Below are 72,089 nucleotides of genomic sequence, written 5' to 3'. Positions count from 1 at the left end.
TCTCCCGAAACAAAAATCTTGCAAAACTAAGTACAGTATCACCATCAGGACACTGACATGAATGCAAAGTTACAGAATAATTTCATTATCCCAAGGATATCTTTTGTTGTCCTTGCATGAAAGCACTTCAAAAAGTGTGTGGAAGATGAAGTCCAAGCGCCTGGCATTGTAGCCTATTGGCTAAAGTCCTTGCCTTGCCAGGATCTCATATGGGCACTAGTTCATATTCTGGCTGCTCCACTTCCCATCTAGATCCCTGCCTGTGGCCTGGAAAAGCAGGAGAGAGTAGCCCAAAACCTTGAGATCCTGTACCCATGTGAGAGACGTGGAAGAAGTTCTTGGCTCCTGGCTTCAGATTGGCTCAGTTCTGGCCACTGCAGCCACTTGGGGAGCGAACCACAAGATGGGAGATCTTTTTCTGTGTTTCTCCTCCTCTCTGTATATCTGAGTTTTCAATAAAAATAAATATATCTTTTTAAAAATATAAATTATATTCTGAAAAAGCTATGCATGGAATTAAAAAATTTCAGCACCATAATAAACTTATCTCTTATTTCCATTTTCCCATGAACTCTTTAGAAATATTTTTTAGTTTTATTAATGTAGACAGATTTCATGTATTTCACAAGCATAGTTCTAAAAAAAACAACTGTACGCCTCTTTTTTTTCTCTCTCCCTCAAATTCCTTCCGTCTTCCTTTTTTTCCCTTTAATTTTTGCAAAGATGTGCTTTTGTTTCACTCTATAATTATAGATTTAGGGCACCACCACTGATAACATTTAAAATGTAAAAAGTAGGAAGGCCACAGCTCCAGAGAAGTATAACTGAGCACTTAAAACAGCAATCACATCACAAGATGTCCATTGCCTTACTTCATACTGTTTGGTATTCTATATTAACTGCCACATATCAGAAAAGACATCATATTTCACCAGCAAATGGCTTCCAGTTGCATTCATCTTTTTTTTAAGCTTTATTATTTATTTTTATTACAAAGTCAGACATACTGAGATTTATTGGGCCGGTGGCGTGGCCTAGAGGCTAAAGTGGGAGACCCAGAAGAAGCTCCTGGCTCCTAGCTCAGCTCAGCTCTGTCCTTTGCAACCACTTGGAAAGGACTTTAGCCACTAGCTACTGTGCCAGGCCCTTTTCCTTGCTTCTTAATTTGGGTTTATTTTGGTCCCCTTTCCCAGGTTCATAAGATAGGAGATGCTATTTATTTGAAAATGTTTCTTTGTTCTAAAGTAAAGTGTATAGTGTTATACATTTCCCTTTCAGCGCTGCTTTAGCTGCATATTACATTTTGTCTTGTTGGGTTTTCATTTTCACCCACTCATTTAGCTGTGTGTATTTCTAAATTTCCTATGAGGCTCCCCAATCGATTATGGGAGCATGTTGTTTAGTTTCCAAGTGGTTGGAAATTTCCTGTCATTTTTCTTTTATTGATTTCTCATTTTATTGCTTTGTGGGCAAGGAACAGAGTCTATCTTTTTAATTGTTTCAAATTTGTGGGAGGTTTTATTTATGGCTTAGGATGTGGTGTGTTTTGGTTTATGTGCCTTGGGTACGTGGAAGGGATGGGGTCCTCTGCTGCTGAGGGATGTGCTAGTTGGTGATGTTGTCAAGTACTTCTGCTCCTTGCTTGGTTTTGCCTAGTAACTATGGAGAGATGGGTAACAATTTTGGATTTGTCTATTTATCCCCTTTCTTCTGTAAGTTTTTTGCTTAACATACTTTTCAGCACTCTGGTGAAAATTCGTTAGGATCACTATGTCTTAGTGTTGAAGTACATTAGCATTATATTAAGTCCTTCATTATTAGATATTAATAATGTTACACCTGCTTTCTTTGATTAAATTACATGGTTTATCCTTTTACTCCCAAGCAACATATATAATTATATATGAATTTATTGTCTTGTAGGCCAAATATAGTCCTGTTTTTAACCACTATGCCAATCTCTGTCTTTTAATTGGTATAGACTTAATGTACTTTTTTAAAAAAAAGACTTATTTATGTATTTTATTGGAAAGGCAGATATGCAGAGAGGAGAGACAGAGAGGAAGGTCTTCCGTCCATTGATTCACTTCCCAAGTGACCACAACAGCCAGAGCTATTGATCGTTAAAAATGAAAAACTATTTTCATTTATCTATTTTTTTTTTTAAAAAAGGAAGGGATAGAATCTTACTTCTGGGGCGGATAGCTAGCACAATGGCAAAGACACTGCTTAGAACACATTCATCCTTTATTGAAGGGCCTGGATTCCCTTCCCAGCTCTGCTGGGGAGCTAACTTCCTGCTTACGCACACTGTGAGGAGGCAGCAAAAGATGGCGTTGTTATGCGTTGTTATGCATTCCCAGTCATCCAAATGGGAAAGCTGGATGGGATTCCTAGCTCCTTGCTTTGTCCTTGCTCAGTCCTGGTTGCTGTAGACATCTAGGGGAGTGTCCATCTCTGTCTGCCTTTCAAAGAAAAATTAAAAGGGAGTGAACCATCGGACAGAAGATCTTCCTCTCTGTCTCTCCTCCTCTCTGTATATCTGACTTTCCAAAAAATAAATAAATCTTTAAAAAAAAAAAGAATTAAAACATGGAGATCTTGATTTCTCCACATGCCATACAACCCTTTTTAGAATATATTTACTTTTATTCTTTCCTTTGCATCATTCCACACTATATCAGACAATGTTGTGATTATTTGCTGCAACAATCAAATGGAATTTTGTGAACTCAAGAGCACAAGCAAAAGTCTGTGTAGCCACTGAAAATTGCTGTTTTTCATATTCCTCCTTATTGATGTCTCAGGATTATAGTGCTTCTTGAATATTTTCTTTTTGTTTAGGAGACTTTGATTATCCTTTCTTTGAGGGGAACTTACTGGCAAAAACAAACTAAAAACTAAAATCCCAAAAATCCCTTTGTTTTCTTTGACTTTGATTTTTCCTTGATTCCTGGTGGTAGTTTATCTGTATTTCCGGTTGTTTCCTTTCATCATTGAAAGAAAATGGTGTCGCTTTTTAATCTGGCTTCAGTTGTTTCTGATGTGATTATTTCCGCCTCTTTCCCCCACCCACCCTTCCCTCTCTGGGCCATCAGAAAGAATAAATATGGGGATAAACATACATAAATATTGACTACCCAAAACAATAGTGTGACATATTGTATAAAATATATAGAATTAAATTCATAGAGAAATGAAGTACAGGTGAGTAAATTGTTACATTTATCTGTCACTTGACAGTTTCAGCATGTTATCACACACTTTATTTCATTTATATATTACCACAACTCATTGAGCTCTATAGGGCAATGCTATGATTTCTGGTTTACTTGTGGAGAAATTAAAACCTGGAGAGGCTCAACAAGTTACTTAACCTTGGCACTAGTCAGTAGTAAAGGAGGAACACAACTCAGTTTGGGTTACACCTGCCTCACATCCCACTTTTAAACAGTGGTCAGCAAAGACAAAAGCTGGCAGTAGTTTTGTCGCTGGTGTATTTTTGTAGTAGCTAGATTTCTAAAACAATACAATATTTAAGCCCTTACTGAATACTGAATTATGCTAATGATTTTGCTTGTTTGGTCTCACTGTTTTTTATTTGGGAGGCAGAAGGAGAAGGAGACAGAGGGATAGAGGTAGAGACAAAGGTAGAAAGAATGTTCATATCCTCTAGTTTATACTCTGAATGATCACAGTTGTCAGAGAGCCAATGCTGGGAGCTGCAACAGCCTGGGTGTCCCATGTGGGTGGCAGGAACCTGACCACTTGAACTATCAGTACTGACAGCAAAGGACCGCATTAGGCCTCATTAGAATCGGGAGATAGGGCTTGGAATCTAACCAAGGCACTTTGGCGAGGGATGCAGGCATCCCAACCGACATCAAAACTGCCAGACCAAATTATCTCATTTCATTTTCACCCTGGAGCTTCTGAGAAAGGATTTGCTCTTATCCCCACTTCACACAAGGAGTAACTGAAGATTAAGTTCAATTATTTGATCATACTTTTAGTGATTTGTGAAGCTGGGGATCCGAATGGAGATGTGCCTGAATATACTTTTAATTACCAGTCTATTAAGTCGATGCATTACAAGTTCTTATTTGAGAATATCAAGGTTAGATAATAAGTTCATCTGCAGCTTGAACAATAGGAAAAGGCAGAAGGGACTTCGTTGGTCATTTACAAGGTGGGCACTGGAACAACACCTCACCTCTTGGCTCACCAACTAAGGAGTGTTGCTGAAACTTTGAGTTTCTTGAGTCACTGTGTGTTCACATAGCCTGGTAATTTTCACATTGGGACAAAGAGCATCTAAGAATATTACAGAGTTTGCTTGACATAAAGTGACTCTTTACATGGTATCATTTGATAGAATTTCTGAACTTTCTGTTGCAAAATTGCTTTTCCCTTGTCAGGTCCTAGCATTGAGAAATTCCATCCTTTTTTGTTTCTTTAAAGTCAGCTACTAAAGAGCTTGTGAATAAGCAGGCACCATCCTGAAAAGGCACATCTGGTCAACTATTGATAATTTAGTGCCAATGCTTCAGTTGAATTGTTCTGGTGTAGAACAGAAACTAAAGGAATGGACCGTACCAAGGGCATGTTCTCTGTGGCATAATTTGAAGGAATATAATATCCCAGCTTAATCAAGCATAAGTGGGTCTTACAAATCTTCCAGTGTAAAGCAAAGTAGATCATTAATATGAATAAGCAATACTTTATAAAAGCAGCAAGTGCAATGGAGACCTGCCAGTCAGACAGCAATTGCGACTTAGGTAATTTTTACATAATCACTGTAAATTCTCTGTAATAGCACGTGACTCCTCAGGACATGCATGGGCTTAGTGCTGTGGAGGGAAGCCAAGGCTGAATGCAGTTCCCTGTGTGGTTTCTGCATTGTTCATCTATGTTGGTGGAAATCCTAAGTTTCACAAACGGGGTGCATTCTGGAGAGTGATGTGTGTTAGGTAGGTCAGTGTGAGACAATTTGAGGGAATCCTGAAAAAAGAAGCGTCTGGTTGATGCAGAGGTTGAATATATCAACAGGAGAAAGTCAGAAAAGTCAGCCTTCCTTGCAGGAAGGAAATGCACATGGCAATGCCACTTAAAGATGAAACAAAATGCAGTAAACTTTCGGATGGTGAGTCTACCAACTGGCCTTACCCCAAAACACATTGGCATTTGTCTGAGTGTTTTCAATATTTTGATCAAAGTGTGTCCTCATGATGTGTATGCCAACATTGAAGTGGATCAGTGACACAGAAGTCCCAAATTTGTGGCATTAGTTTAAGGACACCAGATATGTTTACAGCCACACAGCTTTTTGGCTATATCCAGTTTCTCCTTAAGAATATCACCCAGCTTTGAGATAATCCTTGGAGGATTTTGATTCCATTAAAAAGTTTAAACATGGGATAGAGGTAATCCTGGAGTCCTTGTTTAATAAAACATAAAGGGAAATGAATGCACAGACGCCAGCACACTCAACTGTTAGGTAGTTAGAAGGAACTCGATTGGAATTCAGTCAGAAAAATAGGCATATACCAGAAATCAGTGAAATGTCTATGCTGGTTTTGGGAAAAGTAGCTTCTCCCTCCTCTCCTTTTCCAATTTGATGGAAAAAGGAGAAAAAAGGGTCTTTTCTGGGGCCCAGCATGGTAGCCTAGTGGCTAAGCTCCTTGCTTTGCACATACCAGGATCCCATAAGGGTGCCAGTTCTAATCCTGGCACCCCTGCTTCCCATCCAGCTCCCTGCTTGTGGCCTGGGAAAGCAGTTGAGGATGGCTCAAACGCTTGGGATCTTGCACCTGCGTGGGAGACCTGGAGGAGTCTCCTGACTTCTGGATTTGAATCAGCTGAGCTCTGGCCATTGCAGCCACTGGGGGAATGAATCAGCGGATGGAAGATCTTCTCTCTGTCTTTCTTCCTCTTAGTATATCTGACTTTCCAATTAAAAAAAAATCTTTACCAAAAAGAAGGTCTTTTCTGGATAAAGCATTATAGAGCATTTGCCATTCAGACAGTCACAGGGAGCAGAGCTGTGGTACATTTAAACATATGTACCTTCCAAGTTGGGGAAAAGTTCTAGAGGGATTGACCAGCCGGGAGACTGTATGAAATCCAAGAAATCATTTAGTTTGGCCCTGCAAAGGCAACAACAGGAGGGATGCAAAATTTAATAAATCTAAAGGAGGCTAATTTTTTAGCTGATAATTTTGCATGTCTCCCAATGATGTTGTAAATATCCACATGACCCATCCATGGCAGAAAAAGATTCAGCACTTGTTTTGAAGTTGAATGAAATAGACATGAAGGGTCTTGCTCTTATTAAGGAGACAAAGCAACTCCTCTGGAAAAAAAAACCTATTAAATTTTACATATTAAATATGTTATAATCATTAATTGCTGATGTTTTGTGTTAAGGTTTTCAAAATACTTTTGCAGGTATTGTATTATTTGAGAGTAACCAAATACAGAATGTTTGCTATGTGCTGGATATCATAATATGTTATCTCATTTAGTATTTCTAAGAACTTTGTGAAATAGGCTCTGTTATACTTATAGAGAAGTCTTATGAAAGTCCACTGTGGTGCCCCTTTCTGCTGTGAAAGTGGATCATTTGATCCGAAGCAGTATTTTTTGAAATTCTGTGTTGGTATATTAAAGACTTTGCAAGGCATTGGATATTAGTGTTGTCCAGTGCTATGAGTAAGAAAGGTGAATGCATACCTAGAATAGGTATCAATCCTAGCCAAGATGAATTGCCAGCTTTTTCAAGGTAGAGGAGATCTAATGTAATAGATGTGACACCAAATGGCTATTCAGGATGGTGCCATATTGGTGGCCCAACACTGGTTTCTCGTTGGCAGGTTGGATGGTAGCAAGTAGCAATAGCAAGTTAACTGGGTAAGTGGGAACTCCTGCTGTTGTCTCACACATAGGTTTCATGCCTGCAATTATGGCTATTATATTTAATCATACATTGTGTCAGCTTTGGGCTGCCTAATGACAATTCATTCTGTCAACTTGGATTAGTGTCTTCCACCAGAGCTGCTTTCTGGGGAGAATGAACACATAATACATACAGAGATCTTCAGGATTCATGACCTCCCACATGTTATGCACATGGCTCTTCCCAGGCCTCCTTGTCCCCAGTCTTCCAAATTATACCTTGCCAGGCCTCTGACTAACCATCTGGATTATTTCTCATGTGTTTCATATATATTCTAGCATTGACAACTTACCTTCCCCACCAGAGTGGTTGATGGGGCCTCACCTACATCTGTCCCCAAGGAACTTTTCCTCCACTGCTATCTCCCAGGCCACCCATGCATGGGTTGTAGTACAGCAGTTCAGCTTTCTTCCTCCATCCTTTGGCCTGTAGGACTGCCTCATGGAGCCGTGGGAATGGTGCTGCTTGCACTGTAGTGGAGAGTGTGTGGGGACAGACAACCTGCTCTTGCACCTTGTGCGTGCTTGCTAAGCCTGCAAATGCCGGATATATGTTGTTCTGTCTCCATCTTTCAACCATTTTTATTTTGTTTTCAAAACATACAGTAGTATCATGCCACCTGTGAAGATTCAAAGACCTTGGGAAATAGATTCCATAGCTCATGGGATATAGAGGATTTAGGAAGAGTTTGTAAGAAAAAAAAAGTTGGGGTGGGGTGGGGCCTGGTGCAATGGCTCAACTGACTGATCCTGCTTCTTCAAGTCCTGGGATCCCATATGGGCACCAGTTCGTATCCCGGTTGCTCCACTTCCCATACAGCTCTCTCCCTGTGGCCTGGGTAAAGCAGGAGAGGACAGCCCAAAGCCTTGGGATCCTGTACCCGCGTGGGAGATCCGAAAAAGACTTGGAGCTCCTGACTTCGGATTGGCTGAGCTCTGGCTGTTGCGGTCACTTGGGGTGTGAATTATCTGATGGAAGATCTTCTTTTCTGTCTCTCCTCCTCTCTGTATATCTGACTTTTCAATAAAAATAAAATAAATCTGAAAAAAAAAGGAAATGAAAAAATGTTGGTGCCAGTTGTTCATAGCTCAGTTGCATCTGGGAAATCTTTCCAAAGCCTAAAAATGAAGTATCAGACAAAGCAAAAACATTTCAATGTTTCAATAGGCAGGGATGACCAAAGACTGAATTAAGAAGGTTGCAAAGTTTTCCTTTTTTTCTTTTTGTACCATTTCATGCTTAAATATCTAGCAACACTTAGAGAGTTCTTGGGCTTTGGTGTTTAAAAGACCTGGATAAAAATCTTAACTGTTTGGCAGCTGTCTCATCTCAGGTAATTTACTTGACTCTCATGAGATTCAGTTTGCTAACTAAATGCTGCAGTTCCTAGTACCTACCTCAGGGTTGTTCTGAAGATTAAATGAGATGTTCTTTGTGAAGCTTTTAGCATCATAGCCGACACAGAAGAGATATCCTTTAAATGCTGAATAAATGGTGCTTGTCTTTTTTTTGAACTGGTATGCATGGGGTACCCAGTACAGCACCCACTGTAAAGAAAAAGCAGAACAGAAGAGGAAAAAGGATTGAGTCCTTCCGACATTCGTCTGTGGATAAAGAGGTGGCAGGCACTGCCAGTGCTGGGCAATGCCATGGGCAGGAGAGGACTTGAGAGTTCTTTTCTCACAAAGTCTGTCTTGCATTAAAAATTCCACCATTTAGCTTTCATCTTCCTCCTCACCCACTACTCTCAGGGGCCTTAAGGTCTTGCCACCCTTGCTCCTTCCTGAGCATTTTTTTTTTTAAGATTTATTTATTGGTTTGAAAGCCAGAGTTACACACACACACACAGAGAGAGAGAGAGAGAGAGAGAGAGAGAGAGAGAGAGAGAGAGATCTTCCATTAGTTGGTCTACTTTCCATGTGACTGCAATAGCCAAGATGGGACCAGACAGGAGCCAGGGCCCCTCACCCGGGTCTTTTACATGTGTGCCAGGGGCACAAGCACACGGATCATCCTCCACTGCCTCTCACAGGCTACCTATAGGACGATATGTTGTAAATGGAGCTGCTGGACTTGAACTGACACCTCTATGGCATGCCAGCTTTGCAGGCAGCAGCTTTATGTGCTATGCTATAGTGCTGGCCCCTCCTGTGCCACTTCTAACAAATTCCTGTTAGGATTGCCCTCCTCCCTCTTCTGCTGCTTCAGAATCAGCTCAGCTCAACTCGCTGATATGTTCCACCTGGTGGTCAATCAGCCCCCATCAGGCCTTGTGATACTCTGTGTCTGAGTCAGGCCCACAGTTGGCACTACATGGATCTCTGCTAACTTCAGTTGTGCACTTTCCACTCCTTTGTAGGGAGCTTAGACTGAAACCTGCCTTCACAGTGCCCCTTCATCCATAGTATGTGCACAATTTGTGTTTATTGAATTATTATCTTTTTTTTGTGTTTATGTCTTCTAGTAAATAAAAATAGAGAAATTTCTGTGTAGATGTGGCTTTGTAGATGTCACTGTTTCCTAGGGTCTTGATTCCATTGTACTTGATTTTGGAACATTGGGCTTGATCATCAAGGTTCCTTCCAGTAAGAAAAGCATGTCATTCAGTGAAATACAAGGCAGTAATTCAGATGCTGTTGCTCGGATCTTTGCCTGGCTGCCTTTTTGCCGTATGGATCACCTAGCCATGCTCACGTATAGGACTCTAGCTTTTATTTTCGATAGTTACACGTGTAAAAACAATTGGCATCCTCCCTCCCTCCCTCCCTCCTGCTTTCTTGCTTTTTCTTTTATGTCCATTTATTTCTTCTCTTGCCAGTGCATGAGCTACAGGAGGTCAGAGGCTGTGGTTTTGTTACAGTTGCTTCCCGGTAACTATAACACTGTCTAGCACATAGTAGGTGCTTGGTAAATACTGGTTTGTTGAATGGATGAGGTCTGTTCAACTGAATGAATCCATTTATTCTTGGGCTGTTAATAGTCCAGACTCCTTACCACTGGAAAAGCTTTTATAGTTCATCCCATATTCCATCTGTAACTGCTGCAGCTAGGCCTGGGTAGAGACCAGGAGGTGCCATAGCACCTTGAGACACTGAGATGTTGTGTCTGCCACGTTGTTCCCACTGTCCTTTCATTAGTATGAAGGCTTCATGCAGCCCTGTCTTAGGAGATGTGTATGATGGTGAGTGTAGTGTTGTAGAGATGATCTCCAGATTCCTTTAGCTGTATGTGTTCTTTGGATCAGTCCTCTTACCCTTTCAAATCAACTGTGGTATCATCATTTAGCAACTCGCCTTGATGCCCTTTCATCTCTCCCTGGCTAGTTTATGCCTGACTTACATGATCTCCCAGTAGGATTTTAGCTCATTTGTATAGTAGTTTATGCCATCTGCAGCTTTTCATTAATTAAAAAAAAAAAGCATTCACCATTGAGCATGACTGTGGATCTTGCTCTCATGGGTTTCTGGAGATGAAACGACTTGCTTGAGGCACAGGCCTAGTGGACTTTAGTGCCTTTCTGAGGTTGAGTGTTTTGTGTAGTACCTCAAAGATCAAACAAGAGTCAATCTTAAATAGATTATAAATTGAGGGCTAGAAGAGGGTGGAGAAAATGATGAATATGTGCCAGGAAATGTGCTGTAATGATTATCTCATTTAACCTCCTTGTTAAATAAACGAAAAGACAAGAGCTTAGAAAGGCCGCGAGCAGGATGAGCTAGTTGAACACAGTGCTGGCTGACGTCAAAGCTGATGGCAACCCGTGACACACTAGACAGCGAATTTTCAATGAACGAGGAATCAACAAATGAACACTGGCCAAATGTGTTTTACCTATTTACTATTTTTTAAATTTAAATTTGAATTTCAGTATTTGTTAAGGTTTATTTTTATTTGGAATGCAGAGTTACAGAGAGAGAAGGAGAGACAGAGATATTCCATGCACTGGTTTACTCCTTACATGGTCACAGTGGCTGGAGCTGGGTCAGTCTGATGCAGGGTCCGAGGCGCTTCTTCTGGGTCACATGTGGGTGCAGAGACCACGTACCATCTGCTAAGCACCATCTCCCAGGCATTACCAGGGCTGGATTATAGGTGCAGCAGCTGGGATTTGAATCCGTGCCTTTTTGGGCTGCTGGCATCACAGGTAGAGGCTTAACGTGCAATGTTATGGTGCCAGTACCTGCTGTTTGTTTTGATGCTGTCTGATCCATCATTCACTTTGCATACTTGGCTCCCCCACTCATGGACCCATCTTGACCTTCTGGTATCGGTCCTAGTCTTTTTAGCATCCTGTCATTGTTAGCATGTGCCTCAGTGTTTACAGTCCTCAGTTTGCATTTGCCAGGGTCTTTCTAGAAGAACTGCTTTAATCTGAAGCCATATCTCGGATAGCAGCTGTTTCCAGGACAATTGCAATTAGATAGAAGGGCTAGATTTTGGATGGAAGGGAATTTGAATGTCTTTCAAATCCTCCACAGGCCATCTGCTGCTATTCTACTTAATGCTGAGTAAAGTAGAATTGAGACGAAACTTGGGTGTAGTGAGAGTCTATGTTTGCCAAATAGAAGGAGGACTTTAAGGATATTTCAGCTGTGAGGAAGACGCCATCAGGTGACAGATGAAGACGCTTACATTTCTGATGCTGAAGAATGAATACAGGTGGGGATTTTGTTTCCCAAGCCCTTTCAGGGATGTGACTGTGGATAACAACTGACTGGGTCTTATGAACCCACCCTTCATAAGTAAGAAGGTGCAGTAGCAGGGTTCAGAATCCCTGAAGGCTTCCAAGACATTGTGTCAGTGTTGCTCTCTTATCATCCACCTCCCAGCCTCACAGAGGAGCCTGCTCTCTGAGGTCAGCAGGTGGAAGAAGCCCAGAGCTGGCCACTCCTGTGTCCCCAAGACAGGAATCTCAGCCATTAGTCCAGTGATAACATTTTGAAAATTTCATTGCTATCTAACTACTCCCAGGTCAGGAGGGTTGAGGAACTTTCTTTGCTTTTTTCTTTTCCTTCTGTTAGAAAGATTTATTTTGTTTTTATTGGAATGGCAGATGAGATTCATGGAGAGGAGAGACAGAGAGAAAGATCTGCTGTCCACTGGTTCATTCCCCAATTAACCATAGTAAATAGAACTGAGCTGATCTGAAGTCAGGAGCCAGGTATGTCTTCTGGGTCTCCCACACGGGTGTAGGGTCCCAAGGTTTTGGGCCATCCTCAACTGCTTTTCCAGGTCACAAGCAGAGAGCTGTATGGGAAGTGGAGCAGCCGGGATACGAACTGGTACCCATATGGGATCCCAGCATTCCAGACAAGGACTTTAGCCACTACACTATCTTGCCTGGCCCGAAGAATTTTCTTATCCCTTGTCACTTCTCTGTATGGTCTCTGGCCCTGGGGAGGACTGAGTTCTGCTGTCTTGTGCCTCAGTTCCTCAGCCTGCGGGTATGTATGTGGGCAGATGTGTCTTGTCTGCAGAGGAAGGGGACACAGGCGCTCCTGAATCAAAGTCACAGGAGCAGCTGGCTGGGTGATGGCCCCGTGCTCCTTGTCCCCTAACACAGAACAGAGGGTGAAAAGTACGAACTAAAGTTTTCAATTTTAACTGGTTGTGGGATTGGAAGTCCAGCAGTCTCTGCTGTTTGGTCTCTGTGTCACCAATTGTTCAGTGACTCTAAGCCCCACTGATACAACCGTGTATGTGTGTGTACAAGTATATACACAATGGGAACTAGGGTGAGATAGCCAGCACGTCATGGGAAGGAAGGACAGTGGAGATTGAAGTTTTTCTATAATTGATAAAGAAGGAATTTTGAAGAGTCCATGAGGAAGCTCACTGCACTTACCATAGCCATAGTCACTGCATTTAATTAACCACTGAAGCTGCAATCCGACTTTGAAATGCCCTTCCTCTGGACACTGCACCATTTCCACTCTCCCTCGGTGTTTACTGACGGTCCACCACGTGGGCAGTCCTATTGCTGGTTCTGCATGGAATGCACTGAGATGTCCTGGGAGGGAAAAGCCAGTGACATCAATGAACATGAGTAAGCTTGGTTACCACTGATGGAGACTGTGGTTGATGTCAGTGGACAGATACTGTGTCATTCATGCACTTCTCCACAGCTCTGCCACTGTGCTGTGCTTGCAAGGTGGCTAGGCTCAGAGGTCCTGAGTTCAGCACATGCCAGACCTGGGGCTTTTCTCAGTATATAGCCCTGGTTGTCCCCATGAAGCTGCTCTGCCTGCACAAGGAACCAGCCCAGCCCATGTGCCCTGACTGTTGGGTGAGTTTAGCCTAGGCAGACTTTTTGCAGAAGGTATAATTTGGCTCATTCAAGGAGTGGAGAATTCAAATTCAAATTAGCAGGACAAGATTGGCTTGGCTTTGCCTCGGACCTGGTTTGCTTAGGACCAAACAAAACCAACAAATCGAAAAGCTACCCTCTTTTCTTTGTCCTCTGTCCTTCAATACAGACAAATTCTAACTGAAAAGAAGCAGGAGGGGCCCTCCGCACCTGGGTGTTGTTTTTTTTTTTGCCCGAGTAGAGGTAGGAAAGCCAGTCTCTCTTGTCATCATCTTCCTCGTTCTCCCCTCAGACTGGGTTCCCATCCTGCACTTTGTGGTTTCCATTTAATGAATGTTAATGAGATGGCATTGTAATCACCGGATTTTATAAATATCTCATCCACAAATTGCACCACAAAACCCAAATGAGCCAGCTGAGCATCCATATTCCACGAGCCGATGTTTTCCCCACAGTCTTAGCCGAAGGATGTCGAACGTGCCCTTGCTGTGAAGTTGCTAAGGCCCGTGGGTGTTAGATGTGGAAGGGGCGGCTGTTCTCCTGGCCCTGACTCAAGTGGCTTGCTGGGCCTGAGCCCTCTGCACAGTCCTGGGTGATGTAAGGGATTTAGACTTGATCAATTATACCCTTTTCAAGTTAACGCTAGAAAAATGAGAAATTGATTTTTTTGACGAAACAATATTTTAGAAATTCAGGATATAAAAAATGGGATTTGACCTCTCTTATCAAGTCAGCTATCATCATGATGATTACAGTCTGCAATTATGCCATATTTTGTATGTCACAGCCTAACGGTGAGGCCAGTTCGGGCGAGAGGATGCTGAATCCTGTGGATGATAGAGCATCCAGCTGTGACTGCTTTGTGGGGCGCGGGGGAGGAATGGAAGGATCCGTCTTGTTCAGGAAATCTGCTGCGGTGAGCATCCTCTGACACAGGCGTGAGATACTAACGGCCCTGTCTGCTCTCTGCACCGATCCAACAGACAGACGCTGTAGTGAATCCTTCTGTTGGAATTCTGCATGCTGACATGGTCGTTGATTTTTCTAGTCAACATTTCTCGTTGTTATCCTCAAGTGATCACCAAGCAATGTAGTTTCATAATAAGCAGAGAGGTAATGAATGCTGCTTACAGTCTACTTAGCTGATGGGTCAAGCAGGATTTTGAAGGTAGGATTGGGCCTTACTCATTTCTGTATCTTCAGCCACTGGCTTGGCCCCTGATATGCATTTCAGTTTGCATTTGTTGAACATTTGAAATCACATTTCAGTCTTGGAAATGTCTGAGCACCATTCTTTAGGCTTCTCCATTATAGCTACTAATATAAAATAAAATTTTGATTATTTAGTATTTGTCAGTAAAAAACAAATATTGCTTACTTCTGGATAAGTGACTATTTTCAAGGTGATTTGCTAATCCAAACATTTGAGCAACCTGATAAAAATTTCCTGGTAAGTGAACCCCCGAAATAGATATAATGAAAGGAGAGCATGAGGGATTGTGTTATACATAACAGTACAGGTGTTGGCATTTGGCTTTAGGTGTTAAAGAGCCAGTTAAGATGTTCGAATGCCAGGGCCAGTGCCACAGCTCAACAGGCTGATCCTCCATCCTGTGGTCCTGTGGCACCAGCATCTCGTGTGGGCGCTGGTTCATGTCTTGGATGTTCTACTTCCCATCCAGCTTTCTGCTTATGGCCTTGGGAAAGGAGCAGAGAATGGCCCAAAGCCTTGGGGCCCTGTACCCATCCTCTTGGGAGACCCGGAAGAGGATCCTGGCTCCCAACTTCTGATTAGTTCAGCATTGCTGTTGGAGCCACTTGAGAAGTGAACCAGTGGACCAAAGACCTTTCTTTTGGTCTCTCCTCTCTCTGTAAATCTGCCTTTACAATATAAATAAATCAATCTTTTTTTTTTTTTTGAAGATGCTCAAGTGCACCTCCAGGCTCTAACTTCTGACTCCATTGTGCACACTGGAAAGCAAAGGTGATGGCTGAAATGAGAGGCTTCTTGCTGCCTTATGGGAGACATCTGATGCCCAGTGCCTGCTGGAGCTCCTTGTTCCTGCTTCCACTCTGCTGGGGGTTATAGGCAGTCAAACCAGTAGAAAAGAGCTCTTGGTCTTCCTGACTGCCAATGACAACAGTAACAACAACTTGTCTGTAGATGTGGGAACCTAAGTGACTGTAACTTGTACTTTTTCTGTGCATTCATGGGTGCTTAGTCATTTATTTTCCCAATGCGATTTGTTTAATTGCTAATTTAAAATGTAACTATAATCACACACTGAATTAGATCTCCTCTCGGAATTTTTGTTTAAGAACAGAATACATTGATTTTTCCGTCTACGCATCCACTAGTAATGCACCTTTAACTGTAACTTTTTATGTTTTCCTGTCTGCCAAGGCTAGTCATTCATTACTAATTACGGTTTGGGATTTTTTTTTTCATATTCAGCATCACAGTTGTGTTGTGAAGTCAGGTTGTCTTTTGCTTTGCTCTGTCTTCTAGTCACAATGTATGACTGGAATTTGTATTGGAAGGTAAGGTATTAATTTGGTATTGTAAGGTATTGTAAGGTATTGTAAGGTATTAATTTGTGGGAAAGACTACCAATTTGTGATATCATATCTCTCAGTTTGATAGAATATAAGATAATAGTTGCTCGGGCCTGGTAGGAGAGGGAATGCAGTTGTTGTTTAATAGATGCAGAGTTTCAGTTTGGGAAGATCTGTTCTGAAAAGGATTGAGACGATGGTTACACAACTATGTGAATGCACTTGGTGCCACTCAACTGTACATCTAAAAAGGGTTCAAATGATTATTATATATATATATATATACATATATATAGTCATTAAAAACAGAGAGCTGAGGGCAGGAAGTAGAATAGACAGGACGTGGAAATAGAATTCAGAAAGTCATAAACATATTCAAGAAGAGAGTGGGGTAGTGGTAAGGGGAGAGTATGCTACAGGCAGGGATAAGTCAACTGAGTTTCAAATAGCTTGGATATTTTTTGGAAGTCTGTGGCTCTATCACTAATATGCAATTAATCTCCAATATTTTAGGTCTCAGATTTTGATAATTTTGACATTTGTAGTCCATAAAACTTCACCATTCTCTCAGTCTACTTTGTGTTGCTATAGGAAAATACTCAAGGTTAGGTGTTTTATAAAGGAAGATTTATTGAGCAAAAGGGAAGCAAGTAGTGGAAAGAGAGATCACGTGGTGGGAGCTCATGACACAGAGAAAGCTGAACTTTCGTTATAGTAACCCACTCGTGTGGGAGCTACATTAACCCCTTCATGTGTTTGGAGCCACAGTGGCCTTATTGCTTCCTACAGATGCCACCAGCTGGGGCTGGCACAATGGCACTTCAGGCTAATCCTTTGTCTGTGGCACCAGCATCCCATATGAGTACTGGTTGAGTCCTGGCTGCTCCACTTACGGTCCTGATCCCCACTGATAGCCTGGGAAATCAATAGAGAATGGCCAAAGACCTTGAGCCCTTGTATCCATGTAAGGCACTTGGAAGAAGTTCCTGGCTGTCAGCTCTGGCATTTGCAACCATTTGGAGAGTAAACCAGCAGATGGAAGATTTCTCTCTCTCTCTCTCTGGCTTTTAAGTAAAATAAATAAATAAATAAAAAATGCCACCAGCCTCCAACATTGAGAATCAATCGCCATGAGCTTTGGCATGGGCATAACACATGTGAACCAAGACAGTGAATGTCTGTTACCCCAGTAATTTCCTTGTGTCCCATTTTAGCCATTTCCCCTTAACTCTCTTCCTTTCTCCCTTACGCACTCTGCAATTCCAGGCAGAAGTGGCCTGCTTGCTGTCACTATGGATCACTTTGTGTTTCCAAGAGTGTTCTAATCATGTAGAACACACCCTTTCAGGTGTGGCTTCATTCACTCTGCAAGTATTTTGAGATTCCATCAATGTTGTTGAGTGTATCAATAGTTCATTCCTTTTACTGCTGAATACTTGGCTCTGTGCAGCTATTCCATGGTTTTATCCATTCATCTATAGATGGGCATCTTAGTTGGTTCCATTTTTGGTGGCTATAATTGAATCTGGTGTGAGTAGATTTGCTCGCATGTTTTTAGGGATATATGCTTTGTTTTGTAGTAGAGTTGAGATGCGTTTATACTGGAATATGCAGCTATGCATATGCAATGAGCGGCCGTTAGAAAGGCTTCTGGACACCCAGTGGCTGGCTTTCTCCCACACATGCAGAATAATAAAGGCTTTTTAATAGGAAGACACTGACATTTCTAAGTTAAAACTATTGTTGAGATGAAGTTATTTTCTAAATAGGATAAAAAATAGATCTTGCTCTCCTCTCCTCTGATAATAGGAAAATAATGATTCTCTTTTCAACAGACACTCCCCTCTTTTCTTTTTTAATATTTGGAGGTGCTGATTAACTCACGTTTCCAAGAGCCACTGAGCCTGTAAGCCACTAAAGTCATCTCTGTGCTGTGCACCTTGAAAAGGACTGAATTCCTTTGCTAGTGTTTAGATTCTGGGCATCATGAAATAGCAGAGGCTTGAGGTGATGTCATTCAATGTCCCGGGAGAGATACGTGGCCAGAATTCAGCTCTAGGAAGCATTCAGTGAGTAACAGATATTTGTTTACATAAGCTACAGAGAGGAAATAATACATGGAAGGTAACTGGAAGTTAGGGAATTTCCTCAGAGTCATAATGATGGGTGAGGAATGGGATTTAAATGAGGGAACAGGTGCTTGTGCAGAGTGAGGAGAACAGAGACTCCTATAAATAAGTAAATTTATTTGTAAATAAAGCCAGGCTCTTGCATGGAAGGAGCAGGAAGCAGTTTTTTATTTTATTTTAAAAAATTTATTATTTTATTATTCCATGATATAATTCCTTAGGCTCTGGGATTTCCCTATCCCCTCCCCAAACTACCCCCCCACACACTAATTTTTCCCATGTCATTACAGTTGTCACAATCAGTTGTAAGTCTATCACTCTGCTATTTAAGTATATCCTGACATTATAAGCATGGACAATGGCAGAGTCCAACATTCTATTGTCAAATACATTCAACAGTTTCATTGGGAGTCCGTCTTTGATTTGGAAGTAGAGATGTGCACTGCATTGATAAATAATTATGTATTTATTTTAAAGGATGAGAGAGAGTGATCAATTTACTGGTTCACTCCCTAAATGATTGCAATGACCAGGACTGGTCCAAGTCAAAGTCAGGAGCTTGAAATTCCATCCTGATTTCCCACTTGTGTGGCAGGGACTCAAGCCTCTGGCTCACCTTCCACTACCTGCCCAGGTGCATCAACAGGGAGCTGGATTAGAAGCAGAGCAGTTGAATCACCGGTCTGATGTGGGATGCCAGCATTGACCTGTGGCTAAACCATCATGCTAGCTTCAATTTTATGCTTTTCTGACATAACCCAGGATGGGTTTTTTGATATAACATAACCCTGAATGGGTATCCTGAGCTAAGAATCAGAAGGGACAATTCTGGTCCTGAGTCATCCCTAAGAAGGCTGGATTACCTAATGTTTAGGTGCACAGATTTTATTCCCATGACCTTGGGAGGTTAGCAGTAACCTACAGGGTTGGAAGGAGAATAAAATGCAGAACTGTTTCTGAATCCTGGAGTGTAATCCCTGGTGCATCATTCCATAAATTTCATGTTAGAAAGTTAGTCCTGGGTTCTGCATAGCACCTCTATAATCCTCAACAAATTTTGAGGCATTTGGATCTCTTTAGTGTATTGAAGTCTTTAGACCACATGTCATTTTAAAAATGATCTACTTATTTATTGTAAACATTTATTTTTTAAAAAAAGGTAGAATTAGAAGGAGAGAGAAAGAGAGAGCTTCCATCTTCTGGTTCACTCCTCAAGTGGCAGCAAGGACAGTTGAGCCTAGAGGCCAGTGTGGTAGCTCAACAGGCTGATCCTCCACCTGCAAGTATTGGTATCCTATATGGGCACCAGTTTGTGTTCTTTTGATCCACCTCTCTGCTAATGGTGTGAGAAGGCAGCAAATGAAGGCCCAAACCCTTGGGACTCTGTGCCTATGTGAGAGTTCCAGGAAAGGCTCTTAGGCTCCTGGCTTTGGTTTAGCTCAGTTCCATTTGTTGAGTGAATCCGTGGATGGATGAAAAATTTCCTTCTCTGTAGATTTGCCTTTACATAAAAAAAAAAATCTCAAAAAAATGAAGCCTGGAGCCTGGAGCATGCTCTGGGTCTCCCACGTGGGTACAGAGGCCTAAGCACCAAACACCCTATGCTGCTTTTTCAGGTGCATTAGCAGGGGCTGCATCAAAAGTGGAGCAGCTGCATGAGGAGGCCTCACCTTGGTATGCTATAGTTCTGGCTCCAAGATTTACCTATTTATTGAAAGGGTAGCAGGGTGAAGAGAAAGAGAGAGAGACCTTCCATTTTCTGGTTTCCAAAATGTCTGCAATAACTGGGACTGGACTAGGTGAAGTCAGGAATTGTGCTCTCCAACAGGGTCACCCATGTGTGTGGGAAGGACTTATTTTCTGCTGCTTTTTCAGGCACACAAACAGGGAACTGGATCTGAAGTGGAACAGCTGGGACTCAGTCCGGCATTCACATGGAAGCTGATGTCACAGGAGGTGGCTTTACCCAATGCATTATAACGCTGGCCCCACATGTCATAATTTTATAATGAAATTTGCCAGATTTTGAAATAGCTGATTTTCACATGGCAACATGTGCTTCTTTAATGTATTGAATAAAAGTTAGTGGTGCTGTTGACACATTTCAAAGTGGTGAAATGATATAATATGATATGGAAATATCTGGAATTTGCATATCAAGTGAAAGTATTGCTAATATCACTGTGACTTGTTGCCCATTTCACAATTAAAATAAATTTGTTAAGTTAGAAATTAGTTCAAGTAAAGTTTTTTCTTTGTGTTCTGCCCATATTCACAGGATGCTTGCATTTTGTTTAGAGTTGGTCAGCTGCTTGGGCTGGCCAGAGACTCAGGTTTCCCCAAAGCCAGCACTCAGGCCCCATGGTTCCCAGGATGCTCTGTCCCCTCCTAGGAGCTCACAGGAATACGCCTAGCTCTTTCTCAGAAGTAACACACTTGTGCTATCCCATCATTACCTTTTCTTTTGTAAGGAGAAATCAGAATGAGCTCCAATTATCCCATTCCCTGAGTAATATATTTATTTAAATCTCTATCCTTGCTTTATTTTACTTTTTTGGTTTCAATTTTTCTGTGGACCTCATAGTGTTTCTATTGTTACTGCTAAAATGCTGACAAGTTAATTGCTAATTATGGAGCCCAGTGGTTATTTCTAATTTAAGCAGCTGCCTTTAGACTAAGAGCCAGAGCGTGCATCACAGAGGAACATCACAGACCACTGTGGGGGTGGGGTGGAGCATGGGTGCAGGTGCACTTTGTCTCTGATGTTTCCCTGCATCCTTTCAACACACTGTCATTGGGCTTAGATTCCAGTCTATGTCTGCCGTTCTCAAATTCAGGGACTTAGGATTCATTTTGCTCCTTGGAGCTTCTGAAGTCTCTGAATTCTGACGTTAATATACTCAGGTTCTCCATGGAAAAGCCGTATGTCCTCAGCCTCATCCCTCAGTGTTTTGCTTTTAGATGGAGGCTAGAAGTAGATAGACTGGCATGGGTCAGCCACTAAGGAGTAAGTTTTTCTTACAAGGCTGAGATTGAGCCACACAGTCTCCCTCTTGCTGAAACTGCATGAGGCCCTTTATCTTGATAGAAGTGATGCTGCCAAGAAGAACAGAGTAGCTGCTGAACTCTCCAATTATGATGCTAAAACACTGGGAGGAACTAAGAAATAATCTGAGCAACTGTGAAAAGCAATGAGCAAACAAAGGCTATGAGGTTCTAGCCCTCAGGATCAGATGTTAGTGAAGTGTTAACTACAGAGCAGAAAACACAAAGAAATGTTGAACACAAGAAATACCACCAGTAGTGGGGAATTCAAGGCAGTGTAGAGAAAGAACAATTGCATGGTAAAGTGAGGCAATATGGCTGAGGAATGTGGATCTATTCGAGCAAGGAAGAGTCTTTAGCTGGTCTCCAGCTTCTATACTCACACCACCCTTTGGTGATACTTCTTTTGAAATGTCAAAGTCTAAGGAATTGTATTAATCTGGATAAGGTAGGTTTGGGCTTTGATGATAAATTAACCACTAACTCTCAGTGGGTTAACAACAGGAGTTGATTTGACTTCAGACAATGCCAGGACTGCAAAAACTATGACAAGGTTTCTGAAAATGTAATTTTCTAGTAAGTCTGTCAAGAACTTGCCCATCCTAGCTTCCTGTCTCTCTCTCATTGGTCACTTTGTTCCTTCTCAAAGGGACTCAGTTTATTTTCTGTTTCCAGTGGTAGGCAATCTCTCTCTCTCTCTTTATTGCTTGGGCTTCATTGTGTTTCTTTGTGTTTCTAACTTGCGTCAAAGGAGGTGGGCCTCTGGTTCCCAGCTCCTGGGGTTACTCTGATAGTTTGGTTGCCTCACTAAGTGGACTGGGTTTGGCCAGATGTTGCCAGGTGGCTGGTTTAGGCTTGAGGGCACTGTCATGAACTAAGAATAATCTGAGCAACTGTGAAAAGCAATGAGCAAACAAAGGCTATGAGGTTCTAGCTAACTTATGGCTGTGTATCTCAAGGGCAAGCTCTGTTTTCGAAACAAGATGGGATTTAATCCACACAAGGACACACCAAGCTAGGAGTTGAGTGGGAAGGTAAGTATGGTGTCTGTATGTGAGGAGGGTCAGTGTAGGCTGCAAGTAAAGCAGGAGGCTATAGGGACTGTGGCTTAATCTATTCCAGTTACTGTAACAAAGAGCCATAGACTGTGTTCTAGCTATTCCTCTTCCAATACAGCTCCCTGTTGATGCACCTAGGAAAGCAGTGGAAGATGGCTTAGGTGTTTGGACCCATGACATCCATTTGGCAGATTCAGGTGGAGCTCCAGGCTCCATGCTTTGATCTAGCTTAACCCTGGTCATTGCAGCCATTTGGGGGAGTGACCTAAAGACTGGATGTTGATTTCTTACAGTTTTGGAGACTGAAAGTCCAGATTTGGAGTGTGGTGAGCACCTGCTTCCTGGTTCACAAATAGTGCCTTATTTGTGGGTTGCACATGGTGGAAGGGGCAGGGGAGGAGTATAAGCATTGTTAACTATACAACCCATTTTAAGGTACAGTGAGCAAACTACTACAACCAGGAGACAGTCTACAAATTCAGCAATAGGGAACACAAGGATGGGAAAAGATGAAAGAGAAGGTTGAAGTTCTTTGGTCCTTTGTCCCTGGTTGGTGCTTCATGCATCTTGTCCTTAGATAATAACCAGATCAACTTGACCCTCCCTCTTTTATACCAAAGTTTTAGCTAACTTACCTCCTCTCATCATCCCTTTTACCTCACATAAAAATCTGTTTTAACAAGGATCAAAGACTGAAAATGGATAAGCCATATAGGGCTCTGTGCCAGCGCGGGATCATTTCCTGGTCTAGACAGGTGAGTGTGTGATGTGGTTTGCCTTCCATCTGGGTACCCCCTACTATCTACATGGAAAATCAATTAGGCCATTTCCTTTGAGAGATCTTCACTTTGCACACAAGTTTATTTCCAAGTATTCATTCTGGTCATGACATCTTCTAGGGCAGCAAATTTTCTCATAGATGGTCCATTTTGAAGGACATTGTGCTTCCAACTGGAGGAAACCAATCTTGTGGCTGTTTCAATTTGTGATTTTCTGCTGAACTCTGACTTTTGTTTCCTCCAACTCACTCGGTTAGCTTCCGTTTCCATCTTCCACACATTGTTAAAGATAGGTTCAGTGTGTCCCATTTCTGAGAAAAATATCTCCAACTAAATTTCCACCTTAGTTCCCAATGGGCTTTGCTTGGTGATTAGGTCACAAAGGTCTCTGGAAGCTAAATCAAACATATTAGTGTTTGTGACTAAAGCTGTTTAGATCTATATCTATATATCTGTGATATCTGCTGCAAAGATGAGAATGAGTTTTAAATTGATCTTTAAGGTGTTGAACAAGTAAGTATAAGTAAGTCCACTGAAACATTGTAGACATGTCTTTTGAACTTAACATGTCATAGGTTAGTCAACCTTCATATTTTCTTCATCCGTGTTTTTTTCCCTTTCAATGTGGTGCATGCATTCAAGCCAGAAAACTCACTTACGCAAGATCAATATCTCTGGCATTGAACTTCCTGTTGACATGGACTTGAGTTCTTGTATATTAGGGATGCTTTAGAATGTGTTAGCTTTGAGGTGTTTTGTTTTTGAATCTGTTGTGGGTAGCATAGCCATTTACTGTCTATAGACAGTAGAAAACTTGGCAAAACATAATTCATCCGAAGACGTAAGTTCCATCGCTCAATAGTGCTGATGGGATTTTGCAGGATGAATTTGTCACATTTGAAGGGGAGTGATCACACCGGGAACACATCTCAGTCTGTGTGTCACCAAGTGATGTTGCATGGGCTGTGCTTTTGTGAGCTCTTGAATTATTTGGTGGAGGGGTACTGTTGTCAGTGGATATAGTGGACAAATTGTGTTGCCCCAAAGGCAGGTCCACATCGAGACATGGACTGTGTAATAAGAGCCTCTGCAGATATAATTAAAATTGGAATCCTGAGATGAGATCATCCTGTAGTTGGATAGATCCTACATTCAATGGTGAGTCCTTACAAGAAAAGAGAAGGGAGAAACACATCTAGAGAAGGCCTTGTGAAGGTGGAAGCAGGGGTTGGAGTGATGGGCCCCAAGGCTCCTGGCAGCTACCAGAGCAGGAAAGAACCATGAAATGTTTCTCTACCAAAGAGAGAGCTTGATTTGAGTTCTAGCCTCCAGAACCATGATGGAATAAAGATCTAATGTTTGAAGCCACCAAGATCCTTACCAAGATAATTAAGAAATCAAGACAATGAAGGTCAAATGAAATGTTTGGTATGTGGTAGGGAAGTTGTAACTAAAACAGGGCTTGGCAAAACATAGTATTATGGGCTCAATTTAGTTGCTGCCTGCCTGCTTGCCTGTTTATATAAATGAGGCTTCTAGTACAATGTGGTCATATTCATTCACACATTATCTAGGACTGCTTTTATGCTACAGTAGCAGAGTTGACGGTTGACAGAGTGACAGAAAGTGTAAGGCCCACAGAGACAAGTATATTTACATTTTTTGGGGGAGGAGCAGAGGAAAGGTACAAATATAGAGATGATGGTAGATAGGGAATTCTGTAACAATTACTTTGGCCATTCCTAAAAATATCTTCTTTAAAAATTTGTATGTTCATATTTTAAATTTATTTAAAAAGTTACATCTATAGATGCAGGAATACTGATTTTAAAAGTTCAACAAAAACAACTACCTATAGGATTCGTGTAGCCTCAAGGTGCATTGGTTAGCTCTAACTTCTCATTTTGACTTCTTGGACTTGATGTGTCTTGGAAGCATTATTAGGTTGGTAGAATTGAGTAAGCAATAAACATACTCTCAGAATAAGGAAAAGAGTTATCTATCATTGTATTGAAGGCCTGTCTCTCCCACATAGTCCTGGGTGCTTCTTGATTAGTGGCGAGGGTGCAATTGGATGGGCTTTCTCTCTGGAGTGTCTGATGCTTCTCTGTCTCCTGAACCAGGGTTGAACTAACTGAATTTAAGTAGCAGACATTGGCTTATTTATTTACTTTAGCTTAGAATACACAAAGTTACTATTCCATCATGCTCAATGATGAGAAATACATTTATTTTTACAAGTTTTCTTGGAAAATGCAGATTTAGAAATAAAATAATTGAGCATCTACTTAAACATCGCTGACTGGTTTTGAAAAATACTCATAAATTGTTCATACATCTTGAAAAAAAATTTGCTTTAAGAGATTTATCCAAGGAAATAATGGAGCATTTAACTGCAAAGATTGAAGAGATATTCACCAGGGCCCAGCAGCGTGGCCTAGCAGCTAAAGTCCTCGCCTTGAACGTGCCATATGGGTGCTCGTTCTAATCCCGGCAGCGCCACTTCCCCTTCAGCTCCATGCTTGTAGCCTGGGAAAGCAGTCGAAGACGGCTCAAAGCACTGGGACCATGCACTATGTGCGAGACCTAGAAGTTCCTGGCTCCTGGCTTTTGATTGGCGCAGCATCGGTTGTTGCAGCCACTTGGGGTGTGAACCATCAGACGGAAGATCTTCCTCTCTGTCTCTCCTCCTCTCTGTATATCTGCCTTTCCAATAAAACTAAATAAATCTTTTAAAAAAAAAGAAAAGATGTTCACCAAAATACTGCTTATAACAATGAAAAGTTGCCAAGAACCTAAATTTGGAAAAGAAAGAGGAAAAAAGCGGCCAAAGAAATTACAGTGCTTTCATTCTGTGAGTTTTTGTTATAATATTTACTGTGGTGGAAAACTGTTCTTGATTATGTATTTTTATAAATTTTAAAAAAGTTATTTACTTGAAAGTAAGAGCTGCAGAGACAGAAGTAGACACATCTACACACAGAGTGCATGAGAGAGAGAGAAGGAGAAAGAGAAGAGATTGCAATCTTCCATCTGCTGGTTCACTCCCCACGTGGCCGAAAGAGCTGGAGTTGGGCTGGTCTGAAGCCAGGAACCTGAACTTCCTCATGGTCCCCCACATGGGTGTAGAACCTCAAAACCTGGAGCATCTTCTGCTTTCTCAGGTGCATTAGCAGGGAGCTGGATCAGAAATGGAGCTTCCAGGACTAGAATGGCGACTGTATGGGATGCTGGCACCACAGGCAACAGCTTTAGTTAGTAAACCACAGTGCGAGCCCTCTGTTCTTGATATATTTTTATGTGAGGAAAAAAGCAGGAAATATAACAAAATGTATGATGTAGAATGAGCAGGATAAAGGTAAAGACTTAAATATTCTGTCATATAATATTTTTTAATATTTCTTCAATGAATATTTTGTAATAATAAAGATAAGTCATTTAAGCAAAATGAACATTTGGTCCTTTTAAATACTCTGGGTTAGAGTTGAAAATTTTTGGTTGATAACTTTTCTGTTGTTGTTAAAAATGCATTCAATAGGCAGGGCTGGGTAGGTCAGGTCCAGGCTGAAGCCGGGAGACAGGAATTGAGTCTGGGTTTTCCACAGGGGAGTGGTGGGAGCCAAGTCCTTGAGCCATGACCGTTGTTTCCCAGGTTCCGTACCGGCAGAAAGCTGGAGTCAGGAGCCTGAGCTAGGCAGCAAACCTAGGCACTCCAACATGGCACATGCTTAACATGGCTTAAAACCTTCTCTTTCCCAAAAACCTCCTCTTGGCAAGCTGTGACACCACATTTGCCTAGAAAAAAATTTACTTTTAAAATTTCCTTTGTAGTAATCAGCTCCAGGTACAGTCTACAATTAAATTGGTGTCAATTCCATGCCTTAGCAAAGTTCTTGAAGTGATTTAGAACAACTGTTCTCTCCCTGCTGCTCTCTTCTGTTTGTGTGTGTCTGTGTGTTGGTGTATCATCAATCTAGCAAATAGTTTTCAGAAAATATAAGCCCTGAGTATTACATTTGCCCTCTAAAAATTTATTGTCTTCCCTTCAGTTTAATAGGGCTGCCTTTTTTTCTGTCTTATTCTGTCCTACACCTGTATTCCCAACATTCTCTGAGTCAACTGGACAAAAGTTACTCTCTTATAATGTGTCCAAGTATTTCCCCAGGAAGACTTTTTGATTGAACATTGTGACTTTGCCATTTTGCATCCTGTTGCTGTCTTGCTCAGTGTTGTGTGTAAGTGAACCCCAAGGACTTTACACTGAATGAAAGAGCAGCAGCCTTTTCAGATGCAGCTGTCTACTGAAAGTGGAATATTGTTCTCCAGTTAAAGTTTTTCCTGAAGTTTCTTTTGTTTGAAATTGCAATCAGTGACAAGAAGAGAATGTGTTTTGGCGCGTTAGTATGGTGAGCCATTTTTTATGTTACAGCGTGGATACTGAGAGAAATCAGTCTTAGAACTGTTCACTCATTCGTTTGTGGTGCTATCTGAAGCAGCATGGTCAAAGAGCCAGAACATTTGGTCTCTGTGATAGAGGTACAAAGATGTGGAAGGAGAGAAAATCAAAGGAAAAATTTAAGTAATATAGTCTCTGGCACATCTATCCTTTCATTTACCCATCTACCAGTCCCCCTACCTACTCACCCAACCACCTATCTACCCACCGGCCATCTACTCACTCACCCATCCATCATACAAATGCCGAGAGCCCATAAGTTCCTACCACTGTCCCAGGAATTGGGGACATAGCATGATTAAGATAGACAAAGTTACCTGATTTGTAGAAGGAAAAGCTTATAATATAGTGGGAGATACAGATAAATAAAGAGTAATAAAAGAAATGCTTTCATTACTTGAAATAGTATAACATAGTATTATATTATAAAAAGTAATACAGGATAAGGGGATAGAGGCCAATAGCAGCAGCCAGGGAAGGCTTTTGGAATAGGTGACCTAAAGAGACTGGGCAGGGCAGAGATGCAGGGGCAAGATCTGCATTGAGAGCCAGGCTGAGTTCTCATTCCAGTTCACTGCTCAGTGTGTAACATGAGCTAAGGCCCTGAGCATCTCTCCCTCCTTGGTTAGTTAATGAAATCAAAGATATGCTTAGTTTTAACATTCCAAGAGTTATGTATCATTATTAAAAATTGTACGGCTTGTTGCATGATCTGCATTTAAAAGATTCGTGGAAAGAGTACACATAGGTCCTTGCTGCTGGTGCCAGGTTGTGGACAGCAAAGCGCAGCCTTTGTGGAATCCCACATACCTTCCAGAAGACTGCCACACACCCAGGGGGAGAACAAGGTGAGCGCACACTTTGTCTTCACTGCATGCATGTGGGAGTGTTTTAGTGCATACAAGTGTGTGCATGTGTAGGTGCTGTTTCAAATGCGACAAAGAAAACCATCAGTGTTTTCTAGTGCACAATAAAACAATTTATTTAAAAACAACGCATTCAGTAAGTACTGTGTTTGGCACGTGAGGCAATGAGGCAGGCACATTCACACTTAACACATACGCTAGGGAGCTGTCGAAGCAAACCATTGCGTTTTCTTCACAAACTAAAGTCATGATGTACACACAGTTACCTCTGTGAAAAGGTGATCATCCTTGCTCACCAAGAAGGCAGAAGATATTTACATGTTCTCAGTTCAGCAGCACTGGCTTCTTTCTTTCCAGTCTCTGTGGGCCTCACAGTCTGACAGTTTGTTTCCAATGGCAGGTGAGGCTGCCTCTCACAAAAAGTGAGTCTGATTCCTTAGGGCTGGTGGCCTCTTCTGGCCTCTTCCACGAGCCAGAGAACTTCTGATGTAGCTGGGAAAGGGTGAAGCCTTCAATGCCAGTATCTTCATATAGCATGGCATTTTCCAGAACAAATACATCAAGTGAGCATCACGAGGGCGCCATGGTAATACACCCTATGAAGCACCGATTTTCCCTGACACGCGCTTCTTTATTTCTTTAGTAACTTACATTCACTGTTCTCTCGCATTTGGACTTTTGGTTTCATCACTGCTCTATAAAGAGCTCTGTTCCTCATTCTATGATAATAGAACATTCTTTAAAATGATGTTAACATGAATGGTGAAGCCTAAGGAGGTTAAGTGAGAGAAGATATCATAAACATTCTTTTGTCTTAACCTCTAACTTATGCTTTCACATTGGATTGTCAATTTGCACCTCAAGAACGGAGGCAGCATGGCGTGCTATAGTTCGATCAGTAGTTGGGAGACTCACTCTGATTCTGGTTAGCTAGCTAAAAGAGAAGTCATTCGACTTCCTAAAGCAGTTGTGTCCTCTCCACACCGAAGGTGCTGATCTGGACCTAAGATAATGCTCAGGTCAGTGAAGTTCTGCTGTGGACTTAGTTGACTATACCCTGCGAGTAAATGATTGTGCATTGGGAGTTTCCAGTTAGGTTAGTTCTCTCATTGGGGGAACTTAATTACTAATTTCTGTTGCTTGGTGATTGGGTCTTAGATAACCTTTCCCAGGGTTCTTGATTTGTAAATCTGCCTTTCTGTATACTTTGGGCTCAGGTCTGGATCCTAAAATGCTGTTAACAAGCATTTCTAACACAGACTCCAATTGTTCCCAATCTGGCAAAGCGATCTAGATCTTAGCTTTCAGAGGGAATCTCCTCCTTTCCCCATTATGCAAGTGCTCCAATGCTTTTCTTTCACTGTACATGTTGACCAAGCCTTTCCCCCTCCATCTATCGATTTTCTTTCCTATCTCCCCAGCTAAAAATGTTATGGGAGTAGCTGCTTCTTCAAGGTTGTGTTTTGCTGTGAATTTGTTCATAATAAATTTGAGCACACCTGTCAAGTTCCTTGTGCGTGTAGTTATGAACTTTCTCTTTGGTGCCAGATTTATGCTTGGGCTACATGCAATTTGTTGGGAACAGAGAAAACCATCTAAAGATGTATTTGACTCATTTAAAACAAAATATACCTTTCTCAGGATAGAGAAAAACCCATTTCCATGGAGTATTGGGAACAGAAAACAGCGGATATCTTGGCCTTTAAAACATAATGCAGAAAAATGAGTTTCAGGCATATAGAGTCCAGAAATGGTAAAATTGTTTTTTGTGTGGTATTTTGCAACAGTTGGGAAAATAGATTTATTCCATTATGATCTGACTGTAATTCACTAAAGGTGTACAGCAAATATTCACTGTGTACATTTTTTCTAGTATTGCCTTCCAAAGGATTGAATTAAACCTACATAAGAATCACTTCCTCCAGGAAAACTTTGAATTTGTATACAAAACTTGCTCTGTGGATGATCAGGGTATCTGACTTCTGAACACTCAGGTGCAATGCATTCACAGTTAGTGGGGAGGAAGGGAAGTGGTTCCATGGCGCAGTACCTGGGCACCACAATGGCCAGTTTCTCATGCTCAAGCCTTACATTAACTTAGAGAAGGGAAAGGCATCACATGATGTAACCTATCCCTGAAGTTGCCCAGAGGTTCCTGTTTGGTGGTGAATTTTGATGAGTAGGAACTAAACAAAGCTCAGCTGAGAGCACATGCAAGCTCTGGGCATACTGCTCATCTGAGAGTCCCCTGGTTCGCTAGAGATCTTTGAACCAAGGAGTCTTTCAGTTTGTGTAGGGCCAACTGAGCTGAATGGGTGTTTTACTCATCCACCGCTTCTTTGCAATCACTATTTTATGGATGCTTGTGCATTCTGTGTTGTGCCAGAAGGAAGAGGAACGAGTGGAAAGGGAAAAGAAGTGGCAGACCATGGGATACACATGAAAAATATCAACCATGTATGGTTTTAGTTGGCAGCTAAAAATATATATGTTTCCCTTCGAAATCAGAAAAGCTGTGGTTGATCAGCTCCTAAGGTATTGAGGCATCTGCTGAGAGGTTCCTAAGAGTCACATGGCTAGGAAATATTTTGAAGTCCCTAGGAGTTTAGCCTAGAGGGCTTGATAATATGCTCTATTACTAACACTGAATACAACGGAACAAGGTGGAGGTGCCTTCCTGGAGAGATGGGTGTTTGGAGGTCTTTCCAAAGCTGCTGATAGGCTCTCCTATTTGGTACTCACTGACTCAGAGATAGATGGTTCAGGCAGTGTTGTGCTGGAGCCAACCCATATTGGCTCTTGAAAACGTGTTGCTAAATTCTGAGCTGACTGACACTCAGCAGCTTGCAATTTCCTATGATGAGAGTATTTACACTATGGAAACTGGTGAGTGCCACAAATCAGGGTTCCACATTTCTATAGAACCAGCTGTTAAATATCTAGCAGCACTCCAAAGAGCTGAAACTGTTTCTGAATCACATAGAAGAGAAACCAAAGGGGCTCCCTGGTATCTCTGGTGATATAAGGCAACACATGTACACAGCTGTAGAAAGACGCCTTGTCAAAGCTCATTAGGATGGTGGCACCTTGTTTAACGGGCTGGCACTAGGTGGCTGGAACAACTGACCACTTTTCTCCTGTGGTGTTGGTCTCACAAGCTAAGCTCCTGAAATTTCCTTCAGCCTGAAGGCCTTTGCATCTGGGGCTTCATGTGGAGGTTGAAAAATCAGACCCCTTGAGGACTATTTTAGGCTCTGAGAATTACTGTCCAGGTGAATTTAAATGAATTATTTAAGTTTCCTCTTTCTCAATTTACTCATTTATGAAGGTGAGTGATCCTTCTTAGTTGGAAAGATGAAAGGCTGGTCTTAAAGTACATTTGCGTTCTGTGTCCCACCTGGTCTTTAGACTTGCATCCACTTGGACCACACTGACAATTACTGCTTAATCACTGGTGATTCTGCAAGTAAGCCAAAATAGTTGGATAGCTGAGTTACTAAGATTGCATCTACACTACCACAAATCATAACTTCAAGGGGCACCTGAAATTAATAATCTGATGAGTGATTAGCATTCAGCTCTGTTAATAAAAATGCAAAGGACTTTTGTTGACTTTGCTATGTACTACTGGTTTCCAAGTGCTCACCAAGTAAAAAATATCTTTGAATGTTTGTAAGCTGGACTTATTTAGGACATTATGAGTCAGTGGTATGGAATCGGGAGCAATGATTGTACTTTGAGAGTTCCTCATGTCAGGCCTTCCCTTGTTGTGGAATTGGCAGCAAAATTCAGAGTCTAATCTCAGAATGCCACTACAGTTTTAAATTGAGTTACTTTGCAAGCTCAGAACTCTCAACTCATCTTAACTGAGGTGTTAATTTGCAACAGGATCTTCCCTGTGACTCCACTGTAAACAATGAGAAGGAGCTTGCTGAGAATCAAAGCATCTATTCAAACAATATGTCTTCAATAATAAATCATCACAATAATAGTAGACTTCCAGAAACACTGCATAACACAACGACATTCTAAACTATTTCCCATTTCAAGTGTTGTCTCCAAACAAAGCCATCAGGGTGTGAAGGAGACATAATTTGCCATTTTAGTTTTTAGTATCGGCTCATCTGTGGCTTTGATTAATTGTCCACAGAGTCCATACAGGTTAGTCATTTGGACAAAGGATTCCATCCTCCCATGTCTCCTGATGGTGCTGTTTCATCTGGGATCCTCATTCACATATGCCCAACCCCAATTCAGTAAGCAAAGATATCAGAATAAGCTAAACTTTTACCTGGTGCATTCAAACAATTAGGGGAAAAATAATTATAGGATCCAGAATCACACAGAAGATTATTCAATCTGTTATTTTACACATGAAGACTCAGCAAAGCCATTCACTATCTGTACATTTTCTTGGCATATGAAACTAAGTGCATAGAACAACTTACAATATAGGAGGCATTTCTTAATTCGAGAGACCCCAGTTACAAAGTATACAAAACAAAGACATATATAACTATTTTCACTCAACTTCTACTGAGGCCAGGGTTTAGGATGAAATTTGTGTAAGGTTTCAGCTGTCAACCCTGAGTCATCATTAACTTAACTGTGATTTATCACATAATGGCTGACCAAGTGGATTTTCTTCTATTTCATGGACAAAGGAAGGTATCAGTGGGCTGCTGCATATTGAGGCAAGCATCTCATTTATTGTTATTTTTCCATGTCTATTGTCTAACATACTTTGTGTGTCCTATATATCCCAGACCAAAACCACTTTCCCATTGAGTCTGTCAAGGCTGAGGAGTGCTTGATGAGGAATCATGACTGCTGCACTAATTACCTACGCAGTCTTGGGCATGTCACCAAGCCTCTCCATTTCTCCATCTTCTTCATAAAGTCAAGAATGAGCACTGGAGAAGCTTGAAGGCTCCTCAGTTTCCAGTGTTACACATTCCCAAGTGTTGTTCCACTCACCTTTGGCCCCAGGGAAAGACTGCTTTGTTGTCTGAGAGTGTCTAATAATTAGTGTCTTGCCCAAAGTCTGAGGATATGTTCTTTCATCCCTCAACTTCCTCCCAGAATTGGCACTCACGTCTTTGAGTGACAGGTAGCTTGGGCAGAAGGCAGCAGGTGGTGCTGGGGAGAGTACCTCTTGCTTTGCACATTCTTGCTGGTACCCCACGGTCAGGTGCCTGATGTTGAGGTCCCAGAGAGATGGCACAGCAGTCAGCATCAGCACTGCCAGGCACATGCTGCCACCATACACACAGCTCTTTGCTAGGCAAAGACATGTAACACACAGACACAAAGGCAAAGGAACCAGACTTCTTATTCATCAAGTATGGGAGAGGTTTTTCAGCTATGGAAGGAGTGACCGATACCACTTGTTAACCTTGTTTTTTCCCTGGATCTACACACATTACACTCAGAACAAGTGATAGCAATCAAGGGTCTGGTATTATCAAGTTACATATATTTACCTTTACCCCTCCTACAACTCAGTTGGTTTTGGTGTCAGATGTAGAGACTCTTGGGGGCTTTATGGTGAAATTTATTTCCACAGCTGGCGTGCATTCTGTTAGGAGCATCCCAAATCAGGAAGATTGCCAAAAAAGTGTTCTAAGCCCAGAATCAACAAAGTGAGGTCCATGCAAAAGCCAGGGAGATGGATCTGTAGCTGAATCAGAAGGGAGACCCTAATGGTCCCTTCAGTACAGCTCACTGCACTTGCCCACACCAGCTTGGGAAACGTAGGAGGGCTGGCAAGTTCTGGTTGCTTCTACTGCTGTCTCCTTAATCACAGGGGACACAGGGGACCCACCAAGTCTTTTGGTTGTGGGAATTTAAGACAAAAAGATTTTTTGGTATGACCAGCCGCTGGTTGTTTTTCTCTGTGCTAGAACTGCAAGTCAGGGACATAACTAACCGTAAAAGTAGCAGTAAAAGCTGCCACACATTGAGCACATACTGTGTGCTAAAACTTGAACTGAATGCTTTACCTGCAAACTGCACCTAAATTTTGCAACAGAGGAGAGCAGGCTATAAATGATGAAGTTACAAATTATGAGAATTGTGCTCATGAACCTCTAGAGAAGGAGTTGAAATATTCTTTATAAGTGTTTTTTTTTTTTTTGTAACAAAGTGGGGGCTAGTCCTTGGGGATCAGCTCCTGGAAATTTGACCTAGAAGCAGGGATGAGCTGATTTCTGACCATTCTAGCTCTGGATTTATTCGTTATTTTGAGTTCTGTTAAACTGATTGACAAATTGATGGTGAGGGACAGCCAAGTCCTCCCACTCTAGACTTAAGATGGAGCCAAGGGTATAGTAAAATTTCAAAAACTCCTGGAGTCAGTGAAAAAAAGAACAAAGACTAACTCTTGCTTTGTGATGAGATCAAATTTAAAGAGCTCACCCTGTAGCAACTACCTGATTTTAGGGATTCTAGTGTCTTGTTTTATAACCTGTGTTGTTCAAAGTGACTGTGTACTAGTACTGCCTAAAAACCAAAGGGTGCGTTGTTCTTAAATCTCCAGTCAGAATCTGGTCCCTGCAACCCGGTCTGAGTGTTGTATAACTGTCTTAACTGTTACCAAATGACCTAAGTGCTCGAGAATAGCCAACATGACACCTCTGTTGGTTATAAGTCTCACAGTGAAACCAATAAAACAATAACTTGAGAATGGTGGTGCTGTCCTCATACAAGGAACAAGCACGATGTGGTTCTGATGGATGTCAAATCAAACCCATGAATTTAAAGATGATTTCGCTATTTCTCTTAATGATTATTTTCAAGAACAGAGCTATTTTAGAGTTTCTCATTTTGAAACATCTACTCCTATTTCTTCCCATCTATTTGGATAATAGCCATTCACACAACATTGGAGCATGTGTCACAACTGGCCACGTCTGAACCTGAATGGTTTCTCTATCAGCAACTGATGTCTATATTTACATACACTGTCCTAATTAGACAGCATTTGGGAAAGAATGGGACAGCTTTGGGACCAGGCACAACATGAACATCAAGTCTGTGTCTTTCCTCATTGCATTTGGTTTAATTGGGGGCATGCTTACACCTTCCCAAAGAGGGCCATAAGCTGACTCCTGAGCTATAGCAATTGTCCTTAATTGTATTTGTAACACTGCAAGTAATCTAGACCAGACATCTGGAAAGAAATGAGCTGTCCCACTCAAACCTAAAGCAAGTATGCTTGACTGGCATTTGGAAAGAAGAAACACTTATTAAAACTTAACATCAACTTGGCTGGACTTTGAATTGTAAGAACGAAGATGCTCAGTAAAAAGTCAGGGATGGAAATGATGTGATTTCTACTTCACCAGTAAAAATAATGAAAAGGGGAATGGTCCACCAATTCCTTTACAATTGGCCTACATAAAACCCAATTCCGAGAGCGCTTTAGTAGCCAATTTTGCTACTGAAAAAAAAATAAGATTTTCCTTTTGAAATGCTTAGTTTTTAGGCATAGAGAAATGCCTTCAGTGGGCAGAGGGAATATCAAGTGTCTAATTCTTGATGGGCAGCCATGGGCGCAGTGATATTCGAAGTAACCTCATGTGGGCACTACACACACAGGGGCCTGTTTGGCCAAGGTCCAAGCTTCTCTTCCAATCTAACCTGCTGATTCTCAAAGGCTCTGACTCAGTAACATGATAGTAACACATTAAAGGGACAGGATTCCACAACAACTTCTGAATATTCATCTTCCTTTTCCTGTATGTGTCTCAGGCTCTTAAGCAGACTCGATGCTTCTAAATTCAGAGACAATGCCCTGCCCAGGCACCAAACCAAGACTGGAGTGCCCTAGTAGAGATGGTAATGGTGTTAATACCTGCCATAAGGGCACTCATATCAAGACGTGAGATGCCACCCATGCCATAGGTGCTCTCTCTGAGTAAAGGGTATACTGCATTGCATGCTACCCACAACAGAGGGGCCACCATGGCTACAGAATGACTGTGTGGATCGGAGAGGACTTTATAAGAGTCATTTCTTATGAAAGTAATCACCAGAGGATCCATCATGATTGTCCTTGGTTTGTCACAAAAACGTCAAAGTTACCCAGAGCCTTAAACACATCAAGTACAGATGCAACACACACAAGCAAAGCTAATTCAACAGTATTCCTAGCAAATTATTAAACTCCACAGTGCTGGGGCAGGGGACAAAAGGGAACGGCTGTAAGGAGAGCAAGAGAGATGGTACAGAGGGATATAGGAGGAGATGAGATATGCAAACCAGGTTTTTTGTTTGTTTCCATCCTACCAGCAAAACTGAGATGTGCCCCAGTTGGCCAGAGGCCTCTGATTTTGATGACTGTATCTAAGCAAGAGCTATAGAAACTCTAGCTCTCATCCTCATAAAGATGGGAGGCAGTTTTTTTTTTTTATCAAAATACAAACACGAAAATAATTTAAACCATTTTGTTAGCAGCATACTTCCAAATGCAACATTCCCTTTATCAGTCCAGTTTCAATCATCTGGTTTCAATGCCATCTGTCCTTGCTAAGTCTGCCAAGCCCCTTATAAGAGCAGTGCAAGAAAGAGAATTACTTCCTTTCAAATGGCAGATTAAGAGACATTCCCTAGGGTTCTATTCTGAAGACTATTCAACTTGACTTTGGGGCACTTTTAAACAGCCGTTTGGCACTCTCCATTTGGAGTTCTTAGGCACAGTGTGACAGAGTCAGCTTGGTGAGCCCTTCCCCATGCATTCGGTACAGCAGCTGAAACTCAGCAGGCAGCTGGTGGGACTCCTGCCATTTGGTGGTGAATTTGGTTCCTTTTTTGTCATAGTAATGGTATGGAAGGTCTTCCCTTGTATTGGGGTCAAATCCAAAAGGCCAAAATCCATACAAGTGGATTTCTTCACATATTGCTGATGCAAGAGTATACATTAGAATACCTGTGCTCAGCCGTTTGGGCGACAGATGTTTGTTTTTCCAGTACCTGTGCAACGATAAGTACACATGGATTCAGAGACCAGTGTTGAAGGCATCAATAAAATAAGTCAGTCAGCCTGGGCCAGGAGGCAGGTTTGTCTAGACTATTTCAAGTGACATGGATAAACCCACTTCCCAGCTCAGTCCTGTACATCTTTCCTCTTTCAGAAGACACGAAGGGGGAGGGGAGTGAAATGATGAGTTCAAAAGACCAAGGCTGGCAGGAGACTTGGCTTTTCTTGTTCTGATCATTTTGAGTAGTGACATTGGGGTAAAATAAATAAATAAGTAAATAGAAAATCCTGCTACTAGTATTCCAATTGATTCATCTTCAAATTTAGGAGTTGGGCTACACTGTCCTAAAGGGCAAACATTTAGGGAAGCTGGGAAATGTATGTGACCTTTGTCACAATTATCACCAGCAGCATCTTTCTTTCAAAGTTCCAGAGTGGAATATAAATCATGGCATCACTCTGTCTTTCAGACACATCCCAATTTATTGCACTATAGTTCTTTCTTCTATGAGTGGTCAACTAAACAGATTCTAAACTTGGGCAACTTTAGGGAACTACAGGATGGAATAATCTATTAGGGGATACAAATCTTTGTAAGTGTCCATATGCCAGACCTTCCAGAACCCAGTTTAACTTGTAATAATATCCTCTGCTAGGATCCTGCTACCACTTACATCTGCAGAAATTAAAGTTGAGGCAATCTTCCAGATGATTTAAGAGAAAAGCATCTTGAGATTAATTTTTGCTTTACAAAGTGTCCCAGATGAGTAGCTGTCAATATTGGCTTCATATTAGAATCATCCAGGGATTTACAAAACATACCAAATGTCTGGTCCCCATCTAATAATTATCACCAGGATTATACAGAATTTCTTAAGGCAGAGCCCAAGTAGTAGTGTTTTGTTTCAAGTTCTCTACAGCCTGAGTTGGGAATTTCCAGACTAGATGGAAATATTGCAGTTCTGGTCAATCCCTCTATCAAACCACAGGGGATAGTGCATTCATGAAATTTTTCTCATGCGTTTTTTTCCCCTCAAGTAACAAATTATAAAGGAAAATTATGTATTTATGATTTATATAGGTGGCTTACTAAAGTCATGGATCAACAAAATACTTTTGTTTTGAACAAAAGGGAACATTTAAAGTCAACTGTATCTTTCATTAAAAAAATTTCATTTCTGTAATAATTTTTGTGGCATTTTTGAGATGTGGTTATCCATCTAAAACGAATTCTTGATTTATGGTAATTGCTATGATTGCTTGGTAGGCATATAAGGGAATTTAAAAAAGCTCATGGGCAATGGAATTAAGAGATAACTTTATTTTTGTGCAAAGGGATTTTGCAGGTTTTTTTGTATGAAATGCATTTCCATGAACTTTTTGAAGACCTCTGTTCTCACCAAGAGAGGGGACCAGAGTAGTAGGAGAGCGTGATGAAATGCCACTCGCTCCATCTGGCTCTTGGTCACTAGCTGAGGGTGGACTGAACTTACCTAGAATGGCAATATAGTCATTCATTACAAAAGATAAAAAGTTTGCCCAACACAACTAAAATAACCATGACTGACTTACTAGATGGCTCCCACCTCCGCCACCTACCCCCTGGAGATTATAATACTGATTTGCCATCTGGTGGATTAGGAGTTAAATGCAATCAAATATACATACCTGTTGACATGCTGCATTATATTTCCAGGCCAAGCCAACTGGACCTTTAATTGACCTCTGTGTTCAACAAAAAAGTCAACTAGTGTTCTGGTAACAGTTGCTGAAGTGTGAAAGAAAAATGCAGGGATCCAAAGAATGGCCCCATCAAGCTTTTTTAAACTGAGAAAAAAGTTGTTCCGGTCCTGAATGGTCAAGAGATTATTGTAATATTTTTCCAGGATGCTGGGGTTGAAGGTGGTAAGGTTGGTTTTTCTTCCAACATCTTTTTGGAAGGCCTCCGTTGGGGCAAAATTACAGCGAAAAACAAAATCTGATTGGTCTATTTCTTGTCCGCACTGGCTCCCTGTCAGGATACCACTATTTCCAACCACAGCACAGATATTATAATGCTTATTCATAATGGGTGACACATCTGGAAGCAGTGAGCGAAAGTTATTGCTAATAGAGAAAACATATTTATGGCTGGAATAATCATAGTGCATCAGTTGTCCGATCCGAACACTATTCTTGGTCAAAGAAAAATTTTTTATTACATCGACATGCTGAAGAATTTCTTGCCTAAAATAAAGAGAAATTCATTAAATGCATTCCATTTCAAAGAACTGATTGTGCAATCTTTTGTGTTACATTGCCATTTTCACTCAGAGAATTGTCTTGGACACACTGTACCCAAAAAAGACTACATATTATCACAGACACATGTCTGTCTAGGTTAAGTTGTGAATGCAAATTTTGAACTGTTTTGGCTGCCATTTCTACGCTTTTGCTCACCTTGAATAATATATGTGATCAGGGGGTTGACTTGGGGACCAAAACAGGTCTGAAAATACAGGGAGACAATGTACACAGGCTCCAAAGAGCTCGTATTAACACGCACACATAAGTGAGAGTCTATAAGCAGGGACTGCCTGTTGGCTGTTGGTTCCAAGTGTTTTCAAGATATCAGGTACCACTGGTGTGCAAAGAAGAGGCAAGCAGATCTTATTCGTTGGTACATGACTATCTATTATTAAAATAGGAATAAGGCAATAGCAGTGGGTGTATTTGTTTAATAAAAAAGAGATGATAATCTTAATAAGGTTCTTGGATAATGAAACAAGGATTCTGTTCTGCTTGATTATATAGAAATACAATTTAGTTGGCAAAATCTAATCTAGAAAAAGAGGCTGCTATACATCATGAAAAAGCATGTATACTGTAGCAAGTCAGAGCATGGAGTGAGGCAAGAATGACAAGAAGACCTAATTTCAGATTACTTTCATATTACGTGTTGAGTAAAATGAAGCCTCTCCTGTTCAAGTCTCAGCTATTTAAAATATTTCCATGGGATAAGCAATGGCTACTCTGCTGGCAGATTCCCTAGTGCAAAGAAATCACACTGAGTCTTCCATGTCTTCTGCCTAAAAATATTGAGAGTGGAATAACATGCTTTGCACATTTTAACTTTGCTGGGAATTTTATTTTTGAAAAATACTTCATTATTCAAAGTATACAGCAACACAAACTTCAATCTCCATTTCAAAAATTTCTAAGTAACCAATAACTTCATATAAGCCATTCCAGGGCAAGACAATAATGAAACAACACGGGTGAAAGCCAGTTAAAGATTACTTATTAAGTGGCTTTTTGGAAAGAGGCTTTGAGAAAACTATTGTGATTCACCACAAGGGTTCTGTGGTCCACTGTGGGAAGAACATCTTTACTGAGTTAGAAATACGATTTGGGGAAAGATATCATGTGTTTTACCCAGAAAGTTTCTATACTGTCTATGAGACAGAACTTTTCTTTTTCTTTTTTGTTTTAAAACAACTTCTAGGAGTTTGGAATTAACTTTCATGAACTACTTCCTAAAGAAACATGTTAATCTAATCATATGACTATATGTTAATTTTTCTAGCCAGCAACATGTTCCTGGCACCATGTATATCTGTGGAATTTAATTCCGCCAAGTGATTAAGACATTCAAGAGAGAGTGGGCAAGGAGGGGTAACTGGATAGGCACAGCTCTCCAAACAGACAGGTTTGTAACTTAAGTCTTCACACCCCCATGAATATACTAGATGGCTAGCGTGGTGTTTAGCAGGACAGCACTTGTACTCAAGAGGTGGGGGTTTTAGCGTTGACCCAAGCACTGAAAGTAGAGCAGAGTCAGTGGGGAACCTCAGCAAAGCTCACTCCTTTGTCCCCCAAAACAACTGACAACCAAGCAACAAGCAAAACAACTTCATGTAAAAATAATGATACTACAAAAAATCATTGTGATGTTAGTTTCGCAATAAGTTAAAAGCTGCAAAGGGTTAATAAATAAAACCAAAGCAAAAATCATTGAAAACAATACCTAGAAACCTACCTGTGTGTGGTAAACTAGTGTTTGATGGCAGTGGATGAAGTCATTTTGTGTGTGTTTCAACGAGATGATAGCATTTTGTTTGTTTGTTTTTTAAATTTTTTTTCTCAATAAAAATTAAAATGCATTGGGTAGTTAAACCAATTTTGCAAGTTTATTTTGCTTAAATTTTCAAATGGATGAATAGAACTGGGTTGGAGCTGGGGCTGGACTGGGGCTGGAGTTGGAGCAGGGCTGGAGCTGGGCTGGGGCTGGAGCTGGGCTGGGGCTGGAGCTGGACTGGGGCTGGAGCTGGGCTGGAGCTGGGCTGGGGCTGGAGCTGGGCTGGGGCTGGAGCTGGGCTGGAGCTGGGCTGGAGCTGGGCTGGGGTTGGAGCTGGACTGGGGTTGGAGTTGGAGCAGGGCTGGAGCTGGGCTGGAGCTGGACTGGGTTGGAGCAGGACCGGGGTTGGAGCTGGACTAGGGCTGGAGCTGGGCTGGGCTGGAGCTGGGGTTGGAGCTGGATTGGGGCTAGATAGAGTTGGAGCAGGGCTGGAGCTGGGCTGGAGCTGGAGCTGGACTGGGGCTAGAGTTGGAGCAGGGCTGGAGCTGGGCTGGAGCTGGAACTGGAGCTGGGGCTGGAGCTAGGCTGGGGTTAGAGCTGGACTAGGGCTGGAGCTGGGCTGGAGCTGGACTGGGGTTGGAGCTGGACTGGGGTTGGAGTTGGAGCAGGGCTAGAGCTGGGCTGGAGCTGGGCTGGAGCTGGGCTGGAGCTGGGCTGGGGCTGGAGCTGGAGCAGGACTGGGCTGGAGCTGGGCTGGGGCTGGGGCTGGAGCTGGGCTGGAGCTGGGCTAGGCGGGAACTGGAGCTAGGCTGGGGCTGGAGCTGGGCTGGGGCGGGGCTGGAGCTGGGCTGGGGCTGGGCTGGAACAGGACTGGAGCTGGGCTGGAGCTGGGCTAGGCGGGAACTGGAGCTAGGCTGGAGCTAGAGCTGGGCTGGGGCGGGGCTGGAGCTGGGCTGGGGCTGGGCTGGAACAGGACTGGAGCTGGGGCTGGTGGGGGTGGGGAAGAGTAATTTTGGTGATTCTGAATTTCAGGGAGTTGTTTCCTTCTATGGGTTAGAGAATTCAAACACACGTTTGGATAATTTCCTCCTATCCTACCTTTGATGCAAAAACGCTGTCCGATTAAAAGTCCATTTAGAAGGTTTCTCGTGGAGTTCCTGGGTGAGAGAATTCGTAATGGGCACAAACGATGGGTCTAGAAACTTCAGCGCAAACTGTGACCTGGAGAGGAGCGGGAGGTGCACAGACAGAAGCACGGGCTTCAGCATGGATAGTAGCCCCGGGCCGCCCTCGGGAGGACCACCCTGGACGCCCGCGGCCCAGGGAAAGGCGGGCAGCCAGGGAAGCTGTCTCCATTGTCGGCCAGCGGGTGCGGGAGAGGCCAGAAAATGGCCGTCGTGCGAGGGCAGGGGCGGGTATCAGGGGCCGGGATCGAGGTGCGGACTCCGAGTCAGCACCACGGACAGCGGCCGCCCGGAATGCCAAGATTTTTTGGGGAAAAGAGCACTGAAAACCAGAGCTTCTGCGGGAAAGCGCGGTGGTTCCAGCCTAACCTTAACCCTTTCCTTCCCGAGCCCAAGTAGGATTTTACTCCCATCCCTTGACTTTTCTGATGGGAGCAGTGTGGACCGGCGTGCGCCCGCAGGTGGCGTGGGTGTGGGCCGCTCGCCGGGGGCACAGGTAGGCACGGGCGCATCCGTGGAGATGCTTCCCTGGATTCCGGCGCCTCCCCCGTGCGGCCCGTGGCGCCTTCGTACCGCGCCGGGTTGCGCGGGCCGAGGACTGTGCTTCCTCCTCGGGGGAGCCCTGAAGTGGGCTGGCGGGGCGCCGAGGGCCTGGTGGGGACCGGGTCGAGGAGAACATCCAGGGGCTTGGGGAGGAGGAACCTGCGCGTCCCTGGACGCCGGCGGGAGGGGCCGGGAAAGCTGTGAGCGGAGCCCGGCGCCTGCGCCATTAAAGCGCCCGCACCGCCTGGAGCCAGCCACCGAGGCTGCGGACCCCGGTGCCGGGAGGGCGCTGACCACCTGCCTTGCCGCCCCCTCCCAAGCGCACAACCTCTCCAGAGTCTTCCCCCCCATTTCTGAAATGGGGAGGGGATGCCGAGGAAGAAAACGAGAAAGGCAATCGCATCGATTAGCAGCACCGGGGCTTTTAGGGGCTTCGGGTTAAAAAAATAAGAGGGAGGAGGAAGGGTGAAGCGGAGTGGGGGGGGGGGGAAGAAGGAGGGGGAAGAAGCAGGCAGTTCCCTCGCCCAGGGGCTCTAGGAGAGCCCGACCCCTGTCCCAGCAGCCCGCACTCGGCCGGCCGGGGGCCCGAGGACACAGGGCCCGGGCGACACTCACCGGAATCCCGCGTGGAACATGTACATGCGCGGCGCCCCGGGGCTGGCGTACTTGGGAGTGGTGAAGATGTTCTCCTTTTTCAGGGACACGTAGCTGATGAGCGACAGAATCAGCAGGGCCACGCTGAGCATGACCAGCCCCAGCACACTGGCCACCCGTGCCATTTTGCAGTTTCTCATCCCGGGCTGGGGGGGGATCAGGGCAGCCGGGCCGATGGGTCCATGGGGCGGCCGGCGGCTGGCCCGCGTGCCCGAGTGCGCGCGCGACTGTCCGCGCGCGCAGGCAGCGTGGTGGCGGGGGCGGGCGCGGCGGCCGGGGCCGGGCTAGGGGCGGGCCGGCGGCGCGCGGGGACCCCCGGCGGCGGCAACGAGCGGACCAAGGGGACCAGCGGGCCGAGCTGGCGAGCGGAAAGATGAAGGGGTGGCGCGGCGGCGCTGCAGGGAGCGCGCTGTGCGTTCCCGGCCCCGGGCTCAGGCTCCCCCGCGTGTTTCCAGAGCGGCTGCCATCTCCGTCACCGCCTGCAAGATAAATGTGATTGGAATAATGTTACCGTTCGATCTAAGCACAGGATTTAATTAATGAACTCTAATCTCCGAAATAAGGAGGGGAGGGGTTGGGAGGGAAGGCATGCGGGGGAAGCTGTTCGGGGAGGGACTGAGGCTGATGCTGAGGGGGAGCCTGCGCGGAGACAGACGAACTTGGTTCGGTGGACCATTCATTACTTTATAAATATATCACGGAATAGAGAGATATATAACCGGATCTGCCGCTCTGCAGGATAAACACCATCTGGCTGCTTCGCACAGATGCGGGCATGGTGCTTTTAAGGAGGCAAATGTTTGAAAGCGTCTCTCCTCCCTGCAGAGGCATCACCCAGGGTCCCACGGGCCAGCAACTGCTGCAGCACCACTGGCCAAGAAGCCCCAAACAGGGTCTGCACCTGCCTGCCTTGGGAGAGCTTAAAACCCTCATTGGAACATTCTAGAATGTGTCCCCTATCAGACCCTTGAGTCCACAGCGTGCTTCGCTTGGCTAGGCATACCTAACAAGGTGAGCTATGAGTGCAGAGGTACTGGCTACCGCAGGTGGACAGTGTTTGCTCCTGGGTGGCCTGGAGTAGTTAGCCCTTATGGAACTGGCCATAGTGCAGCCATCAGACCCATCCCTGGGCCGGGTTCCTCAGAATGGGGCTGGGGGCGGGCTGAGAGTCCCAGAATGGAAGTGGGTCACACTTGGCGTTCTTACAGGTGTACACAGCTCTGTCCAGGGAGCCAGGGAGGCTGTCCCTTGAGAGGTAGGGAAGCACACTAGATTGTATCACTTCACCTTAAATTTGTTGCCACATATTCACCGGCTTCTTGTTTTGTATTCATTAGAAATATAAAACTCCGGTTCCACTCATGCTTTTGGGTCATTTGGTACATGCACGTTTCTTCAGCTCTGTGCTTTGCAATTAGCTCATGGCCTGTTCCACTCTAACCTTACTGTTCGGTGTGGTCCTCCCTGTTTTGGTCAATAAGCACTAATGAAAAGAAGCTGGAAGTGAGAAATTGTCCTTGAAGAGCTTTCCTAACAAAGTAGGTTTAGTTTTCCAAGGTGGCTTGTGATTTCTTTGTCTCCTGAATGTCTTGCCTAAAGTGCTTTCTTGAAACTGCTGTTGTGGGGTCTCTATGGGGGCTGGGAGCTCCCAGCAGGTGGGCTCCTGGCCTGCCAGCTTTCACCCAGTCTTCTTTCTCCCCCTCCTGTCTTGGACCCTGTTTCAGGGCTGTGGGCAGAAGCACCAGGTGATTTATTTCCAGTGCCAAGGGAGTCACTTTGCAGCCTGAGGCCCCTGCCAGGGTTCCATTCCCAGAAGTCTTAGTTAATGATATTAAGGGGAATGGGGGGGGGAGGGTGGGACTTAATCCGACTCTGGTATTTAAAGAGGGGAACTTTGGAAAGCCCCCTGAATTCAGTTGGATCATTAAGTTGGAACCCCTATGATTGAAACCACTTAAAATATGTGTGTGCCCCTGCCAGGAACTGACAGCCTGGGAACCTTCATGAGACCCCGTGTCACGCTCTTTGGACTTTAAGCTCCAGAACCATGAGCCCAAACTTTTCTTCATAAAATAGCCCAGCTCAAATATTTTACTATAGTAGTGAAAAAGCTCAATAATACAGACATTCATTCCAAAAATCTTAAATTGCGAGTCAGGAAAACAAAATTAATTTTGGGCTGGTATCATGGTGTAATGGGTTAGGCTGCCGCCTGCCATGCCGGCACGTCCTGTAAGGCTGGCAGTTGGTGTCCTGGCTGCTCCACTTACGATACAACTTTCTGCTGTATGGCTGGAAGGCCAACTAGCTGGGTTCCTGTTACCCACATGTGAGTCTTGGATAAAGTTCCTGGCTCCTTTGTCCTGACCTAGCCCTGGCTGTTGCCATCATTTGGGGAGCCAATCAGCAGATGGAAGAGTCTCTCCTTTTCTCTCTCTGTGTGTGTTCCTCTCTGTCTCTCTGTTGTCCTTCCTTTAAAATAAATAAAAAAATATTTCAAAAAGAAATAGCCTTTTCCTCTATGGCATTCTTTTTATTATTCAAAAGCTTCGGGCCCGGCGCGGTGGCGCAAGTGGTTAAAGGTCCTCGCCTTGCACGCCCGGGATCCCATATGGGCGCCGGTTCTAATCCCAGCAGCCCCGCTTCCCTTCCAGCTCCCTGCCTGTGGCCTGGGAAAGCAGTCGAGGACGGCCCAAAGCTTTGGGACCCTGCACCCGCGTGGGAGACCCTGAAGAGGCTCCTGGCTTCGGACTGGCATAGTATCGGCCCGTTGCGCTCACTTGGGGAGTGAATCATCGGACGGAGGATCTTCCTCTCTGTCTCTTCTCTCTGTATATCCGCCTTTCCAATAAAAAAATAATAAAAAAATAAATCTTAAAAAAAAAGCTTCATAAAAACCTTGCATATATGAATATGACAAACATTTGAATGGTTTTGAATAATTATGCCCTTTTTCCTTTAGAGAAAACATTATGTGAATATAGTGCAAAATGCCAAAAGGAACTGGGAAAGTCTTTCTTGAACAGACGTCTGGGGAGTATGTTGTGAAGAGCTAGCTTGGGGTAGGGGACTTCAGGCTGTTGCTGGCCAACTTTGACAGCTTGCTCTAGCATCTACAAGCTCTGCAGCCCTGAATTTCAGACTTCTCCTTTGCACAATTTGTGTATGAACTTCCTAGGGCTTGGAGCGGGGCGAGGTGATTAAGGCATGCAAAGGTCCTTGCAACTTGGCTTCACTTAAGTTATAAACATGAACTGAACGGCTGGGGCAAGTTTTTTAATCTTTGATTTTATCAGTGCCTTACTACAGAATGCATAGGGACTGTTGGAGTTGGGTAGAGCATTTCTACCATAGAATGGCAAAAAATAAGGGACTCTTCCGTTCCTTTTTTTAATATGGCATTACAGGCTTTCCTGGGATGTCTGGGGTGTGTCCAGTCTATCTGGATATAAATTCATGTGCTACTTACACTAAGTATGCCTCTTCAAGCCTTCTAAAGTGAGTTCTAGTAAGCTGATTCCCACCTTGCATTGGATTACTGAGGGTCACATGAAAGAAGGGGACCAAATTATCCCGGAAATAAGCAGGCAGGGGGGAGCCATTATTCCATGTACCAGGCCTACAAGTGGAAAATGGGTTGTTCGGTGATCACTAAGGCAATAAACCTGGTGGGGGTGCAGCTGCAGCTGCTGCATGAGAGACTTTTCAGGCTGGGAATTATAGCCTTTTAATGAATAAAAAAAAAATTGGGTCTTACAAAAAACCCCAACTATTGCTTACCAAGCTTTGGAAATCAGCCCTGCAGGAGGATACAGGGAATGGAAAACAAAAAGTACAGAAATGAAAACTGGATACATGTGGTCTAGTGATGTTATTTTGGACGTAAGCACTCACTTCCTTTACCTTCTCCTGTGAGTATTCTGCCTTTGCAAACATGACTGTCTTACCCTGGGTGTCCTCATGATTCCGTACCTGCCGAGTCATTTCCAGGCACTGCTTAGCTGGGAAGACTGGGAAGGCTTGTGTCTTTGGTTAGAAACCGCATCATCCATTCATTCATTTCTGTTTTCTTTATCATCCATTAAGTTAAATGTGTTGGTAATCAGACACCATGTTGGGCAGACCTGGGTTATAAAATCATCTCAATCTCACAATGCTTGTGGTCTTGGTGGAAAGGGAAGGATGTAAATGTGGAAGTATTATGCAAAAAGCTTAGCAACACAGCACTGATGGGAGACCTGAGTCATAAGTTTGGTTTGTGAAAGGTTGGCAGAGACCTTCTTGGGGGGCAATGTTGGCTCTGGGTTTAAAAGCCTGAGCGGAATTCGTTAGATTAAAGAAGGCCAAAATGACACCCAGTGCCCAGGCAGAGGGAGGGCTAGGAGGCAGGGGAAATTACTTGGGCTTGAGGAACAGCAAGAGGTATGAGCTGACTACCCACAAAGATGGCCTAGAGAGGCAGTTGAGAAGGGCCCGTAGGTGCAAAGTCGTTGGTCAGTGTCCTCTGACAGCACTACTCAGAACCATCTAGCTTATAGGGAGGAATTACTTAGTCTAATTAGCACAAAGTGGGTATGAAAGTAGGTGGAGAGGTGAGAAGTTGGCTACTCATGTGGGTATCGGCTGACATATCGGGCAGTCTCTAGTCTGTCCACCCCCCACAAACCTTGCTGTGTTGAATTCATCAGTAAGCCAATCAGGTTTTTTTTTTCTGCTATGTCACATGTATGAATGACATTAAGGAGCTGGCTTCAGTGAGGACAAGAGACCCTTCCCAGGCCACATGGAGATCCTGATCCAGGGAGCTCAGGGGGAGTGCCCTGGATGACTGCTCCATGGTGGCATGGGACAGGAAGGAGTTCTTTCTGCATGAACTGGCCTGACAGCCTGGCTTCTAAGGAGTCTATATCAGTGGTCACAGAGCCAGCATCCTCCAGGTTCCTACTTCTTGTTTCCCGATGGAAAATAAATGACAGATTCAGTGCTGGGAAAAGTTGCAGAGGCCAGGCATGCCAGATGGAAGAGAGCCTGGGAGGGTGCACAAACATTTTCAGATGGAGACAGCGAGAGAGGGCAGGGTAGTTAGGGCCATTAGCTTGTGCAAGCACAAGAGGGAAAGGTTGGTGAGGAGTAAGGGAGCAAAGCAACACAGCCAAGATGCAGAGAGCATGTATTATATGCCAGGGACTGTCTGTATGTTACTGGATCCCATGAAGAGGAAGAGAGGTAGTTAATTACTCTCACTTGGTGGTTGGAGAAATGGATGTTGGAAGTGTTGAGGACTCATTCAAGGAAAAGCCTCATTGGTCACAAAACCCAGCTTCTCTGCACTTCCACACTGCCTGTAAGTTGTTGGGACAGAGCTGGCAGTGTGCAGGTTTGGGGAGTTTAGAAGTACCATGGTTTGGCAATGAGAACCAATTGACAATGGTGATTGATTATATGATGCAATATTTATTACTTGCATGGTATGTGTTGGCTATCACACTGATAATTTACATACCGGATCTCATTCAACCTCTTATTTCATCCTGCTGAAAATGTAACAGTGATCAAATTGCATGAACTGAAACACCGAGGCTCAGCAAGGTTCAGTAACTTACCAAAGTTACACAGCAAGGAGTTCCAGAGGAGAATTTGGGGAGGGTGAGCTTGCCAGCCTGAGGGGCAGTCCACTGTTAATGAAGTAATTAGATTCAGTTGCCTTAAGATTATTACACACACCTGGAGCAAAATGTCAACCCTGGGTGGATGCCCTGTGATCACTACCAGCCCCTCCTACCGTCTCAGGGCTTTAGCACCCCTGTTGGGGACAGCCACTGCTCAGTCCAGCTTCCCCATGCATCCCATGCCCAGCAGGGGCATGCACGTCCCTTTGCTTCTTGTCAACCCTGGGACTAGTTTGAAATGATATTTATTGCGGGAGTTTTGTCTGCATCTCTACAAAAACCCTTTTGCATAGCCTTGTAGCATTTCAGATATTTGTCGTGATTATATTTTTAAGAAGGTGAGGAATAACCCATGTGTGCCTTCACAGCCTGCTGCCTCTCTCACAGTTCAGTGAAGGGACTCCGTCAGAAAGGTACACAAGGATTTCAGGTCGTCTTTTTCTTCATTGAATAAATAAAATATATTTGAAAAACCATCTTCAGGTTCAAGGCTTTCTGTAGTCCCATTGCTAGGAAATGGTTTGGAAGGAGCTATTATGTTCCATTGTGTTAATCTCACAGGCCTTTGCATAGAATTTCGACTTTTCAAATTATGTGCAGTGATTACTTTTTCTAGAAGCAAAGGTATTGTACTTGAAGAAGCTACTTGAAAAACAATCTTACAGTTAAGTTTTAAGCTATTCTTATGTCTATTGTGTCTCTTTATTACTGACTGTGGGCACAGAAAATCACCCACGGTTGTGGCAGCTGCAATAACATTACCTAGAGCCTAGCAGGGGAGACGTTTTAAAAAGAAATCTAATTTTAGCTTTCATCTTGAGATTTTTGGGCTTTTTTTTTTGTACCTTGTGCCTCTGAAACTGTAATTGTCAACAACATATCTTTGAGAGCAAGAGAAACTGCAGTTTTGTTTGCGTGTTATTACAACAGTATAGAAATGGTAAAATTTCCATGCAATTTGGACAACTGCACTGCCACTTGCTGATTTATTGATGAGTTCTGCTTTCATAGACAGAACAATGGGAATCATTGAGGACGGGCTGGTAAACGTCTCTCTCCCTGGGCTGTGGACCCCCTGCCCTAATTATAAGCTCCTACGTCTGGCCAAAATCTCCTGTGTTCTGCTCACAGGGGGCTCCAAAGGTAAAAGACCACTGGACCCCTTATACTAAACACTCAGTCTTGCTAGAAGCCAAGAAGATGGAGCGCACCGGGTTTTGTAGTACACATCTTCGGGTTCTGTTTCAAACCGTGCTCCCAATAACGACATATGGTAGAATGCTTACTCCTTTCCATGGATATGAGGAAAAGATAATTTAGGGAACCTAAATAACTTCACCAGGATGACAACAACTTTTTAAAGGATGGAATTTACTTTTGAGATAATAATCTGTTTATTTAAAAGGCAGAGTGGGATAGAGCTTAGTTTTATATTTTACATCCTTTCCACATGCGTGGGTCAAAGCCCGGAGCCAGAAACTCCATCTGGGTTTCCTATGTGAGTCTCTTGGACTCAAGTGCTAGAATCATCAGCTGCTGCCTCCCAGGCAAGTTAGCAGGAAGCTGGGACTTAACACTTCAGCAGGGGATATGAATATCTCACGGAGCAGTTTATCCTGCTGTGTCACAACACTTGACATGAAAGATGAAATAAAGTCAATTATTATGTCCTTGTAGTTATTTGCGATTGTAAGGCAAATTGTAATTATTTGATGCATATCCTCAATGTGTGATGATCAAATCAGGTTACTTAGGGTTTTCATCTCGTTAGACATTTAAAAAAATGATTGTTTAATATGCTTATCTATGGAGTGCAATGTGATACTTGAATAAATGTAGAAAATGTGGACTTGCACAATCAGGATAAGTACTATTTTCCTCTCTGTGTCGTTCCTTTATGTTTAGAGTCTTTGAGGAGCTTGCTTCTCTGTATTCATAAATACATAATAAGTTATTGTTGGCCGTATCACGCCACTGCGCAGTGGAACGCTAGAACTTATCCCTTCCGTTTGTGTGTTGGTAGCTGTTGTCCTCCGCTCACCCCTTCCTCCCCTTCCCAGTCTCCGGTAACCAGCTTTTCGAAGTTTAGATGGTCTTATTACAACTTCCACATAGAAGGAACAAAACCAGTTTTTGCTTTCTTCGCCTGGCTTATTTAACATAAAGCCTTCTACTTCCCATTCATTTTTGATGCAAATAACAGGGCTTCATTTATTTTTTTTTAAGGTCTGGACGATATTCCGTTCTATTCTTGATCCCTTCCTCTGTCAATGGGTACTTTGTTTATTTTAGAGAAGATGGAGTTTGAACTTGGACTTAATGCGTGTGAAGTTATCCTTCCCCCAGACCTTGTTTCCATGCACGTTAGTGTTTGGTACCCTGGATGTGGAAGAGATTGCTTCTCATTGAAGTTGGAACCACAATTACAGCGTTCTGTTGGCTGCTGAACCTCTTTCTCCCCAGGATAAACTTTTTTTTTTTCAAAAAAAGATTTATTTATTTTTATTGGAAAGGCAGATATACAGAGAGGAGAAGAGACAGAGAGAAAGATCTTGCATCTGATGTTTCACTCCCCAAGCAGCTGAACAGCTGGAGCTAAGCCAATCTGAAGCCAGGAGCCAGGAGCTTCCTTCAGGTTTCCCACCTGGGTGCAGGGTCCCAAGGCTTTGAGCCACCCTCAACTGCTTTACCAGGGCACAAGCAGGGAGCTAGATGGGAAGCAGGGCCCATATGGGATCCCAGCACATTCAAGGCAAGGACTAGAGCCACAGGCTATCGCACTGGGCCCTCCTCAGGATAAAATTTTAACAAAGATGTTTGAACACAGGAAAGTGACTCCTCAACGGATAAGAATGTTGATGTAAACTTGAAAAGCATCCTTTATATCTTTGTTTCAGAATCTTGTTGGGGACAGGTATTTGGCCTAGTTGAAGGTTAGAATGCTTATGTCCCGTTTTAGAGAACTGAGGTTTGATTCTTGGTGCTGGTTCCCGATTCCAGCTTCTGGCTAATGTGATGGGCAGATCGTGATGGTGGCTAAAGGAGTTGGATTCCTGCTACTGGTGGGAGGCCTGGATTGGGTTTCAAAATTGCCCTTCTCACAACAGAAGTACAGACACCCGAACCCAGCCACTTAACTTAAACCATTCCTGCAAGACCTTTCACCTGTAAAACCATGGAACTGGATAAGATTTTTTTTTTAAGATTTATTTATTTTTATTGGAAAGGTGGATATAGAGAGGAGAAGAAGCAGAGAGGAAGATCTTCCGTCCGATGATTCACTCTCCAAGTGACTACAACGGCCGGTACTGCGCCGATCCAAAGCTGGGAACCTCTGCCAGGTCTCCCACGTGGGTGCAGGGTCCCAAGGCTTTGGGCCATCCTCAACTGCTTTCCCAAGCCACAAGCAGGGAGCTGGATGGGAAGTGGAGCTGTCGGGATTAGAACCGGCGCCCATATGGGATCCCAGGCGTGTTCAAGGCGAGGACTTTAGCCACTAGGCCATGGTGCCGGGCCCCAGGATAAGATTTGTAACATTTGCTTGCCCGCAGTGGCTGGGTCTAGGACTGGGCTGGGGCTGGTGATGTATGAGACTAATCTGCCTGCAGTGCTGGCATTTCAGAGGGATGCCAGTTTGAATCCTGTCTGCTCCTCTCCTGATCCAGCTCTCTGTTTATGGCCTGGGAAAGCTGTGAGGGATGGCTCAAGTTCTTGGGTCCCTGCACTCATGAAACTCCTGACTCATCTCGAGCCATTGAGGCCATTTGGGGAGTGAACCAGCCGATGGAAGACCTCTCTATTTGTCTCTTCTATCTCTGTAAAATTTGCCTTTCAAGTAAAAAAAAAAAAAAGGTATTTAAAAAATAGCCCCCAGAAAGGAAATTAAAAGATAAATTTTTTTAGTGTAAAAAAAACCTTTTTGAAGACCTCTCATATTCATGATTACAATATTTTTTGGCACCAAAAAAAAAAAAAAAAAGAAACCCACTTGTCGTTTAATTCCCCTTTTTAAAAAAGAAGATTTATTTATTTTTATTGCAAAAGTAGATATACAGAGAGAAGCAGATACAGAAAGATCTTCCGTGCACTTGTCCACTCCCCAAGTGGCCGCAACAGCCAGAGCCGAGTTTATCCAGAGCCAGGTCTCTTTCTTCCAGGTCTCCCACACAGGTGCAGGGTCCCGAGGCTTGGGCTATCCTTCCTTGCTTTCCCAGGCCACAAACAGGGAGCTGGATGGGAAGCACAGTAATTGGGACATGAACTGGTGTTCATATGGGATCCCAGCGGATTCAAGGCTAGGACTTTAACTACTAGGCAGCTGTGTCAGGCCCTTTTAATTCCCCCTTCCAGGAGCTTTTTGGAGTCCCCTCATGTTGTATAGCTTGGCATGCACTGGACACAGAGTCAGTCTCAAGGTCATGGGATTCTGCTGCTGATTTGGACTTGGAGGGTCCTTCCCTCTACCTGGTAAACCAGGTTTTTCCAACTTTGTAGAGTTGCTTGCTCTCCCAGATGGCTCTCAATCTGTCCTCTGCCCACCCCTTTCTCTATCATCCTAGGATTGACAACCTAATGGGGACCTTCCTACATTAGACTTACTTTTTAACCTTTATGGCAGCATTCAACTCTTCAGGCTTTGGCTGGATTGCTGTGTTATTTAGCAATTTTAGGAAGGCCCTAGAGACCGTGGAAGCTGTATCTATTATAGATCCAGTGCAAGGCTAGCTGTGAGCAAGTGAGAGTAGCAAACAGCATTAGACCTTTAGATAGTAGCTGTGAGCACTTATCAAAGGATGCTGCCTTTGTGAGCTCTGTGGAAAGGGCTGCTGGTTCCACGAAGGTCTTTACAGTTGATAATCACTATCTTTAGGGCCATCTTTGGGGAGAAAAAAAACCCTGACAACTATATAAATCTTACATTTTTATAGCACTTCAATCTTTGTTCAAAGAACTCTCACATCTATTATCCCATCTTGACCTCCCAAGGAAACTGTGAGTTGGGCACAGCAAGCATTTCTATCATGATTTCACAGATAAGACACACAGAGGTTAAACCACACGGTAAGGCAGGGGGACCGAGGCTAACCATCCATGTCTGATGTTGCCACTGCCAGTCTCTCTATTGGAAAATCAGACCTGTCCTTTCATTCCCTGCTTCTCCTGCTACCACCCTACTGGAATCACTAGTCCTTTTTTTCTTTTTTTTAATCTAATTGCGAAGCTTCTTTCACTTAACTAGTTCTTTAAATTGGCAAATAAAATTTTCTGTTTTTATTATGTAGAACATGGTGTTTTGAATTATGTATATGTTATGTGGCATGGCTACAGGAAACGAAGGAATATGCTTTAGAGTAGTAGAGCAGGATTTCTCAACTCTGTCTGTGCATTTCGGTTGTCTGAGCCACTGAGACGTACCACCAGCGTGCAGGTCCCGCTGCGGCACAACTGAGTCAGGCATCCGCGTGGTTTAAAGTTCCTTGGTTGCCTCTGATGCACAATGAAGATCAAAAACCATTGCTAGCAGCTCACCAATGGCAACGGCTGTCAAATTCAATGACTTTCATTGTTGTGAGCCTTGCGCCATTTGACACTCATTTCCTCTTTAAACTCACTCCTCTGTTGGCTTCTAGAAAATGCAGGCTTCTCAATTCTGTGTTGTTCTTTGATGACAAGTCACCTGTCTTACTGTCTTGCGCTTCATTTTTGTTTTGTCTTCACTTCAGGATTGCTCTTTTCTCTGCATGGTCTCACTGGACACAGGGAAGGGTGTGGGCAGCTGGGCAAGATGACTTGCCCTGAAGGGGTGAGACTGAGCAGATGAAATGTGTCGGGCAGAGCCTTTATTTTCATCATCGATGCAGTTCTGGAGTCTAGGACAGAGTTGGGCATATGCTTGGTAACTGGATGAGTGATCATTTCCACCCAAGCATTCTCACCCCGTGTGAACGGTGCTGACTGCATTCCAGTTCTGCCCATCTAATGCCATCTTGGGTGTGCCACGCTATTCTGAAACATAACCTATTCAAAACGGAACACACCACCTTCCTTTCTCTGACAAGGTAGCTCTTGTAAATGTTTCCAATCCACAACACTGCTTCCAATAGCTGCAACCTTCCAGTCCTTTGGATTCACTCCACCTCGTTTTTCCTTCTATATTATTCCTCCTTGCATCATTTTTTCTCCATTTGTGCTCTGCCCCTGACCCAGCCTGGCCCCTGGCCGGGCAGCAGTGCTGGGTGGGGCCGGGGGTGGGTTCCTCCATGCATTGATCAGAGAACAGCTCCCACTTCTCTCTGGCACGTGGAGGTAGGGCATAGAGAGTAATGACTGACAGGTGCAGAGGCATAGCTTTATGAGCAGCTTGCCCGGATGCTGAACAGCTTTCTAGATTCAATTCCAGGTCTTGTGGTGAATCCTTTATAGAAACTCAATTTTTCTTTGAGTTGCTGATGTGAAACTATCCTGGCAAGTCATCTATAATCAGTTATATCAATAACAGTCCTACTATTGTTTCCTTTGAAAATTGCATGTTCATGTGTGTGTGTGTTTTAGTTTGCCACCAAGGTCTTAATCACTTTCCATCTGTTATTAAATTTTTGGTAGGAATATGTGATTCTTCTTATCTCTTTTTTTTAAAGATTTATTTTTATTGCAAAATCAGATATACACAGAGGAGGAGAGACAGAGAGAAAGATCTTCCGTTCGATGATTCACTCCCCAAGTGACTGCAACGGTTGGTGCTGCGCTGATCTGAAGGCAGGAGCCAGGAGTTCTTCTGGGTCTCCCATGCAGGTTCAGGGTCCCAAGGCTTTGGGCTGAAAACCTTGAGTCCATGGAGAAAAAGGGAGAGATATGAGATCCAAGCCTTGGAGTGACAGAAGGGGAGAAGGATGTGATGTGAGGACCCAGGAGCAATAGCTTCTCTTATCCCAGTGGCCCCGCTTCCCTTCCAGCTCCCTGCTTGTGGCTTGGGAAAACAGTCGAGAATGGCCCAAAGCTTTGGGACCCTGCACCTGTGTGGGAGACCTGGAAGAAGCTCCCCGCTTCGGACTGGCATAACATCAGCCGTTGCGCTCACTTGGGGAGTGAATCATTGGACGCAAGATCTTCCTCTCTGTCTCTCTTCTCTCTATATCCACCTTTCCAATAAAAATAAAATAAATCTTTAAAAAAAAAGAAGAGATTGGTGGGCAAGATTAATAGTGTCCTTGCCCTTGCAAAGCATATATTCTTGTTAGTGGTACAGATGCATCAACTGGGAAATGTGATAAAGCATGGGCTGGAGTAGGAAAGCGTATGACTCAGTGGGCGTGGTTTTGCCTATCACCAGCTCTGGAGGAGACCTGTGTGGGGATATGACCCAGTGGCTCAGCAACTGAAAAGCAGATTTCCCACTTAATGGGAAGGCAGCATCCTGGTTTTACTGAGCTTGTTGAAGATATGCTATATATGGAGTGCATATGTCACAGAGTCCCTGTGAGAAGAATAATCACTCCAGTAGTGAGGGGGAAGTATCAGCAGCTGTGCTGCGAAATTCCGGGCTCTTCCCATGCCCACTGTGCAGTGTGCACCCTGTCTGTGTCTCCTTCTGCACTTGCATGGTGCTTCCTGTTTGTACCTCTTACCAATACCTATTGTTAGTTGAATTTCAATTGAGGTCTAAGCCATTTGGGGCAAAGGGATGCTTTTTACCCCTTGTAGTCTCCGAGAAACCTAGAGAGGATAGGTGAGGAAGATGACAACCCATGGGGGCTGTGACCTCCCTTTAGTAGAGGATGCAGTCAGTCTGTGTCAAGTGCATACCCATCTTCATGTTCCTCTCAGCCTATGATTGCCAGTTGGGGTTCTTCTATCAGTTGGACATAGCCTAAAAACCTAAAAGCTCATTGACACAGTCAAAATATAGTCCTTCCTTGTGGAATGCACAGAAGAGTACATCAGATAGGATGCTGCAGCAAACATACAAGCCAGTCATCACAGGAACCTGGCCTTTTCCATTCTCAGTCTCCTCTGGAACATTAACTTCAGAATTACAGTATGAGACTTGTTGCCATTGTCATCATTGTATTTCTTTTTTTAAAAAAAGCCTTTTTTATCTGAAACACAGAGTTGCATATAGAGAGAAGAGACAGAGAAAGATCTTCCATCCTCTGATTTACTTCTTAAGTGGCTGCAATGTTCTGGGCTGGGCCAGGCTGAAGCCAGGAATCTAAAACTCCAGCTGGCTCTCCCATGTGGATGCAGGGGCATAAATACTCACACCATCTTCCACTGCTTTCCTGGGCACATCAACAGAGGACTATATCAGAAGTGGAGCAGTTAGAATGGAAACTTATGCTCATATGAGATTCTGGTGTTGAAAATGTCAGCTTAACCTACTGTGTCACAGTGCCAGCCCCTCAAAAACTCTTATTTAACACAAGAGGAATCTGAGTAATTCAAAGTACCTTGATATGTTGTGGCAGAGGACTGCCTCCCCAACCTTTATGTGCCTGGCTCAAGACGGTGCCATCACTGCCATCTTCCCAGTTGCCCTGCCTCTTCCCATGTGGATGGTTCAGTTTCACCTCCTTCAGCTAACTTCTCAAAGCTGCAGTGCCCTGTGGAGGATCTGCACAGAATTCCCAGAGTCTGCATCACCATGTATTATTTCTTATTTGTACCACATGCTGCACCACCCTGAATTCCCAGGGAACTGGGAGTCCCAGGGCTACACCAGGTCCTGATGAAATTCCCAGACAGAACTTGTAATTACTGATAAAGAGCTCTCGGATCTTGGTGGTGTCTCCTTTCTGCAGCACACGGTGTTCTGTTGCCATGGCTGCTGCCAGCGAAGGCTCCATTCCAGAGAGGGCTCTTCTCTAGGCGAGGAGATGTCCTTGGCAAGTGCAGGCTTTGTTGGCTTTCATAGGTTCTCCAGGGTTCATCCCAGGACCCATAAACTGGAGCCAAACTGGGGCTTTAGTCAGGTCCATGACATTACAGATAACAACAATTGATGAAAATTAAGAAAACTCAGGAACAGTAGTAAAAGTATGAGGTAATATTTGTTGTTTGTTCTGCTGGGCACTGTTTTAAGCACCTTTCATATGTGAATTTGCCACAATAACTGTAATAAGGACTATGTCATGCCACTGTTCACTCAGCTGCTTGACTGCATCCTGCCTTCTCTAGTCTCCTCAAATAGCTGGAGCGCCTCTCTCATTCTTGCTCTCCCCTAATGATTCCTTTGAGAAATCAGGGATAATAAGTACGGAGCCTCCTCTGTCACACATCTTCACCTGTCAAGTCTGTCCACAGGTACCAGTTACCCTTTCTCCTGCCGCTGTGAATGGTGGCTAAGCCTGGTCCTCGTGCGGTAGATCAAATTCGCCCATGCCTGCCTGCTCAAGTTCATGGCTTCAGGAGTCCTCTCCTCTATCATCACATTGTTGCTCTCCGTTATTTCACTTTCAACTACCTACAAGTGTTCTTCAAAAGGGGCTAGCATTATAGCATAGCAGGTAAAATCACCACCAGTAGGGCCCGGCACAAAGGCCTAGTGGCTAAAATCCTCACCTTGAACATGCCGGGATCCTATATGGATGCCGGTTCTAATCCCAGCAGCCCCACTTCCCATCTGGCTCCTTCCTTGTGGCCTGGGAATGCAGTCAAGGATGGCCCAAGATCTTGGAACCCTGCACCTGCTTGGGAGATCAGATTGGCTCTGCTTTGGCCGTTGAGGTCACTTGGGGAGTGAATCAATGAATGGAAGATCACTGTCTCTCCTCTCTGTATATCTGACTTTCCAATAAAAATAAATAAATCTTAGAAAAAAAGCCCCCCACCTGTAGCACTGACATCCCATTTGGGCACTGGTTGTGATCTGGCTGCTCCCTTGCTAATATAGCTCCCTGCTGTTGATCTGGAAAAAGTAATGGAAGATGATCCCTGCCACCATGTGGGAGGCCCTAATTCAGGTCCTAGTTCCTGGCTTTGGCCTGGGCTAGTCCCAACCATTGTGGCCATCTGGCAGAATAGAATATCTCTCTCTCTCTCCTTCTCTCCCTCTTTTTCTTTCTGTGTAACTCAGAATTCCAAATAAATAAAGATTTAACCAACCAAAGCTTTTTATGACCATGTATGCCTCCAGCTACCAGCCTGTTTTATCATCCCCTTTAAAACTGAACTCCTCAATCAGTTATCTGTTGATGTTTCCAGTTTCTCCCTGTATTCACTCTGCTGAGGCTTTTGTTACAGCCCTCCACAGAGCCCAGTCTGGTCATGGTTGCCAGCAGCTTCCATATCTAAAGGTCCATCTTCAGCTTTTGGTATCTGTTGACTCAGGTGGTCACTCCTTGCCTGAAATGTGTTTGTTTCCTGTAGGTTTTCCTCCTCCACCCTCTGAAAATTTCCTTGCTAGAATTCTTTGAGTTGTCTTCCTCTCCCTAACTTCTCAACCTCAAAGGATCCCCAAACTCAAAACTCAGATGACTGGTTTCTGTCCACAGATAGGCCCCAGATGAACGAAGCCAGGCTTTTAAATATCTGTATCTGCTGAAAATTTCTAAATTTTTATTTCCAACTTGCTCCTACACCTAGAGAATCTTGACATTTTTTACCCCATACTTACTACTTACCATCATCTGATATTCTGCATATTCTATTTAATTGTTTGCTTGCTTGTTCAGACCAATGTGAAGCCTACGAGGCTGGGGATTTTTTTTAAACTTTGCATTGTGGTACATTTCAAGTATACAATAAACTCCTTGTATCCTGTGACCAGCTACAGTCATCACAAATTCCAGACCATTCTTGTATTGTTTATGCCACCCTCTCCAGCTGATTTGAAGCAAATCATATGATTTAACCCACTAATACTTTGACGTTAATCTCCAAAAGAAGATATTTAAATACAGACATAATAATTTCCTAATATCATCAAGTGCCCAGTTAGTGTTCAAATTGATCCAGTAGTCTCATAAACAAAACTTTTCCATTGCGGTTAAATATGCATATCATAAAATTTAACATGCTAATCACTTAATTTTTAAACTTTATTTTCATTTTACATCAAAGGGAAAGAGAGAAAGAAACAAAAAGCCATTTTTTGGCTAAAATCAAGGGTCAGATAGAAACAGAGTGACATATGGGGAGACTTTTATCTGCTGGTTTACTCCCCAAATACCTACAATGTTCAGGACTTGACCAGGCTGAAGCCAGGAGTAGGGAACTCCATCCGTGTTTTTCACATGGATAGTAGGGACCCAAGTCCTCAAGCTGTCATCTTTTGCCTTCCAAGGTATGTGTTAACAGGGAGCTGGATTGGAAGTGGAGGAGTCGATTTGAACCAGGAACTCTGTCATAAGATATGGACATCCCAAGTGGCAACTCAATTACTGTGTCTAATGCCTGCCTCAGTAGTAGTGAATACATTTAAAGTTGTGCAACCATCATCATCAACTGTCTCCATAACTTCTTCATCATCTCAAGCTAAAACTCCATCCTCACTAAACACCAAAAGGCCTTGTTACTAATGAGCTGTGTCGTGCCACAAGAGAACAGATTGCATTTCATTGATATCTCCCCTGAGCTCTTGGGCTTCTCTTGCCCTCTCTGTTTTCCTTCTTTTGGCTACTTTTATTGAAGGAACCGGGCAGTTTGTTTTGTGTCTCAATGATTGCATTCACATGACGTCATTTGGCACACTCCTGGTGGTTCCTGCAAACTCTGTCAGCTCTTAGGGTCTTCAGATTCAGGTTTGGTTTTTGTTATCAGCCAAGAGTGATTCACAGACAGCTCTGGTCAGGTATGAGTCAGAGTGTTTGGTTGTTGCTGTTTCATAGCTTGAACAGGTATTGAAGACCATGGCCTAGATGCCTTTATCTGTTATCTGGAATACTCCAGAGTAAAGCATCTCCTTGCTAACCTTGAGATAACAACTCACACAGGAAACGCAAGTTTTCAAGACATTGCGTCTGGCATCCTCAAACGTAACCACTAGTCTATATCTTTAGCTATCTCTGTATCTATGGCTATAACTCTCAGTATGAACTCATGAATTTTTATTCATGTGATATATCTATATCTAGATCATCTATCTGTATCTCAGTGAGCAGCATATGTTTCTATATGAATTTATCATGTATCAGTTATCTTCCTATCTCTCAATTAACTGATGGAGTTTTAATCACTTAATATGTTTCAATGACTTGCCAATGTTCATGTTATTTGATGCTCTCTGGGGTCAAAACAAGCCTCTTAAAATTAGTTCCTGAGTGCTTCTGATGTGATCTCTGATAACCGCATTGTTGTTTTTGGGATGGCAAGGTGTTCCAGGCGTGTCTCATACATATGCATTTCTAGATTTGGGATCTTTATCTCTTGTGTTCATTGCTGTATCTCCAGCATTATGATGTTTGTCTGTAAAATGCCAGGTGCAGAATAGGTGCAGAATAAATGCTTACTGAATGAAGGCATATAGTTTCTAGATAAAGAAACAAAGGCCTAGGTAGCTAGGAAGTCTGCTGTCACATTTTGTATTCTTGAGCAAAACACTGAGGGCTCGTCACTGAGCCCTAGCATGGGCTAGGTTAACACCCTGTCTGATTGAGAAGGAGGGAGTGATTCACACTCATGAGTGAGCAACACAGAGGGGTCCCGAGGGCTTCTGCAGACATTCCCTAGTGCTCTTCTCCACAAAGCCTGTCTTTGCTAAGCACCAAAGTAGATGCCTGACTTGAGTTGTTTTCTTGCCTTTTTTGCAGCAGCTCTGAGAGCTTCAATACCTGGCTCAAACAGATGGGGTAATCAGTGCTCTGGGAGCTAGGGTGGCTGGGCCAGCTCACCCAGATGGTCAGTGCTAGAACCAATGTGGAGTCCAGGCCTACCTGACTGACCTTCTGGCCTTCCCGCCGCTTCTGACTTTCAGTGGAAGTGTGATGTTCCTTACAGCAGTCCCTTATGCATCTTCATTATCTTAAGCTTTTACCCCTCTGCTGAAGTCTTATTTCCCCATTTCCCACCTGCCTGTCCTTCAGAGACAACACCAACAAGTTACCCTGCTACTTTTCTTGCCATGTTTCCATGACCATCTAACTGCCTTCAATCTGAGCTACGAGTGTTGCTCCAGCCTCCTCATCGTGGAAGGAGGTCAGGTGCTCTGTGAGTAGAGGCTGAGCCAACTTATCCTTGCACCTCTTCACACGCCTCATGATGTGCAACCTAGTGCTAAGGCATGGCTGGCATGCAGAGCTCTCTGAATTGTTGCAGCATTTGGTCCTGTGAAAGTGAAGGTTGATCTTTTCCCTTCTCCCACCTCAGGCACATTCATCCAGGTAACAAAAGTGTTCATATTCTGTAACATCTTCACTCAGCTGAGGGAAATGGCTGTGCAGGAGAACCTCAGGTGCTATGCACCACCCCCGAAACAGACTGAAGAAATGGAAGAGTCACAGACCATAAGGACACTTAGAGCTGTCATCTCCAAAGTGGGGTGTGGGGTGTGCCTAATGACTGCTGAGTTACACCAGGAAACTGTAGACCTTCCTCTCTTGGACTTATGTCTTTAATTTATTTGTTTATTTTTATTTATTAGAGAGAGAGAGAGAGAGAGAGAGAGCGAGAGAGCACGCGCTTTCATTCACTGGTTCACTTCCCATTGCCTGTATTTCCCAGGTCAGTGGCAGGGATCCAAGTGCTTGAGCCGTCACCTGCTATCTCCCAGGGTCCCTATTAGCAGGAAGCTGGGATTGAGAGCCAGGACTCAAACCGAAACACTTGAATATGAATTGTGGGCATCCTCAGCAGGTGCTGAGGGCAAGGACTGCTGGGAACGTGCACCAAGAGCAAGGGCAGAGCTAGGGTTACCAGGGGCCCAGCCACATATACACTCTGCTGTAACAAGGCAGGGTTGTCATATGTGTTTGGGGTGCTTAAAGCCACGAGATGAATGTGATAATCTTCCTGGGAATATCAACTTTTCCTGCAGTATGGAGAGAGGTTTTTCTGCTCTTAAAATAAAGACAGAAATAAGAAAGAATAAAAAAATGCTTACGTTTTTAAGGCAAAAGATAAAACAAAATAAAAAGTAGAACCAGAGGTGTTTTTTGTTGTTTCTTTTTTTCTCTGCAGTTATTTTTTTTTCTTAATGTCTTCCTTGGTTTCTCTGTTCTCCACTTGTGGAAGGCCTGCAGCAAAGCATGTGGAAAAAGGCAGGCTGCTCTGGCCCCAGAGTGCATGCAAAGAAAACAAAGTCGGCCCCAGCCGAGCAGCTTGGTCCAGGAGTGCAACCTGGGTGTCACATCAGCCTCGCTAGGGAAATCTGATCTCTCGCAGGGGTGCCGTTTTCCCTTCACCTCTCTGCAAGTAGCTCTTGGCTCTCTGTTTCACTTGCTGGACTAAGTGTCCATTGTTTCAGAGCGAGAGTCTTTTCTGGGGTAATAGCAGTACTTTTTGGACTGGGCTGGGGTCATTTAAAGGCATTTGCCTCTGTAGTGTGGAATCACTGATGGTTAGACCCATCAGGGACCAGACAGTCACCTCCGTATCACCACTGATAAACACACAAGGATCTCGGGCCTTCGTGAAGCGATTAGCAGCCTGGTGTGTCAGTGGAGGAAGATCCAAAATACCGACTTGACTATCTTGACCTTCTGTATTAGGACTGTGTGCCTTTTTTTTTCTTTTTTTTTTTTTGAGAAAAAATGGAAGAGTCCACCTGCCCCAGTCAGGTCACACATTGTCACAGAGGCCAGAATTTTGCAGGACAGTCTTTGCCAGAGATCTACCCTAGTAAAATAGTGACTTATTTAAAAAAATATATGTGCAAGACTCTTCATAGCAACATTATGGGAAATAGTAAATATAGGAAGAAACAAAAAGCAGATTAATTGTTGTCACCATGAGCAACCTTCCAAATGATCATACATATCATTCAAAAATCTCTGAAAGACGGTGTTTTGGCCTAGAAAATAGGACAGCCTTGAAGGTATCTCTGTGCCACACCTGCGTGCTTGGGTTCAATAGCTGGCGGTGGCTCCTGTGTCCAGTTTCCTGTACTGCAGATTCTGGGGTGCAGTAACGATGGCTCAAAAAACTGAGTTTTGGTCATGTGTTTGGAAGACCTTCATTGAGTCCCTGGCTGCTGGCTCTGCCTCCAGCTATGGGCACTGCAGTCGTTCGAGTGTATGGGAGTGCTCTCTCTGTCTCCCAAATTAAGGAATCAAAGTGAAAAAAAATAATTTGGGAAGAATTTGCATTGCTATAGGATCTCAGTCACTGACATAGGATTAGTATGAACATCAGTGCGATCGCCACTGGACTTTGGGCGGCACAAATACTTTCTTTATAATTTTCAGTATGGAAACACTTCAAAAAGTTCATGGAAAAATGAAATTTAAAGATAATAGATATTTTCCAAGAACTTGTTGAAAATGTCTCACTATTTCTCAGGTTTATTGCAATGGCTATATGTTCTATTGCTTTTCATTTTTACGTGAGTTTATCTTTTAAAATTCAAAATGGAATGTCATTTTGACCAATTATAATTACTGGTTAATGAAAATTACAAATATATTTAATAATACCTGGATTTATGGAAGAGCCCACACTTGCCTTTTTGTTAAAGAATATCCTTTAATAGTTTATGCAGAGTTTGTGTATGAGTGTTTAAAACAAGCTTTTAGTTTCTGTATATTTAATGTACCTTTGTTCTGTCCTTATGCTTGAGTGATCATTTAGCAGGATATACAAATTTTATTACATTTGCCTCAGCACTTTGAAAATCTTGTTCGATTGTCTTCTGGCATCAGTACTGCTGGTAAAAAGATTGAGGTCCATTTAATGAGCGTGTCGTGGGTGATCTTTCTGTTCTTTCTGTCTCTTTCATAGCTTTTATGATTTTATCTTTGATATTCTGCAGTGTCACTCTGCTGGCTCTAAGTGGGTGTCTATCTTTGTTTACTCCACTTGGCATTTGGTGTATCCTTTCAATCTGAGGACTCATCATCTCTCATCAATTCTTAGCCATTTTGCTTTTGAATATTGCCTTGCCATCAGTTCCTCAGTTCTTTTACAAGTCTGATTGCATGTCTTATTGAATTTTTCAGTCTATCATCTATGCTTCTTACCTATTCTTTTGCTTTTTTAGCTGAAGTAAAGTTTATAAAAAGGAAAATAGCTTTCTAATGTGTAATTTGTAAACATAAGCCCCTGTGTAGGCATATCCTAATCAAAAGTTAGAACATTTCCTTCACTAAGAACATTCTCTTATTCCTTGCACACAATTTACACTTTTTATTGATTACTGTCCTAATTTTGTCATCGTAATTTTTCTGTTCTCAAATGTCTTGTAAATGGAATCATGTCCAATACGGTTTTTGTGCCCAGTCCTCTTTCATTCAAAATGTCTTTGAGATTCAATTATACAAGAGCATTTTTAAAATTTGAAAAAATATACAAATAAAGATTAGATTCATTTTGGTGTAAAAAATTTTTTGAAATCCATGCATAGATTTTCTTTCATAATATGTTTCTTCTGTGAGCCTTTTGTGAACCGCCCCCGATGTTATATCTATCAGTAGCTCATTCAGTTTTTTCAATGTAAGTGTTTCTTTGTAGAAGAAAGATAAAATTTGTTTATCCATTTTTCTGAATCATCTGGGTAGCATGGTGACAGCCTATTATACTGACTTCTTTTTAAAATTTTACTTTTTAAAAATTGTTATCATTTTATGATACAGTTCCATAGACCCTGGGATTTTCCTTATCCTTTCCCCAGTTCCCTCCCCATCACTGAGTTGCCCTATATCATCACTGTAGTATAGTTCTTCATACATAGTCATATGTCCATCATTGTGGGTATGGACATGGCAGAGAGTCCAGCATTCTATTGTCAAGACATAGTAAACAGTTTCATTGGGAGTCCATCTTTGGAAGTAGAGATGCATACTGCATTATATCCTCACATCTGGATATGACAGTCTCCATTACACAGTTACTGTATATCCCCTTAAATGAAAAGCCACAATAAAAAAATCAACAACAGGAAGAACAAAGAGAAATTTACAACACCATGATGTTAAATATATGCTGCCAGATATGATCATCTCCATTACATAGTTACTATACATCCCCTTAAATGGAAAGCGACAAAACAGAATCAACAGCAGGAAAAAAAAAAGAAATTAACAACACCATGAAGTTAAATAACATGCTACTGAATGACTAATGTGTCGCTGAAGAAATGAAAAAGAAAATCAAGAATCTTCTTGAAGAAAATGATGCTACTGAATGATCTATGAGTTGTTGAAGAATTTAATGAGTAGAAAGTGTTTTGAAGAGATGAAACTAACAAAAGAAATCAAAATCCATGAGATATAGCTTTGGCTGATCTTTGTTGGTGAGATATGTCTCCTGTAGGCAACAAATAAATGGATTTTGTTTTTTAATCCAGTTTACGAATATGTTTGGGTGATGAGTTTAACCCATTTACATTCAGGGTTCATATGAATGGGTGGTAATTTGGTCCTGTCATTTTAGCAAAGAATTGTTCATTAATTTAGTCTTCTGATATTTTACTGGGATGTTCTTTGCATTTGCCTTTGGCGTTGGTGGGCACTATTCCTTTTCTCTGTCAATAAAGCATCTTTAAGTATCCTTTGTAAGGCAAGTTTGAAGAGGCATACGCTTTTAACTTTTCTTTACTGTGGAAGAATTTTATTTCATTTTCAAAAACAAAGGAAAGCTTTGCTGGGTATGTTATCCTGGGCCAACAATTTTTTGCTTTTAGAATCTGGAATATGTCGCTCCATTCTCTTCTGGCCTGTAGAGTTTCCTGTGAGAGCTCCTGTGAGCTTAATTGGCATCCCTTTATATGTCAGTTGATTTTTTTCACGTGCACATTAAAGGATCTTTTTCTTATGTTCAATTGAAGAGAGCTTGATGATCATGTGTCTTGGTGAAGATTGTTTTTGATCAAGCCTGTTGGGAGTTCTGTGCTCCTCCTGGATATTGTTTCCCAATTCTTTCTCCAGATTAGGGAAATTTTCCCTCATTATTTCATTAAATACATTTGTAAATCCAGCTTCTCTTTCTGCACCTTCTGCGACTACCATAACTCTTATATTTGGCCTTTTAATAGTGTCTTTCAATTCTTGAATATTTTTTTTTGCCTGATCCAGCTCTGGTTCCAGATTTTTGTTTGTTTCCCCCAATGATAGGAAATATCTTCTAATTTTGATATTCTTTCTTCTACCTCCTTCATTCTATTTCGGAGACCTTCCACTGTACTTTTAATTTGCTCCACTGTATTCTTGATTTCTGACATAGCAGCTTTCATTTGATTCATTTCCAGTGTGACATATTCCTTGACTTTCTTGAATGCCTGCTTTACATGCTTCTTGTTGTTGATAAGAAGTTTTATAACAAGTGTTTTGAATTCTGTATCCCCCTTTCTCGATGTCTTCCTCAGTGAACTCAGAGATTGGAAAAGGGTTTTGCTCCTTTGCAAGGGAGTCTTCAGTAATATTCATTGTGCCTTTGTCTCATCTTTTGCTCTTGGTCATTATACTTCTGTTTATCAGATTCTTCTCCTTGGGGCAGGTTTCTAAGCTGTGTCACCCACAGGTCTACAGTTCAATTTTACTTATTGCAGTTGGCACACGGCTCTTTGTTTGCAGTCACTTGCACTCCCTCCAGCAAATTGCAGGTCTGGTTTTTTATGTTAGATTTCCACCATGGTCTGCATAGTCCCAGCTCCTAGCTCATCAGTCTTCACCTCCTGTGATACCATGCTGAGGCTGCACGATTATCTGTACAAACTTTCTTCCACTTCCAGTTGGAGCAGGTCCCAGGATTAGGGAGACACCAGGTGTCCTATATAGCTAGGTTGTTGATGGTGCTGATCTTTCTTGAACCTGTTAGCTGTTAGGTCTGGTGGCCACATGGACTTATTTTGCTGTATTCGGTATTATTTTCCTGTGGGACCAGTGCAATGCACTGAGCTCAGTGAGTTTTTGCCTAGTTCAGTGCATGTGCAGCTCACTTTTGTCCCCAGCAGTATTAAGTTCTTTGCCACACCTTATGAAATGGTGCCTGATGAGTTCTTGATCTGCTGGCCATCAGGTTTGAGGGCTACCAGGACCTATCTTAGATAGAACTTGTAAGATGCCAGAAATGAGTTCACTCCCATATAGTTATTTTTCTTAATTGTTATTAACTCTGCTTTTTACTTGATAATCTTATTATTTTGAATAGATATAATTTCATTGTTTTGGATATATGATGTAAGTATTGATTCAAATTCATGTTCTTATTATAGCTATCTTGTTTACTGATTGTTTATATTTTTATTATTTTTTTAAACAATTTATTTGAAAGTCAAAGAGTGAGGGAGAGAGATCTTCTGTCTGCTAGTTCACTCCACAGTTGACTGCAATGTGTATGATTTGTTTAAACCAAACCAAGAGCCAGGAACATCTTCCAGGTCTCCCACATGTGCAGTAGAGGCCTAGACATGTGGGCCATTTTCTGCTGCTTTTCCCAGGTCATTTTAAGGGAGCTGGAATGGAAGTGAATCAGCCAGGACACAAGCAATTACCCATATTGGGTACTGCTATTATAGGTGGCAGTTTTATTGTATACTCCACAACGTCAGTCCCTCTGATAATCTTTTTTAGTAGTAGTTTAACTTTTGAGTTTTGATATGAGAGTTTACAGGCATATTCTGCGCGATGTGTAAGTTTCTCTTTCCATTTTTTTCTTATTACTAACTCAATTCCATTTTAGCACCTCGGCACGTGTCTCTGCTTGTCTCCTGGTGTAAGCACTCATGTGTTGGTTTAAGCATCCCAACTCATAATAACATTTCTGACAATTCGTAACTGTCAACAAGTTATTGTGCAGAAATTATGCTCAACCCCGTGTTTTGATAGAACTGATGAAAGGTTCTCACAATGAATCACGTGCTCTATATCCACTTCCTCCCTCCTAAGTAGACCTTTGTGACTGCCTCAACCAAGAGATTCTGATGGAGTTGACTTCTTAGTCTAAGCCATAAAAATTTCACGCACTTTCACATTGCCCTCTTGGGCCTCTCATTTCCACATTAGAAGCAAATAAGGAAGCTCAAACTATCCCATGTGGAGATAGCGCATTTGAAGAACGGCCAGCAGTTGTTTGCAGACCCAAAATATAGCTGGAATGGACTTCTACACATGTGAAAATGGTGACTCAGTTGATTCTATCAATTGGGCGACCCCCTATCCAAGACTCTGGACATTCTTGCTGTGCCCTGTCAGAATCCCTAAACTTCAGAATCCGTGATCAAAGTCAGGAGACTTGTTTCATCCTGCAGACATTTTGGCTGGCTTGTCATGCAAGAGAAGTAATCAAAATTAGGCCACTGTTGGCTCAGGAGTCCCAGATCCCAGGAACAGCACCACTGTATCAGAACTGTTTCAGAACTGGACAGCAAGTCAGTGTGTCTTTGGCCTGCGGGCTGGTTGGAAGGCTGTACCTTCTTCCTGCCTTTCCAGGGCACGGCTTTGTCTCAGCACCAGCACCTGGCAGGGCTATGTGGGAAGATTTCCCACTTTGCTTTCTCAAGTGAGTAACTCCCAGCCCTGCCCTTGGATTCAAGGGTCAGCCTGGACACATGAAACTTCTGGTCTCTTATATTTCCCAGGGACTAAACCTCAGCTGACTAAATATGTCATTTTGGGCTGAAGACTGGCAATCCTGGTTTCTTTTTCTCTTCTGATCCATGAACTATTTGGTTGTTCTGTGGTTTTTTGAACTTGATTTCATTTCACATTTTCGGTCATTGCTGTTTTGATGGGTGTGGGATGGGGAGAATGCCAAGCATGAACTCAGAGCATTGTTCTCACTGAAAATCCTTTCACATGCCCCACCCCACGTTCTCTTTCCAGTTCTACACTCTTCATCCTCTTTAAGTACTTGCTGTTGTTTCACTCAGCTCCAGGTCTCCCTACCCATCTCCCTAGAAAGGTAGCAGAGGATGCCCCAAAGTCTTGGGTCCCTGAACCCACATGGGAGACTTGGAAGCAGCTCCTGATTCCTAGATTCTCACTAGCTCAGCTCTGGCTATTGAGGGGGCATTTAGGGAGTGAACTAGTGAAGGGAAGATTTTTCTCTCTTTGTCTCTTCTTCTTTCTGTATCTCTGCCCCTCAAATAAAAATCAATGAATTAAAAAAAAAAAGAAGTTGGGGATGAGGCCAGTGTTGTGGTGTAGGTAAAAGAAGCTCCTGCAGTACCAGCGTCCCATATGGGCACTAGCTCTCGTCCTGACTGCTGCATTTTCAGTCCAGCTCTCTACTAATGGACTGGAAAAGCAGTGGAAGATGGACCAAATGCTTGGGCCCCTGTGCCAATGTGGGAAACCTAGAAGAAGCTACTGGCTCCTAGCTTTAGCCTGGCACAATGCTGGCCATTGTAACCATTTGGGGAGTGAGCCAGTGGATGGAAAATCCTTCTCTGTGTCTCTTATTCCCTCTGTAATTCTACCTTTGAAATAAATAAGTAAATGAATCTAAAAAAAAAGAAGTTGGGGAATGTGGTCGACAGGATAATGCCTGCTCCACACCAACCGCAAGGTCCCATGTCTCAGTTGTCAGAAGTTGTGACGCTATCCCTTTATATGACAAATAGGACATGGTAGATGTGATGATCTAAGGATTTTGAAGAAGAGCTTTGTCACATTCACTTACACACATGCCTATGATGGGAGTGGGGAATTGCTATGCTGTCAGCTTTAAACTGGAATCCAGGCAACCTCTAGAAGGTAAACAAAGCAAGGGACAGTCCTTTCGCAGGGCCACCGGAATGAATGAAGCTCTGCTGGCCCATTCTGTACTTCTTAGGTAGAACTGTGAGGCAATGAGTTCAGGCTGCTCCTAAGTAACACCTGCATGATAACTTATTACAACAGTAAGAAACCAAGGCAGGAACTGAAGATTTGGCTTCCCTAAAAACTTGAGATTTAGAATGGGAGTGAAGGAGAAAGTCTGTACTTAACTCAGATGAGTAACCCTGTAACATAGAATTACAGCCCACAGGGCCTGCTGCGGAACACTTTGTCATAACGCTGGTCTTCCTTCCTCGATGCCCACTGATTTACTTTATTCCTCTGGAAAGCTCTTTCCACAATGCTACTGAAATCCAGAGCAGGTGTCAGTGTTAGAGCTGGAACAGACACAGTTTTAGGAACAAGGTTTGAAGGTTTGTGTGGTTTCCCAGCCTGTGAGCTGGAGACCTTATAGGTCCTGGGGCACTCTCTGGGGGAGAGAGTCCATAATCAGCTCAGGAGCATCTGGCACTTCAGACCGACACACACAAAAGGTCAGGAAGCGGCTCCACTAGCCAGCCACGTGCGGGCAGGTGGGTGTTCAGCTTCAGAGCCCTGAGAGGCAGCCAGTCAGCAGCAGCTGGAGCAGCCGGGAGGGAATGTGCGAGTGCAACGTGCTGGAGGACCCCACCCGCACTGCCCGGGAAAGGACTCCTGTGCAGTGTCTTCATTGATTTTTTTCATGTAATTGACACAGCAGCTTGGTTTGCCTTCGGGCTTCCAAAGGAGAAAATGGGGAGCTCACGTACAGAGCTTCCTAGTGTTGGAATTTAATAAAAAATTCCCTCGAATGAGTTCTCTCTTTTTCACATTCCCTCCAGTCCCACTCTTCTGACTGGTTTCATCCTTCTTTCTCTCTCCTTTTCCAAGTCAATCTCGCTCTCTTTTTCTCTCACTTTCAAGGTAAGAGCTCACATGATGAATACTACACTTTGGATAACCTTTTGTTACTGGATGTGACTTTAAGGACCTTGAGAAAGAAAAAAAAATCACGCATTCTATGTTT

General features: G+C 43.1%; 1 protein-coding gene across 1 annotated transcript; it reads right to left on the bottom strand.

Annotated features, from left to right (window-relative positions):
- Nucleotides 1-36,798: 36,798 nt before the first annotated feature.
- ST8SIA3 (ST8 alpha-N-acetyl-neuraminide alpha-2,8-sialyltransferase 3) lies at nt 36,799-43,773 on the bottom strand. Its single transcript, XM_040984741.1, has 4 exons — nt 43,531-43,773; nt 42,287-42,409; nt 38,800-39,357; nt 36,799-37,124 (listed from the first exon to the last, which is right to left on the bottom strand). Exons 1-4 carry the CDS (start codon nt 43,707-43,709, stop codon nt 36,842-36,844), a joined length of 1,143 nt encoding a protein of 380 aa, XP_040840675.1. The 5' UTR covers nt 43,710-43,773; the 3' UTR covers nt 36,799-36,841.
- Between the last annotated feature and the right edge of the window lie 28,316 nt (nt 43,774-72,089).

Source organism: Ochotona curzoniae, unplaced genomic scaffold, assembly GCF_017591425.1.
Source record: "Ochotona curzoniae isolate NIBS_2020 unplaced genomic scaffold, NIBS_Ocur_1.0 contig_43, whole genome shotgun sequence".
In the NCBI taxonomy this organism is placed as follows: Eukaryota; Metazoa; Chordata; class Mammalia; order Lagomorpha; family Ochotonidae; genus Ochotona; species Ochotona curzoniae.
The sequence above is the reverse complement of the archived record's forward strand: the minus strand, read 5'-3'. Positions and strand labels throughout refer to the sequence as shown.

Bases quoted from the DNA above. Each gene is read 5' to 3' on its own strand.
- ST8SIA3 (XM_040984741.1), bottom strand. From the start codon at position 43,709: ATGAGAAACTGCAAAATGGCACGGGTGGCCAGTGTGCTGGGGCTGGTC. The intron at 42,410-43,530 runs GTGAGTGTCGCC...GCTCCTCTCCAG, and splicing joins ATGTTCCACGCGGGATTCCG to GTCACAGTTTGCGCTGAAGT. The intron at 39,358-42,286 runs GTAGGATAGGAG...TCTTTATTTTAG, and splicing joins ACAGCGTTTTTGCATCAAAG to GCAAGAAATTCTTCAGCATG.